The sequence below is a fragment of the Strix aluco genome, chromosome 27 (assembly GCF_031877795.1).
Source record: "Strix aluco isolate bStrAlu1 chromosome 27, bStrAlu1.hap1, whole genome shotgun sequence".
Lineage (NCBI taxonomy): Eukaryota > Metazoa > Chordata > Aves > Strigiformes > Strigidae > Strix > Strix aluco.
The window spans coordinates 2,346,538-2,411,485 of NC_133957.1; the positions used below are offsets into that span (position 1 = coordinate 2,346,538).

The 64,948-nt window shown below is 61.0% G+C and overlaps 7 protein-coding genes across 10 annotated transcripts in view; 3 read left to right on the top strand and 4 right to left on the bottom strand.

Annotated features, from left to right (window-relative positions):
• Positions 1-11,857: 11,857 nt before the first annotated feature.
• Positions 11,858-24,745, bottom strand: LOC141915785 (electroneutral sodium bicarbonate exchanger 1-like). The gene is made up of 18 exons (XM_074807653.1): positions 24,613-24,745; positions 23,464-23,542; positions 22,905-23,040; positions 22,560-22,734; positions 22,291-22,424; positions 21,143-21,388; positions 20,936-21,041; positions 20,365-20,526; positions 19,629-19,742; positions 19,114-19,275; positions 18,295-18,546; positions 17,472-17,540; positions 16,948-17,121; positions 16,717-16,848; positions 13,245-13,313; positions 13,069-13,166; positions 12,465-12,569; positions 11,858-12,214 (listed from the first exon to the last, which is right to left on the bottom strand). Exons 1-17 carry the CDS (start codon positions 24,658-24,660, stop codon positions 12,482-12,484), a joined length of 2,244 nt encoding a protein of 747 aa, XP_074663754.1. The 5' UTR covers positions 24,661-24,745; the 3' UTR covers positions 11,858-12,214; positions 12,465-12,481.
• A 4,059-nt stretch (positions 24,746-28,804) lies between these two features.
• LOC141915684 (uncharacterized) lies at positions 28,805-33,981 on the bottom strand. Of its 2 annotated transcripts, XM_074807466.1 has the most exons (6): positions 33,618-33,981; positions 31,736-31,854; positions 30,289-30,723; positions 29,858-29,910; positions 29,657-29,732; positions 28,805-29,521 (listed from the first exon to the last, which is right to left on the bottom strand). In XM_074807466.1, the coding sequence occupies exons 1-6, from the start codon at positions 33,979-33,981 to the stop codon at positions 29,447-29,449; spliced, it is 1,122 nt and encodes a 373-aa protein (XP_074663567.1). In that variant the 3' UTR covers positions 28,805-29,446. The 2 variants fall into 2 exon arrangements, with proteins under 2 accessions (XP_074663567.1, XP_074663568.1); XM_074807467.1 differs by lacking the exon at positions 29,657-29,732.
• Positions 33,982-34,061: 80 nt separating this feature from the next.
• Positions 34,062-37,904, bottom strand: LOC141915807 (uncharacterized). The gene is made up of 7 exons (XM_074807682.1): positions 37,840-37,904; positions 37,442-37,549; positions 36,260-36,350; positions 35,678-35,826; positions 35,231-35,333; positions 34,987-35,143; positions 34,062-34,642 (listed from the first exon to the last, which is right to left on the bottom strand). The coding sequence occupies exons 1-7, from the start codon at positions 37,902-37,904 to the stop codon at positions 34,062-34,064; spliced, it is 1,254 nt and encodes a 417-aa protein (XP_074663783.1).
• Positions 37,905-37,927: 23 nt separating this feature from the next.
• DDIT3 (DNA damage inducible transcript 3) lies at positions 37,928-40,105 on the top strand. Of its 2 annotated transcripts, none has more exons than XM_074807470.1 (4): positions 37,928-38,071; positions 38,376-38,423; positions 39,291-39,478; positions 39,564-40,105. In XM_074807470.1, the coding sequence occupies exons 3-4, from the start codon at positions 39,353-39,355 to the stop codon at positions 40,032-40,034; spliced, it is 597 nt and encodes a 198-aa protein (XP_074663571.1). In that variant the 5' UTR covers positions 37,928-38,071; positions 38,376-38,423; positions 39,291-39,352; the 3' UTR covers positions 40,035-40,105. The 2 variants fall into 2 exon arrangements, with proteins under 2 accessions (XP_074663571.1, XP_074663570.1); XM_074807469.1 differs by having other exon boundaries at positions 37,929-38,071; positions 39,329-39,478.
• On the bottom strand, positions 40,070-47,540 carry MARS1 (methionyl-tRNA synthetase 1). 2 transcript variants are annotated; one of them, XM_074807465.1, is made up of 20 exons: positions 47,229-47,540; positions 47,014-47,092; positions 46,772-46,906; positions 46,553-46,628; positions 45,674-45,846; positions 45,452-45,564; positions 45,206-45,322; positions 44,895-45,098; positions 44,531-44,732; positions 44,362-44,436; positions 44,110-44,280; positions 42,207-42,302; positions 41,991-42,108; positions 41,557-41,770; positions 41,345-41,476; positions 41,159-41,263; positions 40,906-41,089; positions 40,714-40,785; positions 40,396-40,491; positions 40,070-40,301 (listed from the first exon to the last, which is right to left on the bottom strand). In XM_074807465.1, exons 1-20 carry the CDS (start codon positions 47,537-47,539, stop codon positions 40,149-40,151), a joined length of 2,826 nt encoding a protein of 941 aa, XP_074663566.1. In that variant the 5' UTR covers position 47,540; the 3' UTR covers positions 40,070-40,148. The 2 variants fall into 2 exon arrangements, with proteins under 2 accessions (XP_074663566.1, XP_074663565.1); XM_074807464.1 differs by having other exon boundaries at positions 45,452-45,576.
• A 523-nt stretch (positions 47,541-48,063) lies between these two features.
• On the top strand, positions 48,064-57,530 carry ARHGAP9 (Rho GTPase activating protein 9). Its single transcript, XM_074807500.1, is given in 19 exon segments — positions 48,064-48,150; positions 49,610-49,937; positions 50,340-50,470; positions 51,797-52,033; positions 52,408-52,485; positions 52,652-52,771; positions 52,861-52,876; positions 52,879-52,921; positions 53,839-53,926; positions 54,090-54,185; positions 54,478-54,576; positions 54,675-54,798; positions 54,884-54,997; positions 55,495-55,593; positions 56,325-56,402; positions 56,509-56,562; positions 56,660-56,794; positions 56,880-56,985; positions 57,232-57,530. Coding segments are annotated over 18 exon segments (2,100 nt in total). The 5' UTR covers positions 48,064-48,150; positions 49,610-49,636; the 3' UTR covers positions 57,413-57,530.
• A 5,490-nt stretch (positions 57,531-63,020) lies between these two features.
• The window catches only part of DCTN2 (dynactin subunit 2), a 9,121-nt gene continuing 7,193 nt past the window's right edge, over positions 63,021-64,948 (top strand). The window contains 2 exon segments of the mRNA XM_074807593.1: positions 63,021-63,149; positions 64,059-64,127. Of these exon segments, the coding sequence (XP_074663694.1) occupies positions 63,114-63,149; positions 64,059-64,127 (105 nt within the window). The 5' untranslated portion in view covers positions 63,021-63,113.

Genomic DNA, 64,948 nt, shown 5'->3' on the forward strand with positions numbered 1-64,948 from the left:
CTCTTTCGCCCACAAGCAAGGTGCAGCTGCAGGTTGATATAATGCCCTCTTGTGCAGCCTGGAAAAAAAAAAATAAATGGATGGAAACAAAATCAAAAATGTCCTACACAATTTGCCTTTTTAAAAAAGCCACAAATAAAGAAAAACCTATTCCCTTTCCCCAACAATTCTTTCAACTTTTAGCAGCTGGGATTTTTCCCTTATTCCCAGGAGCTGTATTTATCTGGTGACAGAGCAGCTGTTTTCCTGCCAAAGCAGCATCAGCTAGAGAAAATGAGCCCTTTCTCCACTCTTAAAAAATAAGGAATTTAAGCTACTTATCCAAACAGCCAATTGCTTTCTCACTGAGAGCCGTTGTCCCCCACTTAGAGCTCAGAGTCCATAGGAATTATAACAGCTGTTATCAGCACCAATCACCAGCATAAGGGAAAGGGATATAAAATGCTATCAGCTTATTTTGTTCCCAGTAGATAAGAAAACATCTACAGGCGTTTCACAAAGAAATCCCATCAGAACGGTTAATCGGTGGATAAAAACTTCATTTAAGTCCAGTGTGTAAATATGCAGCTACTGGCACTAGTGACATCAGCAGGCTCTTTATCTATATGTCTTTGTCCCACACTTCTGCCGCACTGTCTGCGTTAGGATTTTGCTTTGGGTTTCGAGCCAAAAACCGCAGTTGAACATCATTAACCAGCAGAGCTCAGCGCTCCCTCTCTGCAGGCAGCATCCCTGCAAGAATGACACCCTGCGCTTGAGTTTACTCATCCTTTCTCTATCATTCAACCCCCAAATACTCCTTTTCCTCTGGAAACAGCAACGCATCTGAAGAACACACCTTTGCTCCAGCAGCCAACTTTTCAGCGGTTCAGGCAAAACAACACTTTGTGGCATTAATAAGACTTTTCCCCACCCACAGGAAGGCACCTCCAAGACTAAATGAGACATCCCACAGCACCAGGGTCATCAGGACCAAACAGCCAGCAGCAGACCAGCTGCTGGGTTTTCAGCTTGTGCTGTTGCTATTTAGCACCAGCTCCCGTCTCAAAACTAGACCAGAGTGGACATGACAGGTACCCACGACCGCGGGGAGATTTTCCACCTGGGCATGGGAGCTGTAGGTCTCAAGGCAACCCCTGCCCCAATCTGGGGGACTCAAATCCTCCTGTGAAAGGCTGGAAGCGTCACAAGAATAAATTTGGCATGAATGTCTTGGACAAAGGAGGGCTCAGACAGTTCAAATTTGCTGAAAACAGTCAGTGCAAGTCAGCAGACAAACCTTCAGTCTCCAGGTGAAGGAGCTGAGGCCAAAGGGTCTGAATTCTGCAGCTGCAGCAGGGTGCAACTCCCCAAGTTTATCGTTTGACATCCCCTGGGGTAGATCGAAAGCTGTAGCCAAACATCCCCGGCTGAGCAAACACGGCTTCTCTATACAAACAAGCAAGTGAATCTTGAGGCATAATTTGTCATCTAATTGCACCAACACACCCAGGATTAATTGTTGCATTTGAATGCAAAGAAGTTTTGAATTATGGCACGATCAGCTTTCATCAGCCAGTTACCAACGATTGCTGGTGAAATAAAAGCCATCGCAAACAGCCAGAGAAAGGTCTCTCGTCGGGGTTTTTTGCAAATCTGAAGAGTCAGGGGTTATTTAATCACACACAAGCCTGCTAAGGGCCCATAGAAGAGGGTGAAATTAAAACCTCTGCCACATTTGCTCCAGTCTCTGCTGAGGACTTTAGTCTATGCACAATGGTAGCTGGTCTCATTAGGGTCTATAAGATTTTTATAGCTTTATAAGTAGGAAGAAGAGGCAGGTTAAAAAAAGAAACCTGACAAAGTTTCAAAGCCAAGGGGATGTTTAACAGAAATAAACCATTAACCACCATTTCCCTTTGCCTCAAATAAAGAAGGGCAACTAAAAAAAGAAACACCCTGATCCTAAATCACCATTTTGGCAGGCTGCAGGCACAGAACCACCGAGGTGTTGAGGCAAACCTTCCCACAGCCACCCAACTCCATGGGCATCGCCCCAGGAGCTCCCCACACACTTTGCTGGCCCAGAGCTGCCCCAGCTCAGCTCCTGCAGCGCCCCAGCAATTGCTTGGTGCAGCGCCAGGGTGCCCTGAGGGACTGAGCCTGCTCAGGGCACCCACAGCTTGCTCAAAGCCACCTAATAGCACCTGACACATCTCACAGCAGGTGGTTTTCTCCAAAAGCGAGAGGGAAGCACCCACCTTTCACTGCAGAGCATCAGCTGAGAGCACACAGGGAGCAAGGGACAGCCGAGGAGGAGGAGTAGGGGGGGTGACAGGCTCACAAGGCTGAAGACTATGGAGGGACTGAGCACCAGGCTTTGTAGGTAGCGAGGGTTCAGCCACATCCTGCTCCACCTGCTGAGGCTAATTGCTGGGGTTTTAGCCAAAGGAGGTAAAATGCCCTGGTTAACCCAGGTGAAAGGACGGAGCCTCTAATCTGACCTTCACGTAATCCCCAACGGCCAGCGGCTCCCACTAATGGGGAGGAGCGGGGACACTCTTGCAGCAGTGTCACCACAGCTGGGTACCCACCAGGTGTCCAGATGCCAAATGTTGGAGCCCCATGCTTGACCCCAATGCAATTTGCCATTAGCTCACACATCTCCCAGCCCGGCATGGGTGCAAGCTGGGTTCTCATCCAACAATCCACTAACGAAACCACTTCCACTTCTCCACGCTCACGTTCAAGTTTCCCATGTGAGAAACATGACCTTGGCACCCAACAGTTTGCCTTGCCGTGTATATATCATGGACATTTAGTGCTCCTGAAAGGTGCTTGGGAACAGGAGAGCAATGGGAGCTGGGGACAAGAAGGGTGTCACCCAGTTTCCTTTTGCTACATTAACAGCAAAGGGAGAAAAGTAATAGATTCATCAAAAATGGAGATCCACCATGGGGTAGATACAGCCTGAGCTTGATTTTGGGAAGGGCTACATGGCATTGACCTGTGTTCTTAAGAGCTCATGGCTCCAGATGAGCTCCGCACAGCCTGCCATGTAGCTCGGCACCATCTCTGCATCCCACCACACTCTTCGTCCCTGGCATCAAGGGTCAGCCACGAGCACAAGCCAGGAGGCTGCGGGCCCTCGACTCTGCAGCATCAAAGGCAGATATTGTTTCCTGCCTAAAAAAACACGCACAAAGGGGAAAAAGGGGCAGGAAAATAATCCACGTCCCTTCAGAGCTGCCAAAATACCTTTCTGGGAACACAGAATATCTTTCTTTAATGGCCCTCCCTTTGCTCTTAAACACCTGTGAAGCAAAACACAGGAAAAAAGCCCAAAAGATGCTGAAACCAAAACCGTGCACCCAGCATCACCCTGAAGGAGGTGTTTCAGGTTAAACCACTGACCCGAGAAGGTCTTTCTTTGCCCAGTTATGCCTTGGCAGTAGCCACTGCCAGCGAGAGGCAGCATGCTCTGACACACGGGTATAAAATTGCCTCCAGTTATGGCAGGGAGGGAGGAGGCCACTAATGCCTTCAGCCATGGGGAAAAGGAGAGTGGAGAGCGCTGATTCATGGGGCAACAGGCTCTGAATTGCGGTTGGGGGGACACACAGGAGAAGGTTTTTCCATCCTCTGCTCTGTTGCGCTGGGTTGGACCTGAAATGCACCTCTGTGGGAAACGAAGGTCTCTTTGCAGAGGATCCAAGAAGTCAAAGCCTTTATTCTTCCTTGCTTGCAGTAAATCCCTCCCAAATTAATCATCACTTGCTTTGACTGCACCCGCAGCTACAGGGCAGTAGTATCAGAGCAGTTTGATGTATCTGTGGTGAATCTGTGGTTGCCTTCAGGACATCAAGGCGTGCCAGCCTGACCCCATCATGCCAGGCAGGGAAACCGAGCCCCAGAGCAGGAGCTGGCTGGCGGCAGAACGAGGCTCAGCAGGTCTGTGTTATAATTTAAGAGCAGGCTTAAGCATAAACTCATCTTGTTTCCAGCCTGATTTTGGGCAGCTCAGCAAGACCATGGCCCATCATCCCCATCAGAGCAACCTAGCTCCTTCTGCCTCTCCCCATGCTTGCAGAGACCACAACGGGTAGAGGTGGGCAGGTTGGCCACACAGCTGGTCCTGGTGTGACCTAATGGGAAAATGCAGCAAAGGTTGGATGGGGTATGGATGAGTTTATCTAAGGGTTTGTGGACATGGAGAACAGTCCATGAGTCTTCTTTTATCACCTTTTTAGGTCCATGCTCCGTCAGCGCAGGATGCTCATGTGTTCTCAAAGGTGCTTCTCCAAAGAGGCCGACAGAGCAAGGATTTGAACCAAAACCAACCCGAATGGGCTGTGGCATCACTGTGTTGCCACTAACAGCATCCCCCAGCCCACGGTCTTCCATCCCCAAAGAGAGGGATATCGCATCGCTTCAGTCCTTGCAGGGACAGACTGGGGGTTTTGGGAGCCGCCAAGCAAGGGGCAGGAGGCTGCGAGGCAGCTGAAGGGTTGGCAGAGGAAGGATGGGCAGAGGAAGTCTGCCACCTGCTGTCCATAAACACCTTAACAAGTCATAAAATGGGACAAAATTCAGATCTGCATCTTAAAACACAGGTTCGTTTCCCCATGGTGCGGTTCTCCAGGGTGGGAGATCCACCAGCAAATCAACCCCTGTGGAAAGGGGAAGACCACAGAGGACCCTTGGGAAGGGAAGACCATCATGGCCCAACGGGCTGGTGAAAATCACCCATGGAGAGTGGGGAAAGTGTCCCGTAGGACTTTTCTCCAACCCACTCTGTCACTGGGAGCCACAATTAAGGAAACCAAGAAGCAACACGACAAGCACTGCACTGGCTGAGCTGAATTTCTTTTCTCCTGAGCCCTTCACCACTGCAGATAGCTCATGTGTCTTCCTGGGCCAGGGGGACATCGCAAACAGTGTCATAGTGAGCTAATTTGGTGGCATTAATAAATATCCCATCCAAGTGATGGGTAGGAGACCAGGACCTCTCCTCTGAAGGTTGAGCTAATTAATCTCCTACCTTCCTCCACTGATGTCAGGCTTTCTCGTAAGACCATTGTTGGCCCTAATTAAAAGGCTTTTCAAGATGAGAGTCCCCAGAACACCAGCCATATTTTGACAGTGATAATAATTACAGAAATATCTTTGGTAGAATAATAATAATTACCCAACCACAAGAAGAAAGGTTCCAGGAGGAGACGACAGCAAGTGACAGAGAAATCAGGACTTTGTCTCTTGTGGTGGCTGGTGTTGGGCAGGGGAGAAACATGACCCAGCTTCCTAAGACTTGCTTTTCTCTGCCCATTGACCATGCCTCTGTGAAAAAGGCACATTTAGTCCCCTGAGCACTGAACTGCAGACATTCCTTAGCCAAGAGTTCCCCAAATATCTCAAAACTGCCCCAGAAACACAACCTGCCATCGACCCCCCAAAGGAGCAGCCCTCAACAGCTCATCTGACCTCCCAGCATCTTCAGGGAGCGGAGGGCTTTGCTCCATGTGCACCCACAGCTGTCAGCACCCTCTCCTCCAGGGCCAGATCAGGTCTTTAGGGCTACCCTTGGTTTTGCTCTTCTCAAGCCTTTTTTCCTTTGCTGGACTCGAGGATTTATAAAAATGAGCCCAGTTCCCAGGAGACCCCCCTGCAAAACTATTGTCCTCAGCCTAATGAGTTCCAGATGCTCCTGGGCTGAACCTGGGTGTCCCATGGGGAAAACCAGTGACCCAGACCTGCGGCCGCCTGCGGTGCCTCCTGTCATCCCCAAATTGAAGAAATTATGGTGAACGGTCCCTATTTCAGATCTGACCTTGGGAGACAAAACCAGGCTTGGATCAGAAGTGGTGTCTGTCCAGCTGATGAGCTGTCACCCGAATTTTACACTGCAGAAAACAGCAGCAAGTGTTTGGGTACCCAAACGCTTCTTTTACATTTTTGCTCTTGCTTTGTTTCTTAATGCTTTTTAACTCAAACCAAAGGTGTTTGAAAGGGCAGCCCTGTGGGCAGAGAAATCATTTCTCCATGCAGGATGCGCTGTGGCAACAAGGGGCCATCTCACCTGAAAGGAGGAAACCGATAGGTCATTGCTTTGGTCCCAGAAGTGGAAAAAATAGAAAAGAGAAGAGAAACAGCAGTGATAAAAACAAACATTAAAAAAAAAAAAAAAAAAAAAAAACAACAAACAAACCTTGTTGAAGGCATAAGCTGAAAGATATGGCAACACTTATATTTTTTGCAACAGCCCCACTTAAAAAATCCTGTAATGATTCAGAATGACCCATCCAACTCAAACCAGGAGTACCGGTGACCTACCTGTCAGCTTTTAGCATCCTGCTAACAAGCTTAAAAGCGCTGGTGAGGAGAAGAGTTTAGCCACAACCAGCCTGAAGGAGGATCTTGCTTTTAGGGGAACGCTTGTCTTTGCAGAAGGTAAGTGCCTTTTCCTCCCTTCTTTACTACCAATCTCTGAAGAAATTAAACTGGAGTAATGAAAGTGTTTGGTGATAGGCAATCAGAAGTCTGATTTTCAGCAAATAAAGGGATGGGGTTGATGTTTTACTCCCCCTGAACTGCTACTGCATCCAGCAAAGAGAAGAACTCTAAAACTCTAATTAATCAACTCTTCTGAAAGCTGCTTTTCTGAGCAGCTAATGATCGGGAAAGTTCTCCAGCACTCTGGTGACAAGCTCGAGATAGAAATCTTGCTCCTAGATAGCAAAGGAGAGGTTTGTGATAAAGTTTGTTGCAATGAAATGTGTCTTTAGATTATACAAACCCGATCTTGCGGCCGTGTGCCTGCACCTAAGCAGCGTGCCGATAGGTAATTGTGAGGATGCCTTTTTCACATGCACCCACCAAAATGCTGCCAAGACACCCGGGAAGGAGGCTGTCCCCTGCTGGATGTGTCCCGTGTCACACTGCCACGGGCTCCTGCGGGGACTGGGGGGATCCATGGCGATTGCAGCCCTGGATGTTTCTATCTCGACTTCTGCTTTCTCCAGAAAGACCAATGCAGATCGTCCGGTGGCTGTACCTCTCCGGGCTGGGCTTTGCTGTGCTGATCCCAGCAGGGTGGCAGATGGGCCCCAAGGACTTGGATGCCACGTCCAGGTACGGGGCGTTGGTGGAGCTGGCCCAGGGAGATGGCTGGTGTGGGCAAGGGCTGTCGGAGCAGCTCAGCTCTCTCCGTTACCGTTGCTGCCGGCTGTCCCAGCTCCGGGGCAGCCTCACCATGACAATGTGCCTGTTTCTTTTGCATTTATGTGGACAAGCTCCCTCCTGGCTCTCTACCAGCACACACAGGGACATTGCCATGTCCCCCCCTCAGGATTTCTCAGCTGTGTCAGACCAGAGACGGGGTGCATGGGGACGCAGCAGGGTAGAGCCATGATGGGACGATGCTTTGGGCATGGTGCTGAGCCCTGGAGGAAAATCCTTTGGGCACCTCAACATCAGCTCTCCCTCCTGGAGCTGGAGGAGGTTGATCTAAACCTTGGGGTGGCACCACGCTCCCTCCCAGGGGCAGCAAGCAGGGACCAGGGTTGAGGCACAAACGCACCAAGCAAGGCGTAGGGCAAATAATGCGGGATGATACTGCATGTATCTGGTGTCAGGAACAACCCTGACCAGGCTTGGCAGATCCCTCTGAACCCCCTTGAAAGTATTTTTATGGCTTATTACAGCTTTCCTGGAGGATGCTCCACGCAGTAAAGTCCATTAGAGGACACAGCCCCTGCCCTGGGGAAACCATGCGGGGTGGATGCAGGATCCCCATGCCACAATGTGCATTAAACCACATTTTCTTCCCCCATTTTTGTCGCCCGAGCAGATGGCAGTCGTACGAATCCCAAAGCGCCCAAAGCTTCGCGTCCAACATCAAGCGGCACTCAGAGGGCACCTTCAGCAGTGACTTCACCCGCTACCTGGACAAGATGAAGGCCAAGGACTTTGTGCACTGGCTCATCAACACCAAGCGGTTCAGGTAAAAGGGGGAGAGGGGAATGGGACCATGCTGGGAAATAACCTCCCACCACGCCATGATCCCCCGATCCCAACCGAAAATACAGTTTTAGTTTTCTCACAGCCGTTTTCTTATTCTCAGCAGCTCCACAAAGAGGTACCTGAAGGAGGAGCCCCGCAGTGTCCCCTTCCCAGCCGCATTCCCACCGCTCGCGTGACTCATCCCAAAGGGCAAACACAGTGAATTAAAATGGAATAAATGATTGCTTTTAAAATGTAGACAAAAATCCATCGTTTGGGTGCAAAGGTAGAGTGTGACTCCCTACGCCTGAAGCTGCTTCTCATTTTTGCTGACTCACGTGGATTCTCTGGTGTTTATTTGCAATAAGAGAAGGAAAATTCAGCTATTGGGGGAAGGAGGATTTAATAGTTTAGGATGGGATGAGGCTGTTTGGTTCTCACCGTGCTTTGTTCGGACATTTTACACTTCGTTTCAGTGTTAACGTGATGGAAGCATTTGCGTTTGTGGGGGGTATTATCATGTTTGGGTCTCGCTGAAGCGAAGCGGTTGCTCCTTTGTGAACGAGAAAATCCCTGCTGCTGTTTCAAAGCTCCTAAAGTGATTTTAGGGGGCGTTTCTCTTCCATGAAGCTTTTTGGTGTTTGTTTGTTTATTTTAAGATACAATTAAATGGCAAATTAAGGCGTCGGCTTTCCAGTAGCATCAGCGTGGGGATGTTGGGCCCCTCCACGGCTGCCACTGTCAGATGGCCCACAGGGAGGATTTACCCATCACACACAGCCGCGTTAACTCGGTGTTTCTCAGTCACCTCCTCCTAAAATCTGCCCCCGCGGATCAGCCTTTCCTTGAAACCTGGATTTCTCCAGCTTCGTTTTCTCTGTAACTGCTCCCGTGGTGCTGCAGATCCTGCAGCTTCCCCTAAAGTGTAATAAAACCCTTGTTAAATCCAGCAGCTGGATCCTGACGTCTCCAACCCTTCTGAGCATCCCATTGGGATTCTGTGCGCCGCTGGTCCTGGGGGCTTTCAAAGCACCAGCCTCTAACCCCGGCTTGGCTCAAGTGCCCCATTTTTCTCTCAAATCCTTGAGTTTTACAGAAAAGGGCAATCAGGATGCACCTGCCTGACCCCACAGACCTGTACCAGAGGGGATTTTGAAAGAAATTTTTTTTTTAAATACTATATGAAAGATAACTAGAACCTCTTTGGATTTAATGTATTGCCAATTAATTGTATTGCAAACGGTTCAAAAAATCCCCAGAAAATGCAGGGAGGAGGAACTGCTCACTGGATGGGGCCATTTCTATCTTTCACCAGCACCTTCACCCCCCAGTCCCATTTCTGAACTCCCTGCACACCCCTGGTCTGGCAGAGGTGACACACGTGACACTGCTGTCCCCTCCCACCTGCAACACAGAGCTCATTGCAATTACTTGCACATAAAAATTTAAAAAAAAAAAAATTAAAATACCTAAATAAGTAAAAATCCAAAGCCACTAATCTCAAATATTTCCCCAGTCAGCTGGTTCCTGAACCAAACCCCAGGGTTTCCCCCAATGCAGCGCTGTCCACTCCCCCATCACCTCCAGAAACGCCCTTAAAAAGCTCCAAAGATGCCTCCAACTCCTCCCCACCCCTCAGAAGACACCGGAGCGGCACAGCGAGACAAACAAAGACTTTTATTGTTTTATTTTCCAATTATGGTCAATGGTGACAAGAGAGAAATCAGACAGTCACGGCTGTGGCGGGTGGAACCCGTCAGTCAACAGCAACACTTCACGGTCAGGACCCACGAGGTGACAACACCAATTTATGTTATTTGAGTTCCACAGAATGAACCCAAAATAAATCAATTTTTTAAAAAAAAACAACAAACAAACAAAACCACACACAAATATTCAAAGTGATCAATAACAGAGATCCGCTTGATGGACTTTTTTCCCCTCAGTTTTATTTACAACATGGAGCATTACCAAAGGAGAATATCTCTTACAACAAAATATATTTACTTCAGCATCTCCAAACCAAAAATAATTCCTGTATTTCTACATGGAGCGCACTGGGAGAAAAATAAAATACTAATTAAAAATTAATATTTAAAAAAATAAACAAATAAACAAAGAAAAAAATGCTAGCCCTGTAAATAGCCAAAGCTTCAGATGGAGGTGGCCATGCTGGGGCACACCAAGGCTTTTTAAATTAGGAACTGACAAGGCAGCTGCCAACATTTTGCAGCTCCCCGAGGCCAGGGGAGACGCAGAGCCCCGTGGAGTGGGACCCAGCCCCTCTTCATTAAACCTGGCACCATTTTCCTCCCAGGGTGGGTTTCTTTCTTTCTTTCTAAACTGGAGAGATGCCAGGCACGTGCTGAAAACAACCCCCCCCAGCCCCTGGTCCTGGTCCCTGCCAGGAGGCTGTGGAGTCCAGCCCGGCTCTCTCCTCTCACATAGAGGAAAATAAAAAGGAAAAAACCAAACTTGTCCTGTATTAGAAGGCAAATAATTGCATTTTAGGGGCAGGGCAGCAATAGGACTGGTACCACAGCCACCCAGCTCCACACCCATTGCGGTTCACTGGCTTAATGCTTATACCTCCACGGGAATCAAAGTTTATTTTCAATGGGGAGGTCGGGGCTCTCCTCCACTGGGACATTTTCTCTCTGGGGAGGAGGAGACGGCACGTTGGAGCAGCAAGCACAGGCCCATGCTCAGGGCCAGGCACGGGAAGGCAGCGTGGACGGGACGTACAGGGGCATCACAGAGGAACAGCAGCAAGAAAACCCAGGCTTGGCACCTTTCCCTTCCTCCAAGCCTTTTGTTTTTGCCTCCCCTCCTTTTTAAAGAGCTAAACCAGTCTCCCCCCCCCGACAGGCCCCATGCCATGCTGGCAACAGTCCAACTACAGTTTCCAAAACCCCATCCCGTAAAAGCTGTCTGATTTTAGCCCCACTTGGGGCTGTGCCACTTTCATCCTTACAGAGCAAGCTTACATTTTCTTTTCCCCACCCGTTTGCAAGGAGCAACAACTTGCCGTTGCCATGTGGGTTGGTTGGATGCCCGAAAGGGCTCCCACAGCACTGGCAGAAGCCAATGGCAGGAGGGTTCGTGCACCGGCCCCAGCTGGGCACTGGGCACCAGTTGCCAGGAGCCTGGAGCCGTGCTGAGCCCCCAGCGAGGTGGAGGGCTGCACGGGGACCTTTTCTCCTGGGCTGTCCTCTCCTCCCAGGCTCCATGGCCGCCCGACTCAACCGCATGTGCCTGGGGTGACACCGCAGCCCAACGACCCCCCAGAATGTGAAGAGAGAGAGCAAGAACCATCTCTGCTCAACAGCTTCTTCCTGCAAAGCGGCAGAGGAAAGGAGAAGGAAAAGGCATCTTGTCCTTTAACTCCCGGCTCGTCCCACCCTGCGAGAGAAGAGACTTTACAAGGACAGGGGTGAAGAAAAAACTACGCAGAGTCCTGGGGAGGTAAAAGGAAGGAAAGTGGAGGAACAACAGAGGGGGCAGCCCAGGGGCACAGAGCCCCAGGTCTCACCAGGCCTCTCCCAGGACCACACAGTGTGTTCAAAGGGTTTGTCTTTAAGTGCTCCCTTACATTCAGTTTACAACCAGGGGACAAGAAGGTGGCATTTCTGCAGCTTGCAGCTTCCAGGCTGATTGCAGAGCCAAAGAAAAGAAAAAAAAAAAGGTAAAACTGGAGTGCAGGGAGCAAATGCTTTTCCTTTGCCTGAGCCCAACTGCTCTACATTGCCCCGTCACGGGGGGCGTCCATCTCGTACCAGTAAGAGACAGAAGAGTAAATTAAACCAGGACCACAAACCAGACCAAAAACCTGGTTGCGATGAGGAAGAAAGTGGAAAATACATCAAATATAACAGAAAATGATTTTGTACATTCAGAGTTTGTATTTGGAAAAAAAGAGAAAGGAGAGGAGGAATTAGATATTAAAAAAATAGCACTGAATGATAAAGCGGTAGCAGCCCCTCTACCACTACAAAACCGCAACAACACGCACACGTACACACGGAGGTTTAACAACACCGAACTCCCACTGACTGTGATGTGCACCTCAGTTTGCTGGTCTAGAGATACTGAATGCCTGAAGCACACCAAGATAACTGAGAACATCTGCATGGCTTTAATGGGAACCCTCCAACTGAAACAAAGCCGTTTCTCCCGGTGTCTGCGTTGGCACATCCCTGAGTCACGTTCTCACTCCTGTCCTCCAAAGTCAAGATGCCTAAACGTGAGAAGTGGGGGAAAAAAGAGAAACAGAGGGAAAGCACCATCAGTGGAAGACCTGCTGCGGATCCAGCCCCGTTCATGGGACGGCCCCAGCAGAGAGGAGCTGGTCTGCATGCCACGGTCCTCGCTGCCTGTTCCCAGGGACGGGCCGTTTGCGTGGCCTTGCCGGCCAAAGCACGGGAAAACCGTCGGCACGCGCCATGGCTCGCGGAGGAGCACGGTCACGTTCACATGCAGCCCTTCACCTCTTTCCTCCCCGCATTCAGTGTGTTTCTGTGTTCATAGTGAGAGCCTTCCATACGGTTGTTTTCGACATTTCGTCCGAGATATTAATTTCAGAAGGATCAGTCCTGCAAGAAACATTTCACACAGCAACCCGTGAGCACGGGAGCTGATGCCACCAAGCGCACCAGCACGAGGCACAGGGGGGCCGGGGAACCAAAGCTCAGCGTAAGCACGGGAGGTTGTGCTGGCTGAGGAGTTTTGGGAGGCAAACCTGAGAGCTGCAGAGCAGCAGCTTTTGCTGGTGTTTCGCCCTGCAGTGGGCTCCTAAGCCACTGCCGGAACGGATCGTGCCTGCAACTCCTCACTGTTAAGCGTGAGGATCTCCAGCCATCATCAGGTCACCGATGAGGCCAGTTTTGGGGTCAAACGTGACTTGGGCAGCCACTCTGCTTGGGGTCAGAGCCCTGCGATCACCTCCTGCAGCCCTGCCCCTACACTGGCATTTCCCACCAGGCTGACTGCTGGTTTCTATGGGATGCTCCATAAAGGTGCAAGGGGAGAAAACTCTGCCAAACCCCCTCAAACTAATCTTGCTGCGGGTGCTGGCGCTGGGTGGGGCTTTACCTGTCGCTGCTCTGCTTTGGGGTATCCGAGCTGCTGCTCTTCCCCAGCTTCAGCTGAACTGAATTCGCAGCAGCAGCTTCCATCATCTTCTGGGACTCCTGATGGGAAAGGGACAAATCAAGTTCTCTCTCTTTGACCCGAGCGGAGGTAAACGAAACACCCAGCAAAAACATTACCTGCTGCCCTCTCCTTCTGACCCGCGGCAGCTCTGGCTGTGAGTGCACCAGGATGAAGACGTCCAAACACTGCAGGGAGGGGGTTAAACAAACCACTGTGGGTAAAGCTTTCCCTAATAATTGTTTCCATCATCATTATTCTAAATGACTCATTTTAAAGATTATACCTTTATTCAAGGGTTAAGCTCCCTCCTAATTTAGGAAAAAAGGTTACAGTGTGGGATCCAGGCTATTAGGATTTCTGCTGAGTCCGGACCTTCCCCCAACATTTCACAGAATCACAGAATCATCTAGGTTGGAAAAGACCTTGAAGATCATCTAGTCCAACCATTAACCTCACATTGACAGTTCCCAACTACACCAGATCCATAAGCGCTATGTCGACCCGACTCTTAAACACATCCAGGGATGGGGACTCCACCACCTCCCATTCCAACGCCCAACAACCCCTTCTGCAAAGAAATCCTTCCTAAGAGCCAGTCTGACCCTGCCCTGGCGCAGCTTGAGGCCATTCCCTCTTGGCCTGCCGCTGGCTCCTTGGCTCAAGAGACTCCTCCCCCCTCTCTGCACCCTCCTTTCAGGGAGTTGCAGAGGGCCAGGAGGTCTCCCCTCAGCCTCCTCTTCTCCACACTAAACCCCCCCAGTTCCCTCAGCCGCTCCCCATCAGACCTGTGCTCCAGACCCTGCACCAGCTCCGTTGCCCTTCTCTGGACACGCTCGACTCATTCAAGGGCCTTTTTGGGGTGAGGGGCCCAAAACTGAACCCACTCATCGAGGGGCGGCCTCACCAGTGCCCAGCCCAGGGGTCAGACCCCTCCCCTGTCCCTGCTGGCCACGCTGGTGCTGGTACAAGCCAGGATGCCACTGGCCTTCTTGGCCACCTGGGCACACTGCTGGCTCATTACCAATCCCCCCCAGGTCTCTCTCTGACCGGCAGCTCTCCAGCCACTCCTCCCCAGGCCTGGAGCGCTGCTGGGGGTTGTTGTGGCCCAAGGGCAGCACCCGGCATTTGCCCTTAGTGAAACTCCCCCAGCTGGGCTCAGCCCATCGCTCCAGCCTGCCCAGGTCTCTCTGCAGACCCTCCCCACCCTCGAGCAGACCAACACCCCCACCCAACTGGGTGTCGTCTGCAAACTGACTGAGGGGGCACTCGATCCCCTCGTCCAGAGCATCAATAAAGATGTGAAACAGGAGCGGCCCCAAAACCCAGCCCTGGGGGACACCACTCGTGACCGGCCGCCAACTGGATTTAACTCCCTTCCCCACAACTCTTTGGGCCCGGCCATCAGCCAGTTTTTGACCCAGCAGAGCGTGTGCCCATCCCAGCTGCGAGCAGCCAGTTTCGCCAGGAGAATGCTGTGGGAAATGGTGTCAAAGGCTTTACTAAAGTCAAGGTAGACAACATCCACAGCCTTTCCCTCATCCAATAAGCAGGTCACCCTGTCGTAGAAGGAGATCAGGTTTGTCGGGCAGGACCTGCCTTTCCTAAATCTGCTGACTGGGCCTGATCATCTGGTTGTCCCACATGTGTTGTGTGATGGTACTCTGGATGAGCTGCTCCACCAGCTTCCCGGGCACCAACGTCAAGCTGACAGGCCTGTAATTTCCTGGATCATCTTTCTGACCCTTCTTATAGATGGGTGTCACATTGGCCCATTTCCAATCTGTCGGGACCTCCCCGGTCAGCCAGGACTGCTGGGAAATGATGGAAAGTGGCTTGGCGAGCACCCAGCCAGCTCCTTCAGCACCCTCGGGTGTATCCCATGCGGTCCTATAGAGTTGTGTGTGTCTATGTGATGCAGCAGGTCACTGACTGTCTCCTGGATTGCGGGGGGGTCGTTCTTCCAGTCTCTGTCTTCTGGCGGAGGAGGCTGGATTCCCTCAGTACAACTAGTCTTGCTGTTAAAGACTGAGGCAAAGAAGGCATTAAGGACCTCAGCCTTTTCCTTGTCACTTGTTACCATGTTTCCTGCTGCGTCTAGCAGGGGATGGAGGCACTCTCTGGTCTTTCTTTTGCTGCTGACATAGAAACATTTCTTGTTGTCCTTGATTGCTGAAGCCAGGGTAATTTCCAGCTGGGCTTTAGACCTCCGGATTTCTGCCCTGCACAGCCTCACAGCCTCTTTGTAATCACTGTGAGTGGCCAGCCCCTTCTTCCAAAGGCTGTAAACTTTCCTTTTCTCCCCGAGTTCCAGCCAAAGCTCCCTGTTCAGCCAGGGGGGTCTTCTCTGTCGCTGGCTTCTCTTACAGCCCCTGGGGACCGCCTGCTCCTGAGCCATAAACACTTCCTTCTTAAAGAGCGCCCAGCCTTCCTGGACCCCTATACCCTCCAGGGTCGTCTCCCAAGGGATCCTGTCAAGCAGGTGCCCAAACAAGACAAAGTCAGCCCTGTGGAAATCCAGGATGTCGGTTCTGCTTCCCCCTCTCCTGGCGTCTCTAAGAATAGAGAACTCTATTAATTTCATGATCGCTGTGCCCTAGTTGGCCTCCAACTGCCACATCATCCACCTTCTCTGTTCACAAAGAGGAGGTCCAGCAGGGCACCTTCTCTGGTTGGTTCTCTCACCAGCTGCATCAGTAAGTTGTCTCCCACACATTCCAGGAATCTCCGGGACTGGTCTCGCTCTGCTGTGTTGTATTTCCAGCAGATGTCTGGGAAGTTAAAGTCTCCCACAAGAACAAGGGCAAGCGATTGTGAGATTTCTCCTAAATGCCTATAGAATATTCCATCCACCTCTCTGTCCTGGGTGGGTGGCCTAAAGTAGACTCCTACTACAACATCTGCCCTGTTGGCCTTCCCCCTGATTCTAACGCAAAGACACTCTACCCTGTCTTTGCTACACTTGTGCTCAAGGCAATCATAACAGTCTCTAACATACAGCGCCACCCCACCACCTCTCCTTCCTTGTCTGTCCCTCCTAAAGAGCTTGTAGCCCTCAACAGGCACAGTCCAGTCATGGGAGACATCCCACCATGTTTCTGTTATAGCCACGACATCATAATTTTCCTGTTTCATCATGGCTTCAAGCTCCTCCTGTTTGTCACCCATGCTATGTGCATTGGTATACGTGCACTTCAGACAGGCTGGTGTTTTGCCCCCTTCCCCCTTCAAATCTAGTTTAAAGCTCTGCCAATGAGCCCAGCTAAATCCTGCCCCAAGATCCTCTTCCCCCTCTGGGACAGGTGCATCCCATCTAATGCCAAAAGGTCTGGCGACTTGTACACCAACCCATGATTGAATAATACAAAGCCCTGATGGTAACACCAGTCTTGGAGCCACAAGTTCATCTGTTGAGTTCTCCGGTATTCTTCTTCATCCATCCCCATAACTGAAGGGATGGAGGAGAAAACAATTTGTGCCCCCAACCCCTTAATCAGTTTCCCCAAGAACCTGAAAGACAAGCTGTGATAGAAACAGGCGATCTCACAGCCCAAGGGTGATGTCCAGCTCCGAGCCCCCAGCGAGCGTTACCTCTTCTCCTTCAGCTTCATTCTTGTCATCGTCCAACAACTTTCCTTCTGGCATAAGGTCATCCAGAAAGCTGAGCTCCCGCTTCGAGAAGCAGAAATCCATCATCTTCCGGACAAAAACAAGGGCCAAAACCTTCACGAGGAAGAGGGAAGATGCGGTGAGGCCAGAGATGAGGCTACATCTCCCTCCAGCGCTGCAAACATCCCGCTGCCAAGCGGCACTGGCTCTTACCATCATGGGGAAGATGATGGCGGCACGGGACACCTTGATGGCCCAGAGCAGGATGAGGCAGATCAGCTGGATCACGGTGAATAAATGCACCTTTCGCAAGGGGACGTGCCACAGGTAGATGAAATTCGGCTGGTGGTCCAGTGGCATCCAAAACAGCTTCAGGCGGTCAAAGAACTGCAAAATAAAAGTGAGAAGTGGCCACCTTGGGAGTGCGGGAAGTTTCTGGCCCTGTTGAGATGTGGGGGCAGTTTTCAGGACCTCGCGTGCCATGAGAAATCCTGGATCCCACTACGTTCCTCCTGGGAGCAGCACCCACTTCCCCTTCACTCCATCTATAAACCAGCTTCCCATGAGGGCTGCCCACCAAATTGCCATTATTCCACGCTGGTCTATTAACAGCCTTTTGTGGCCCACGGAATCCCCCCCAGCAAGGACTTCCACCAGTGGGAGAAACTGCCTTCCCTTTGCACTGAATTCCCCCATTTTCACGGAGGTGAAATACCAGGGAGCACAAGAGTCCGTACCTGAATTCCTCTGAGCGACGACACACCCATGTAGAGAAAGACACCGTAAAGCACCGGCATTGGTATAAACTGAAAACAAAGAATGCAGTCATTTGGGGGTTTAAATTGCATTTTCAGTATTACCCCTCTCTTCTACAGGCACTGCCTAAAATTGCCTAAAGCTTTCCACTTTCCACAGGGTTAGAGGTGTGTCGGATTCTCCCCCTGAGAGATTCTGTGCGTGCGAGTGAGCTAATGCTCTGCTTTAGGCTGAACCTTGGAGTTCCCTTCCATCAGAATAATCCTCTTTTCCGGCAAGTTTGGAGGAGAAGAAGGGATTTCACCCATGCTACCATATGCCATGTTCTGTTTCTACATATTCCTGCAGCAACGTGCAAAGGCGACGTGCCTCCTTTCAGCCTAGAGAGGAGATCACTTTGTGTGAGGAAGCCCATGGGGATGATGTCAGTGTGTTCAGCTACTGGGAACAGCAGTTCTGGGGCATTGGGGGCAGCAAACTGCAACCAGTGAAGTGCTGCCTGTTCGAAAGAGAGCAGATGTCCTGCTCTGAATACACTCAGCTGCAACCCATCAACACGGGTGGGCCTGAAAGACGCCTGAAAGTTAATGCCGTTGCGTTGCTCGCTTGCCTCGAGCACAGCAGACGGGGCTCTGAAGGGCTGGAAAGCCTGACCGAGGCTGGTTCCCACCGCGGGTCAAGCCCCAAGGTTTGGGATCCCCCCCTCCTCGGCTCCACAACCACTCAGCCCTGCAGAGAGGGGACTACTTGTGCATAACCTCCAAAAAGCTCACGGTCATTGGGTGTTTTGCGTTTTCCTCTCACCTTTAACAGAGAAGTGAAGAAGACGGAGCAGCCCATGAGCACAAAGATCATCAAGCCCGTGACCCTCTGCTCTCGTATCCCCAGAAACTTGGGTTGTTCTCCCGGAGCTGAGCACTCGGACTCTACTTTGAGGCTGTTCACGTGGGTGATGGACAGGACGGTCGCAGCCACAATCCAGGGCAGCCCCATCACGGAGCAGACCCCAAGCATCACGGCCACGATGAAAAGGTCCAGGTGGTACCCGCATCCTTTCTGCAGGGAGCAAAACAAGAGATACAGCATCCCGCGGCACAAGAGCCAGGACAGCGTCGCAAGTCAGGCTCAAACCCTACTTGAGCACAAGCCAACTGCTTGAAAGTTTAAAACAAGAATTGGAAACCACTAAGGATGTAGCCAGCCTCTGCGCAAGCACCTTGCAGCCAAATCTGGCAGGAGTTCAGACAAAGTGGGTTTGGAGAGACTGGTTTTTTCATTCATAAAGAAATTTCCGCCACTTGCAAGTACGATGTGACTCTGAGTTACCCTGGCAGCGCATCAAAACAATTCCTTCCCCCAGCCGCTGCCAACATTTTAAAACAAAAAGCAACAAAAACACGCTTCTATATTGCTCTAAGATTTCTTTGGGGCTCCAAAAGATTGCTCATCTGAACTCCCCTGTCATCCTCTCCCTGCGTCATCATGAATTCAGGAGAGCATCCTGCCCCGCAGCCTGACGTTGTCCCAAAGCAAGGCCTTCACAAAGCATTTGGAACAGGAGCTTCTCCCGTCCCTGCAGCCTGGAGTGGGCTGGGGGTGGGGTCATCTCTTGCAGCCCCTTACCTTCAGCCTGTGCTCCTCCCTGTTCACAGTAACGGCAGTGACCTGCTGGTCCATGAAGATCAAGATGGTGCAGAGCAGAGCTGGGATGAGCGCAGCCAACACCGTCCACCAAGGGTTGGGTCCTATGGGGTTGATGAACCACCCACGGTCGTCTCTGGTAGGCTGCAACAAAGCTCACACCTCAGCGTCATCTCCCAGCCCAGCCCCTTCGCTGGCTTTGATTTTCCCTCCCTGCCTGTGTCAGAGCATCTCCCAGCCCTGGCTTCACATCACCCTCTCCCGGGGGGTTCAGCAGTGCCAGTGTCCTCTGTGCAAGCACCTACAGATACTTCTGCTGTAGGTATCTAGTCTGGGGCTGTCTTCTCATTTCCAGAAGGAAATGATGCGTTTGGGGGTGGAAGAAGAGATGGTCACACCACCAGCACCTCCTCCAGACTCAGCCCTGTCCTGCCCCGACATCCCCTTGGGGCATCCCCAAGAGCTGAAACCAGCTCCGTGCCAAACCCCCCCGTTACCTTGAACATATGGGGAACGTGGAGCTTCGGGGACGGGATCCCAACCATGAAGTCCATGAGCACCATGATGACGATGGTGAGGAAAACAGCAAAGTCACTTACTGTGGACCGTACCTGGGGCAAGAAACCAGAGCTGAGAGAGGCATCGCAAACGGGGCCCTAACACGAGGTGGAAGAGTTGGGGACATCAACAACGTGAGGGCTGGTTAACAAACCCCCCCTCTGCAGACATGCAGCCAAATCCCTTGATCAGGTGCTGCTGCTGCGCTTGTCCCTGGGAGATCTGGCGTTTAATTGGGTGGAAAAGGGCTGTTTGGATTCAGACCTTTAAAAAAAAATTAAGAAATAAGGAAGCAGATGTCTGCCACTACAGCCACGCTCCCCGCTAAAATGGGAATAAGGCACCGAGGCACCGCTTGTTCCTCATTTGAACCAACTTTCCCCTTGAGACATGACGCACAGAAGGTGGGAAAAAACCCAACACTTTGGAAGACCCAATTTCCCGCTGCCTGAGCAAAAAATCGCTCCGGGGCAGGTCACGAGGCAGGTGGGAAATGCTACGATGGCTTTGCGCTCCTGGGAATGAGCGAGGGACACGGCAGCTGATGGAGAGCTCGGTCTCCAAGGTCAGTGTTTCCCAGTTTGACCAACTGGTGGCAAACACTGCTCAGTGCTCCAGGAAAGCCATTTTGGGCAATGGGCGTGGAGATGCTGCGGGCCACCAGCTTCTGCTTACTCTGGTTGGGAAGTAACGGCTGGTTTTAAACTTCTTCAAGAAGCGCAACAGCACCAAGGTGGAGAAGAAGAGGATGCAGCACCAGAAGAGGACATTGGGCGCGTAGGAGCCGTTGTGTCCACAGGCAGGTCCTTGAAACTCTCCGTGCAAATACCGACATTCCTGGAGAAACAGAGCGTCAGGCACAAAGGCAGTGCACGTGTGGCATGGAAACCTCGGGTAACGAGCGGGATTGGAGGATCGTGGTCCAAGGTCCATGACCCCGTGACTGCTGCTGCTGCTGGAGATTTATAGTGAATGAGCAGCAGCAGCTGAACGAGGGACACATGGAACTGCAGAGAGGAGAGCGGAGAGATGGGATGTGATGGGACACCATAACACAGAGCCACGGCACATCCTCCCCCAGAACGGCAGGTAGCCGTGGCTGGAGAAGACACCAGAGGGGAAGGAAACGCTGGAAACTCTTGGGGGCAGAGAAAGAGGGAATGGGGAAGGAACTCTAAGACAACCATGGTGGGAAAGGAGAAGAGACAAATCATCCCTTCCCCCAGCAGTGGCTTGGGGCACTTACAGTCACCGTGAGGTTTTCCCAGGCGATGCCAGACACGTTGATCTTGTTGCTCTCCCAGAAGCGCAGGGTTTCGTTGCTGGGATGGGTCGGTGCCTCACACTTACAGCTGGGAGGAGAGAAGCCAAGAGAGGGGTCAGGGGAAGACGGTGGAGGTGCAGCCCTGAGCTCCTGCCAAGGCTCAGCGGTGTTTTAGGAGGAAAAACCCACTAGTAGGTGGTGAGCAAGTCGAGCTTGCTGTGCATGTTCACAGGGTAGGTCTCCCACAGGTGACTCAGCTTCTCCAGAGCCTCGTAGATGAAGATGAGGCAGATGAGGGAGGTGAAGGCTTCATCGGTGAAGCGGGTGATGTAGCACACCAGAGAGCTGGCGTCGGTGGCCACCAGCACTATGCAGAAGAAGGCGGTCCACAGCCCGATGCACGCCCGCAGAGAGAGATAGGAGAGCGCGTACTCCCTGGGAAACCAAAATGACACCAAGGGTGGGAAGGCCAGCACGAGGCTCCGAGCCGGGCCTTCCCGCGAAGGGCGAAACTGGGAGCAATTTAGGAGCCCGTCAAGGCTGCGGAGGGTAAAGGCAGTTGCCGTGTACTACCACAGCCAGCCTCGGGGCTGCGGGGCAGGGTGGGGGCCTGCAGGAGCAGAGGCCAGTTATTTCATTATCATCATTTAGCAATTATCTAATGGAGGCTAATTGAGGTCAGGTAGCTGGTGTGGAAGGTGGTGTTCTCCCCCATCACCCTGATGCCCCAACACTGAAACCAGCCGGTTCTGTGCCCAGTCACCTGCTACCAGCAAGCTGGGGCTTAATAATAAACTTAATTGCAGTAAGAGTGGTACATCTCATGTTAAAGTCATCACAACAGAAGGACCGTCATGGAAATAGCCATTTCAGATGGAAAGCTCCTACTTTTTCAATAAAATCATCAAAACTCAAAGTCTAATCAGAAAACTATTTGGATATTTGGGCAAAATGTCTTCTGTCTCCGAGCAAAATCAGGGCTAAAAAGTGCCTGCTTTTGTACTCAGAGAAAAGCAAGTCTTCCCTCCTTCCCAAACCAGACTGATTTGTCTCATCTTCCTTGTGCAGCCCATCTTGGGCATCCACACTCTTGTGGCTTCTCCTCCTCCCGCTGCTGCCCTTCAACCCTAGAAACCCCAAACCCCCCATCCATCCTTCAGAGGCCGAGGGCTCTTGCGCCATCACGTACTAAAACAGCAGCGGGCAACATCTCGGACACAGAAGACAACTTAAATCTAACAACTACCACCAAAAAATATAGAAGAAAAACATCTTTTCTCCATCACTGCTGCCTTGTGGCAGCTCCGGCAGCACCCAGCCGCGGCAGGCAGCCTTACTTGCAGAATTTGTAGAGGATCTTCTCGAAGAGAAGGAAGGATCTGGTGCTGCCGAGGATGGTGAGAGGTTGGCCGGCAAAGAGGGAATACACCACGCCGGTCATGGATGCGCCCAGCAGCGACTCCATGGCACTCTGTCCGGGGAAGAGAGGCAGGTCAGGGAATAAATCATGAGGGAAAAATCCAAAACCAAAGCAAATTCACTGCAGCAAGGACTTTTGCACGAGTGTAACCCTCCCCCGTGCCACCTAACAGAAAGAGGTGCTCACGATGTGGCCATCGGTCGCCTCTCCCAGCAGCCCCCCGAAGGTGATGACGGTGGGCAGGCAGGCAAAGTAGAGGAAGAGGAAGGACGCCAGACACTGCAGCCTCAGACCATCCCGAAAGTCGCTCCAGAACCACGGGGCTTTCCGCTTCACATCCCGGATCAAACCTCCAAAGAGCCTGGAGGAACGGACAATAAAAATAGACTGTTCTCGTGGAAGAACACATGGAGAAGGCTCCTCACAGCAGCACCCGCAGCCGCAAAGCCTCGCCTCCCGCAGAGCAGAAAGCAGAGCCTGCGGGCGCTGTCGGCACGGGGACTCCTCCCGCAGCTGGCAGCAGACACTTACCTTGGTTTACAGTGGTAGCCCGGCTCAGAGTCCTTCTCCCAATCCCGTTTCCGATGGTTCTGGCTGTGGGGTTGGTGATGCCCATGGCTCTGCCTCACCAGTGGCACCTGCACGCCCATGGACGGGGTCTGGTGGCCTGAGGAAAAGCAGCATTGGCAGCGCTCTCACTACTGTGGGATGGTTGACGCGGACACCACGGTTAAATCAGTGCAGCCATCCCAGAAGGAAACACCAATTTCTCTTAATTTTGTGATTTTCACTGGATCCCTGAACGTCACAGACCTGCCCTTTTATCGAGGTTTATTTTACTCGAGCTTTGCAACAACTGAGCAACAACAAGCAACAGCTCTGGGTCACTTAAAACACACCGTGGCCTCCACGGGGACTTTTTTCCCTTTGGTAAAAAAGCTGTAATAGTAAACGATGTGAAAAGAACTGTGCTGCTTTATTTTTGCTGCACACGAGGTGACACCGAGCAAGGGACGTTGTAGGGACTTTGTGCAACAGGAAAAGGCGCTGGGCTGGTGGCCCCTCTACCAGGCTCTCAGCAGAGACTCACCTTCCAGCTCCTCCTCATAGTGAATGTTGACAACGTTGCTCACTCTTCCCCGGTCAATCACTGCCTCCTCGTCGTGTCTCTGACAGCAATGAGAAGGTACGAGTTGGGGCTGGGTGTGTGGAGCTCCCTTATGTCCTCCCACCCACCATCCGCCCCGGCCTCCACGCAAGCCCACGAGGCCCCTGTGTGCCTCCTCCTCCAGGCACGGCCCTAAAAACACGGACTTGTAGGAGCTTTTTCTTCCCATACCCAAATAAAACAGCTCATAACATCACCTATATTGTACACAACGTGAGGCGGGAAGTATTTACTACAGGGAGAGAGAGATGAGGGTTTCAGACCAGAAAAACAAACCTCCTGCTTCCTTCCTGTGGTTCCTTTCTAAAAAAAACCAAAGAGGGATTTCCAAACTGCGTGAGGAAAAAAAAAACCAAACCCTGCACTTCTTATCACAGCCAGTTTCGGTCTCCAAACGCGATACCTGCAGGACTCACTAGATGGCACTTGGCCACAAGACATGGCCACCAACAACCTCCAAAGGCCCTCAGCAGCCTGCAAGGGCAAAGCTTCATCTTCAGAGCTCCGATGACAGCCTCCACCACCCTCAGTCCCTTCCAAGCAACGCATCCTGCTCCCCTCTGGATTTGCCAAAAAAAACCCCAAACCCCAACCTTGGAAAAATCATGGGATGAAAGGGCTTAATAAAATCGCTTTAAATCACGATTTAAATAAAATTGCAATTTAAGTTAGATCACGATTTAAATAAAATTGCAATTTAAATAAAATTTCAATTTAAAAAAAATTCAATTTAAATAAAATTTCAATTTACATAAAATTGCATTTTAAATAAAATCATGATTTAAATAAAATCCCAAGCTCAAGCGTTACGTGGGTGTCGGAGTGGGCAAAACCAGAGCGATCTGGGAGTCGCCGCTTTCAAACGCCCCGTGGGCAACACGGGGAAAGTCTCCTTCTCTCTTAGAAACCGCTTTGCCTCCAACCAGCGACGCTAAACCTGCCCCCAGCAGCCCCCCCCCGGCGCAAAGCGTCTCCCCCTGCCCCTCCTCCTGCGTGCGAGGAAATGCCAGTGGGATTTCGGGGAGAGTTTTCCCCCTGGCTGGGGGATGCTCAGCCCCTCGGCTGTGGTACCTGTAACTCTTCCAGAAGGGTCATGTTGTAGCTCCCACTCGGGTTCATCCTCACGTCAGTCGCTGGTTTTGGGGACAATTGACCCTGCAGAGCAATCAGGGGTCAGACTCCCCCAGGACACCAGTGCGGCCTCAGCGAGTGGAGCTCAAGTGACCCCCGTTGTGCCCCAACTCCAGAAATATCACCATGGCCATTGTGACCTCATCACCTGTGATGCGGAGCCCGGCAACGCCTGCAAGCCACACACCCCGAAATGCTTCCCGCGGGGAAATCTGAGTGGATGGGGAGCAACCAGCTCTGGTTTGGGTAAAAACTATCCGGAATAGAGAAACAGGGTGTCAATGCCCCGGCCCCCCAGGGCAAAAGGCATAAGCAGTGGTTGGATGGAGGGGGTCCACCCCCCCCAACACCCCCCGGCTCTGCACCCTTTGTTTGCATATGGGGGGTGTCCTAGGGGTATCCCCCCCGGCCTGTTGCCGAGGTTACCCAAATCCTCCTGTTGGTGGTAGGAGATGATGGAGGCCTCAGGGAGCAGCATGACACCCCCCCCGCCTCCCCGTCCACACCCCCCCTGCCCCATCAGGACACGGTTGGAGCCTGGAACAGATTTCGGGGGGGTCTGTCAGGACATGGAGGGGGACAGGGACACCTCCCCATCATGCAGTCACCTTGCTTGAGGCTGGGGCAGCAGCGACAGGGCAGCTGGAGGTGCAGGGCGGCCCCTGTGATGGGTTGGGGTAACCCCAGGCCCCCCCATTTGTAGAGACCAAGGACAGAGACCATGGTTGAGCCCCACTCCTTGGGGGGGGGGGGGGGGGGGGGGGGGGGGGGCCATGACACTGACTTCACTGTCCCAGTCAACACTGCCAGCTGGCGGGGTAAGACACCCCAATAACTTGGCCGTCCCCCATACCTTAGTTTTGGGGGGTCTTCAGCCACCCCCATTATTCATCCCCCATCTTTGGGGGGGTCCTCAGCCATCCCCCTTCCCTGTCCCCCATCTTTGGGGTGTCCTCAGCCCTCCCCCTTCCCTGTTCCCTGAAGCATCGCAGTTCACTACCAGCAGCAGCTGGCAACACCCAGGTACAATAAGACAATTCCCTGATGTAATTCTGTGTTAAACTCTCCAAATTCTCACAAAACGACCTTCCTGCCCCGAGTCCTGCCCCGAGTCCGACAGCTTCTGCCGGGAGAGGGACCGGCTCCTCCTCAACCTCCCCCTTCCCCTTCCCGCGGTGAGTCAAGCGCCCGAAGGATTTATACGTCGCTGGCTGCGTAAAGTAATTAAGGCTGATACACTAAAAGCTGATTGAAAACCGAACTAGAGTGTGATGTACAAAAACCAGAATTATTTTCTATTATTCCCACTAGTTAAATATTGCTAAAAGGATAATTTCTGATGTTATAAAAGGATACAAAGTGGTGACGTGACTTTTTCGTGGCTGAGGATTTGGCTTCGGATGTGCTTCAGTAGAGTGAAGACACGTCCCGAGACACGCGGACGGTACGGATTGCCCCAAAAATAAATAATTAGCAGAGTCGCAATTAACTTTAGTGTTGTTTTGAGTTGGTTTCACTGAGCATTATTATTCTTTTTTCTAAATATTGACTCCTTGTGCTTGTTACATCCCATTGAGTATCTGCCTGGCTTTTGTTTGTTTGTTTGTTTCTTAGCGAGTCAACGAAGAGGGAACATTTGCTGCTTAATTTGGGGGGGATTTCACGTGCTTTCGAAGGAACACTTGGCATTTCCAGGGATTGGGTTCACGGTACAGCAATTCTCATCTGGTAACGGCTGATTGAAATACGGCCTGAGATGGAGAGGCCCGAGGAGGTTCTTACTGCCCTTGCCACAACACCGCACCGCTCATCCAACGGCCAGAACTGCTTCATTTAAAAATTACAGGATCTGAAGAGCGGTGGCACAGCCGGCCCAGCTCCACGCGCCGTCGCTCATGTCACGGCGAGTCGCTCCCTCGCGCCTCCGCGCACAAAGGGCGGCGTTGTGATGGCGGCTACTGCTTGGCAATAGATCTCTCGAGCACGAACGCGGAGGAGTTTTTCACAGAATCCCAGAATCATCCCGGTTGGAAAAGCCCTTGAAGCTCCTCCAGCCCCACCATGAACCTCCCCCTGACCGTTCCCAACTCCACCAGATCCCTCAGCGCTGGCTCAACCCGACTCTTCAACCCCTCCAGGGATGGGGACTCCCCCCCTGCCCCGGGCAGCCCATTCCAACGCCCAACAGCCCCTTCTGCAAAGAAATCCTTCCTAAGAGCCAGTCTGACCCTGCCCTGGCGCAGCTTGAGGCCATTCCCTCTTGGCCTGCCGCTGGCTCCTTGGCTCAAGAGACTCCTCCCCCCTCTCTGCACCCTCCTTTCAGGGAGTTGCAGAGGGCCAGGAGGTCTCCCCTCAGCCTCCTCTTCTCCACACTAAACCCCCCCAGTTCCCTCAGCCGCTCCCCATCAGACCTGTGCTCCAGACCCTGCACCAGCTCCGTTGCCCTTCTCTGGACACGCTCGAGTCATTCAAGGGCCTTTTTGGGGTGAGGGGCCCAAAACTGAACCCATTCATCGAGGGGCGGCCTCCATCACAGAAAGGGGAGAAATGCAGCCTAATCTCAGTGGTTTTAGATCAGGTTTCAAATCCCTGGATTACGAACCAGTTGTGTTTTCACAGTTTTTAACTGCGCTTTTTATCAGTGGCAGGCACAGAGATCAGCCCCCTCTCTGTTGACAGGAACCTGCATCAGTAAACACCCAGAAAACCTCCAGAGCACTTCAAATGCTTAATTAAGCCGTCGTTAACAGCTACCTCTATACACTTAAATGTAATATAACAGTATAAAACATTTAAATGTATATAAATGGCCTCCTGATGTCAGGTATACTCATTCTGGTTATTAGAATAATATTTGGGTTATTAGAATAATAGAAGGGTCTATTATATATATATTTTTAATATATATTATATATATAAAATAGATACTATATATTATATATATATTATATAATATATATATAATATTATATCTTATATATATAATAGAGGGGCGACCTCGCAGCTCTCTGCAGCTTCCTGAGGAGGGGACGGGGAGAGGGCGGTGCTGAGCTCCGCTCCCTGGGGTCCAGGGACAGGATGTGTGCGAACGTCTCTTACGTGAGGGGCATCTGTCCCCTCACAGCTTCCACCCCTGTGTGAACTTCTCCTGCTAGGACAGCCTCACCACCTTTCCCAGCTCCCTCCTTCGCTCTGCACACCCCGACCTCCCTTTCGGAGCAGAGGCGCAGATTCTTTCGGCGCAGACTCGCTCCCGTCACCCGTGTTCCAAAGCCTTGCCTGAGTCTCAAGTGTTCACGTCCCCAGGCCTGGCCCTGACAGCTCCGGGGCAGCTCTGGGGGCAGCTCGTTAGAGCACATCGACGTGGCCAAAGGTGTCCAGGGCTGCAGAACAGCTCATCTGGGTGTGGAGCATCCTGCAAAATGCTCCCTGACAGAGGATTTTTCTTCATTATTAGTAACAAAAGGGTGAATATGACCCTGCTTTAGCAGCTTCCCTAAAGGATTTAAAGACAAGATTTGTCTTCGTTATTAGTAACGTGGTGTTACTAATAAGTGGTGTGACCAGGGACATCCTGGGAGGGGGGTGGGACACCGGCACCCCCCGCTCCTGAGCTTCCACATCCCCCCCCCCCTCCAGCCACCAAGTGCCCTCGCGGAGTTTCGGGGCAGGTGCTGGAGAGGCCACAGGGAGCAGCTGATGGAGGAGGTGGGTCCCACCAACACCCCCTGGGGTGGATGGGATTGGGGTGTGTCCCCCCCCAGCTCACCCTCCTTCCCCCCCCTCACCCCCCTACAGATCACAGACAGGACGATGCAGACCCGGGGCTCTGCCATCTCCCCAGTCTGGCTGACAGAAGCCTGCGTGAAGGGAATGCAGAAGTGAGAGCACCCCACAGACCCCCCCACCAGGATCCCTGACCTCCCCCAGGCCCTGCAACCCCCTGGGAATCCTCCCCACCTCCACACCCACCCAGGGGGGGGGTCTCTGTGCCCCCCCCCACGCCATCTACATCGACAGCCCAGCTGACAGCGTGTCCCCATCAGCATCACCCGAGGCGCGAGTGGGGCGCAGCCACCGGGGTTCAAATGCAGCTTTTAATGGTGCGTAACCCCCCCCCTCACCCCCACACCCCCCTCACCCGCCCCCCCGCAGCCTCCTGGTGGCACTAAATCCAACGGCTCTGGGGGGAAGCTGCGACCCACGGGGGAACGTCTCCTCGTTGTCACCCGTGGGGCCGGGGATTGTGGGGGGGGAATGGGGACGACCCCGAGGGGGTGGGGGCGGCCCAGGGCAGGGGCACACAGCCCCCCCAGGCTGGGGGAGATGATTATTGCTGGTACTGGGGGGGTGGGACGGGGCGGGGGGGAACCTCGTTTTTGGTGAGGGAGAACCTGGCGCTAAACTAACCCTGAGCAGATCTGGCCCTGGGGCCACGACCCCCCCCTCAAGCCTGAGGTAGCAGGGGGGGTCGCAGGACCCCCGGTGCAGGGCACGTCCCCCAGCACCAATCCTGTCCCCCAGCGTGGGGGTTTCCTGAGGGGGGGGGAGGCACTGTTGACCACCCCCCCCATATGGAAAATGGCTTCAGAAGTGCTTTGTCTGGGGAGGGGGCTGCCACACTCTGCCGGGGGGTGGGGGAGACCCAGGCGATCAGGACGTGCCTGCAGCCAAGGTGTGCTGGGGGTGCCTGTGGCCTGCAGCGGTGGGGAGGGGGCTGTGACCCCCCCCCGGTCCATAGGTGGGGGCTGGGGGTGCCCCCACCCCAGCACTGTCACGTCAGCAGCTTCCTCCAGCGGTTCTTGACGGGGCGGCCGGGCCACGGGCGCGGAGCCACAGCCCGGTCTACCTGGGGGGGGGGCAGATGATTGAGAAGGTCAGGGCAGACACCCACGTCTCCCCCAGCACTGCCCCAGTCACCCTTCCCTTCTTGCCCCCCCCCCCAACTCCCCCCCCCTCCCCCAACGTCCTTCTCCCCACTTACAGCGGCGCCAGCCCCCGGGTCAGCGCTGACCCCCCTCCGCTGCAGCGTCTCCAGGTGGGCGCTGGGCCGGGGGGTGCTGCAAGGAGCAGGGGGTCAGGCCGGGGAGGGGGGGGACAGGGCAGGGGAAAGGGGGGGGCACACGACAGAGGAAGGGGGGCGGGGGGGGAACAGGGCAGGGCTCCCCGGGTGCCCCACGCTCACCTTGCTCTCCTCCTCCAGCCCCGGCAGGATCGGCGCGGATGCGGGGAGCTCCCCTGTGCAAGGGGGGGGTGTCAGCACGGGGGTCCCCAGCACCCCACTGTCTCCCAGTGCACCCAGTGTCTCCCTACAGCTCCCAGAGTCCTGCCTTCCCCCTAGCACCTACTCCCAGTGCCCTCCCAGTTGCCCTCCCCAGGGGCCCCCAATATCCCCAGTGGGTCCCAGTGTCTCGCCCACTATACACCCCCCCCAGCACACACTCCCATTGCCCCCCAGTGGCATGCAATGGCCCCCAGTACACACACAAGAGCCCCCCAGTGCCTCCCAGTATATCCCCACTGGCTTAAGTGAGTCTTTATATCCAACCCAACAGATCCCAGTATCCCCCCAGCAAGATCCAGTATTGCTCAATGGATCCCAGTAGGTCCCAGTACCTTGGTCTCCGCTCCAGGCTGCTGCTCAGCGGCCAGGATGTCCCCGTTGCAGCGCCAGGCGGGGTGGGGGGCTGGGGGGGGCGCAGGTGGAAGCCCCTTCTCAACCCTATCACCCCCCCGCCCGTCGAAGTGCCGCCGAGCACCCCAGCCCCCCCGGGGAGCCCCACGCCGGGGGCTCCTGGTGCTGGGGGGCCCACGGGGAGACGGCGTCTCCCTGCTGAGCCCCTCAGTCCGCTGTCGGCCCCGCTTGAGGGGGGGCCGTGAGGTGGGACACGCCCGGGCACCCCCACTTGGTTTGGAGCTGCCCGGCTCGGCCTGACAGGGCACGGGGGTGTCCTCGGGGAGGCCGGGGGGTGCGGGGGGGCTGGGGGAGCCTCCAGCACCGGGACCCAACGCTGTCGCCGACTTCTCAGGGGAGACGAACCTGGGGCTCAGCTGTTGGGGGGCAGTGAGGATCAGCAGACCCCCCCAACGTGTCCCCCACATCCCTGTCTCTCCCCCACCCTCCTTCCTGCTCTGCGTGTTGCCGTACCCTCCCTGCACCCCCATTTGTCGGTTCCCTTCGTGTCTCCCCAGCACTTCCAGGGCCCCCACGTCACACCAACACCACAGAACCCCAGAATCACCCGGGTTGGAAAAGCCCTTGAGGCTCCTCCAGCCCCACCATGAACCTCCCCCTGACCGTTCCCAACTCCACCAGATCCCTCAGCGCTGGCTCAACCCGACTCTTCAACCCCTCCAGGGATGGGGACTCCCCCCCTGCCCTGGGCAGCCCATTCCAACGCCCAACAGCCCCTTCTGCAAAGAAATCCTTCCTAAGAGCCAGTCTGACCCTGCCCTGGCGCAGCTTGAGGCCATTCCCTCTTGGCCTGCCGCTGGCTCCTTGGCTCAAGAGACTCCTCCCCCCTCTCTGCACCCTCCTTTCAGGGAGTTGCAGAGGGCCAGGAGGTCTCCCCTCAGCCTCCTCTTCTCCACACTAAACCCCCCCAGTTCCCTCAGCCGCTCCCCATCAGACCTGTGCTCCAGACCCTGCACCAGCTCCGTTGCCCTTCTCTGGACACACTCGAGTCATTCAAGGGCCTTTTTGGGGTGAGGGGCCCAAAACTGAACCCACTCATCGAGGGGCGGCCTCACCAGTGCCCAGCACAGGGGTCAGATCCCTCCCCTGTCCCTGCTGGCCATGCTGGTGCTGGTACAAGCCAGGATGCCACTGGCCTTCTTGGCCACCTGGGCACACTGCTGGCTCATGTTCAGCTGGCAAACACCCTCAACCCTTCAAAGCCCCCCCGTTCCCCCAACACCCCCAAATCCCTCCATTACCCCCTCTGACCACCCTAGGCCTCCCCCCATCCTTTCCCGTGTCCTCCCATGCCTTCCACAAACACCTCCTGGCCCCATCACCCCCACACATACCCCCCCCCAAAATCCCGGGGCCCCAGCATCTCACCCGCAGGCTCTGGAGGCTGCCAGTGCTCGGGGGGGACCCCTGTCCCGGGCCCAGGGGGGGCAGCGGGGGGGGCAGCAGCGGCTGATCCTGCAGCAGGGGGCTCAGCGCCAGCAGGTTGCCTGGGGCAGACGAGGGAGAAGCAGGATGTTATCCCAGTTCTGGGGGGGCACCCCCTGCGCCCCAGCAGGCAGCATGTCGCCCCCCCTGGGCACCCAGCACCCTCCCCCCCGTCATCCAAGCGGCCCCTTCGCCAACACCCAGGGGTGCTCCCAGGGCACCCAGCAGCGTGGTGCTGAGCAGGGAGCTGGCCGGGGGGGGGCCCAGCAGGTTGAGGCGTTCTGGGGTGCCTGTGGGGCTGTCGGGGGCCCCAGCCCTCCCCGCATGGGGCCTCAGTAGTCGGGGTGGGGGGGTGCCGGCCGAGGTAGGTGCCACAGAGGGGCTGGCAAGGCTGGACTGCTGGCAAGAGGGGCGAGTTGGGGGCACCCTCGAGATGTGGGGCAGAGACACCCCCAGGCCCTGCTGCCAGGGCAAAACCAACCCATCCTCCTCCTCCTCCTCCTCCTCCCGTGCCCGGGGGACAAGCTCCCCCTCCCTGAGGCAAAGACTCTGCCCTCCTGGGGGCACATAAATACCCCCACCTTCCTCCTCAAGGGCAGCTACTCTTCCTCTACCCCAACCTGCGTGCTAAAACCTTCCACTACTCTCCCCCCCCGGGTCAAAGACCCACCCTTGCCCCCACCCCAGGGACAAACATCCCCCCTGCCAGCACCTTGGGGATGACGTTCCTCTTCCCCAGGGTAAAACACGCATCTGACAGCGCACATCTGGGGGGGGGGGCAAACCCCCCCAGGCACCATCACCCCCTCTCCTAGAAGGGGGAAACTCTCCTCCTCACCCTCCTCCCTGCAAAGGGCAAGTAACTGCCCCCCCCATCACTCTCCTCCCTACCCTGGGGCAACCAACCCCCCTGTTGCGAAGGAGCAAAGGGGCCGGTCTCACCGGGGGGGGGGGGGCAGCAGGGGCAGGCTCAGCGGGGGGGGGCCCAGCCCGGTGGCCAGCAGCTTGGGGTGGAGGGCAAGCGAGGTGGGCAGCGCGGAGAGGAGCAGGGGCCAGGCGGGCAGCGCCGCGCAGCCCTTGGGACGCCTCAGGGCCCCTCTCCCCTGGCCGGGGGGGCAGCAGCGTGGAGAGGAGGGTCCCCGGCGAGGGCAGCCCCAGGGCGGGCAGGGGGATGCTGAGGGGCAGCGGGAGCAGGGAGGCTGCCAGCAGGGAGGGCAGGCCGGGCCCCTCGGGGTCCCCCCCGCAGGCTGGTGCGGGCTGGCCCATGGCTACTGAGAAGCGCAATGGGCCCAGGACAAGGGCCTGCTGGCAGGGAGTCCCCCAGTGCCTACTCCTGGCCCACAGAGGCTACCGGCTTGGTTGCAGGGGGCAGCGGGCAGCCCGGTGGCCCCCCCAGCACCCCCCTCCCCATCAGTGGCAGCCCCTGGGGCCACAGCACCTTCGGGGACACACGGAGACGCTGCGGCACCTGCAGGGGACGGGTCAGAGCACGGGGCTGCCACGGCCACGTCTGTGCAACCCACCGCGTCCTGCCAGACACCCACAGCCACGTCCCCCCCCCGCTCCGAGCACCCATGGCTGGGTCGTGCTGGGTCCCACCATGTCCCCACGGCCACATCCCCCCACCACATCCCCCCCCCCCCCAAGATTCACAATCACATCCTGCCAGATCCCACCACCCACAGCCGCATCCCCCCACCACCACCAGCACCACCACCGCTGCCACCCCAGGGCAAGATCCGTCCCCGGGCACATCGAGGGACATTGAGGGACATTGAGGGACATCTGCCCCAGCCCGGCTCCCCACAGGTGCTGCCCCACATACCTGGCCCGTCGTTATGGCCAGAGGCTTCTGACTGCGGGGAGGTCCCTGAGGTGGGTTCGGAAGATGCCGCCAGCTGCCCGAAGAGACCCAGGAGCTGCCCACCAAAGTCCCGGCCGGCGGGCAGGAGCCCAGTGCCAGGGCAGGGTGAGCCATCGGTGGCAGGCAGGAGGGGGTCCGAGGGGAGGCTGGGCCCCCCCTGGCCTCCCCCTGCACCGGGGCAACCCAGCAGGCTCAGCAGGGCTGCGAGTGGCTGCCGGGTCACTGCGGGGTGCAGCCCTTTGGGCGTGGGGGGCACCCTGTGCACTGCCAGGTCCTGGGGGTCAGGGGGCCACCGGGCCCCCCTGCCCGGAGCCTGCTCGCCCATGAGAGAGAGCGGGCAGGGGGGTAAAGTGCTCGGGGCCGGCGCGGGGTCGGGGCTGCTCAGCTGGGCCTTGGCAGCCAAGCTCAGCAGGCTGCTGGCGGGGAAGGGGGTGCTCGCTGGCGGTAGCCCCAAAAAGCCCCCGCCCTCGGGGCAGCATCTAAGGGCACTGGTGGGTTATTGCTGCTTTGGCGGGTTAAGGCATCGCTGACAGAAGCATCGACCCCGCCGGCCTGGGGGGCACTGGCCGGCAGACACGGTCCCGGCCCCCCCAGCTCTGGGTTTTCTCCAGTCCCCCCCTGCGAGGGGGCTGCCCAGCTGCCAGACCTGCCCGTGGGGTGCTGGCACTGGTTACCCACAGTCAGGGGCACCCCAGGGGATCTGGGGGGGGCCTCCACATCTGGCGGGGGGGGCAAGCGGAGGCCAAAGTGAGGGCTGGCAGGTGGCTGCATCTTGGGGCTGCCGTTGGCCCCGGGGATGATGTCGTGGGGTCGAAGAAAGGGTGGGGCGATGAGCCAGGTCCCCAGGAGAGTAGATGTGGCCTCCGGGGTCTTCGTCCTCGGGGGGACCCCGGGGAAGCCGCTGACAGTGCTGGGCGGGGGGACACCAGTGCTGGGGACCACGGCCGGGTGCCCCCCCGCTGAGAACAGCGGGCTCAGGCCAGGACCTGCGGGGAACCACGGGGACACGGGGGTCAAGCGGGCACCAGCAGAGCCTGGGCACCCCTAGCCCTAAATTGGGATGGATTGGGAAGGTGTTGGGGGGGGGGGGACAGGAAAGATCGGGAGGGGGGGGGGGCAGGATGTGACAGAGAAGACAGAGGAGCCCTGGGAAAGATGGGGAAACCAGGAGGGTGCTGAGGGGACTGGGACGGGTGGTGAGAAGCCAGGAGGTACAAGGGAGACCTGGAGGGTTTGGGACCGGACAGGCACAACCGGGAGATGTTTGGGGTGACAGGGACAAGCGGGACAACGGGAACTGGGGGGAGGACGGGCCAGGGGACCCCAGTACCTGTGCCTGGGTGGCAGGGGCCCAGGGCGCCCTCCACGCTGCGGTACAGCGTGGCCATGGCCGCTGTTTTCCGGCGGTGATTGCAGAGTTTGGTCATGTCCCGCTGGCCCTGGGCCCCCCGCCCAGCCACGGCCGCCCCGGGGTCGAAGTTAAACACCTGGAGGGACAGGGCAAGCTGAGGGTGGCAACCGGCCACCCCACAGGGACTCCCAAAGCCGTCTGGCGACTGGCCCACCCCCCGCACCTTGTGCATGTTGAGGGGACACTCGAGGCCACACTTGCAGGTCCCATCGGCCAGGAGGTAGGCGCAGGTCTGCTCCAGCGAGGTCAGCGCGGTGCCACTGGGGCTGGGGGGGCACAGGGGGTGAGTGGGGGCCAGGGAGGGGGGCAGGGGGGGTCGGGGCGTGCTCCAGTGAGGTCAGTGCGGTGCTGCTGGGGCTGGGGGGGGCACAGGGGGTGAGTGGGGGCCAGGGAGGGGGGCAGGAGGGGTCGGGGGCTGCTCCAGTGAGGTCAGTGCGGTGCTGCTGGGGCTGGGGGGGCACAGGGAGGGGGTTGGGGGCCAGGGAGGGGGTTGCGGGGGGTCGGGGCGTGCTCCAGTGAGGTCAGTGCAGTGCTGCTGGGGCTGGGGGGGGCACAGGGGATGAGCGGGGGCCAGGGAGGGGGTTGGCGGGGGGTCGGGGCGTGCTCCTACCTGATGTAGCACACGGAGCCCTCCTCCACCTTGCGCTCCCAGCCCATGGGCACGGGCCCGGCCGACGGGCACACGGGGTGGTCTGTGCTGGCGCGGTCATCGCCGCTGCTCATTGTGCCCCCTCGACGCTCGAACGCCTGCGGTGGGCACTGCCGGGGGGGTCACACCGCGAGCCGGGGCGGGGGGGTCAAGCAGATGGGGCAACAGGACTTGGCAGGAGCCCCCGCCCCAGGGCACCGGGGAAGGGCTGGGAGGGCACCCAGGGGTGTTCAGAGCCATAAAGCAGCAGCGGGAGGCCTCGGGGGGGGGTCACAGAGGCCACAGAGCAGGAGCGTGGGGGAGTGGGTGCGCAGGGAAGTGGAGCAGGACTGGGGGCAGCAGCTGTCCCCCCCCCCCCCTTTATCAGCCTCCCCCCGACCTACTAATCCTGGCATCTGGGGCAGGAGGGGAGAACAGTGACCTACAAAACGCCGTCGAGGAACGGCAGCTAAAAGGCAAACAGCTGCTGCTGGCCCTAATCCCCGGCGGGGGGGGGCTGGGGGCACCAGCACGGGGGTGCAGGATGGGGGGGGCCCCTCTCACCTGCTTATCCCTGCGGACATCTCGGTGTGAAGCCCGTGGCCGACGGGCTGCGGCGTCTGCGGTCGGTGCCCCGGCGCTGCCCGGTGGGTCTCTGCGGGCAGAGAGACTCAGAGCAGGCTCTGGGGAGGGGGCAGCACCCACACAGGGCTCTAGAGATGGGGGGGGGACACACAGCACCCACACAGGGCTCTAGAGATGGGGGGGGGGACACACAGCACCCACACAGGGCTCTAGAGATGGGGGGGGACACACAGCACCCACACAGGGCTCTAGAGATGGGGGGGGACACACAGCACCCATACAGGGCTCTAGAGATGGGGGGGGGGACACACAGCACCCACACAGGGCTCTAGAGATGGGGGGGGACACACAGCACCCACACAGGGCTCTAGAGATGGGGGGGGACACACAGCACCCACACAGGGCTCTAGAGATGGGGGGGCACACACAGCACCCATACAGGGCTCTAGAGATGGTGGGGGGGGACACACAGCACCCACACAGGGCTCTAGAGATGGGGGGGGACACACAGCACCTATACAGGGCCCTACAGATGGGGGGGGGCGGGGACACACAGCACCCACACAGGGCCCTAAAGACAGGGGGGACACACAGCACCCATGCAGGGCGCTACAGACGGGGGGGGGGGCAGCACCCACGAAGGGCCCAACGGGGGGGGCAGCACCCAAACATCGAGACACCCCTCCGGAAAAGGGACCCCGGGGTCCTGCCCCCCGCCCCGGTACCCCCAGGCTGTGCCCTTCTCCTTGCAGGGACACACGGGAGACCCTCTCCAGCTCCGCCCCCCCCCCGCCTCCCCCCCCCCAACGGGAGCATTTCAGGGAGGGGATGGGGGCAGCAGGGTCACCGCACCCCCAAAAACTTTGGGGGGGGGGGGTCAGGGGGCCAAGCCCCCTCCACGCTGCCAGCAGGATGGGGGTCACATTCCCCCAGAGCAGGTGCTGGGGGGGGGAGCACGGAAGGGGGGGGCGGGGGACGAGCCCTCGCAGCAGCCATGGGAGGTGGGGGGGGGGGCAGGTCCCCCCGTGACATCTCCCCCCCCCGGGTGGGCGGGCACCGCCGGAGCGGCCCATGGCGGGGGGGGGCGGGCAGGGGGCTGGACACCCCCCACGGGGGCGGGGAGGGGACCGGAAGCCCCGGCCCGCGCCCCCCCCCACCCACCTGCGTTCATGGCGCCGGCACCGGGTCCCGGGTCCCCGCTCGGTGCCCGGAAGCGGGGGGAGGGGGGGCAGCGCGCACTGCGCCTGCGCGGATCCGCTCCCGGCGTGCCTTGCGGGGGGGGGGGGGGGGGGGGGGCACGGGGCAGCACCGGGGCTCTGGACCGGGGGGGCTCCGAGCGGGGCCGGAGGCCCCACCGGGTCCTCCGGACCCCCCACCCCGAGGCTGTAGGAGGCCGGTGCCGCCCGCCCCGCCCCTCCCACCACCGCCGCCGCCGCCGCGGGCCCTTTAAGGCGGGGGCGGGGCCGGTTTCCCGCCGTTGCATCATCCGCCCGCGTGACTCAGCCCCGGGCGCGCGGCCCGCGGGGGCCGCTCCCGCTCGGGGGGGCGGTGGCGCTCGCCCCGCCCTCCCCCCTTCCCCATTGGCTCCCGCGGCCCCGCCCGTCACGGCGCGGTGAGCACCCATTGGCTGCGGCCGGCGCGCGCGTTGCGTCACGCCGGGACCCTTAAAAAGGGGCTGGGGCGGGCGCGCGCGCGGCCGGAGCGGAGCAACGCGGGACGATGCGGACGAGGATGAGCGGGGGGGGGCAGCGCTCGGAGCGGAGCCGCGGGGAACCGGGACCGCCCAGGAAGGTGCGGGGGGACGGGGCGGAGGAGCCGGTCCCGAGTGCGGGCGGGGGCGCAGACGGAGACATCCCGTCCTGCCCTTTGTGGGGGGGAAACGGAGCTCCCGGGGAGGCCGCAGGCCGCCCCCGCGGGACAATGGCCCTCGGGGCACACTCACACCCCACCCCACCCCCCCCCCCGCCGAGCTGGCGGGACCCCCGGGAGTGGGGTGGGTGCTGCGAGCCCCTGGGGATCCCCCCACCCGCCGCGCGGTGGTGGTTGGGGGCGGGGGGGAAGGAGCAAAACCTGACCCTGTGTCCCCCCTCCCCAGGCATCCAGGAGAAAGTGCGTCCTCGTCGGCCACCACACCTGAGAGCAGGTAAGGGGGGAGGGCGGCACCCTGGGACTCCCGGACCGAAGCCCCCCGTGGGGAGCAACGCCCCAGGGCTGGGGATAGACTCGGATAGATCGGGTCGGTGGCCAAAGGGACCGGGCTTCAACAGGCCAAGTGCCAAGTCCTGCCCTTGGGCCACAACAACCCCCTGCGTGGCTACAGGCTCGGGGAGGAGTGGCTGGAGCTGCCAGTCAGAGAGGGACCTGGGGGGGATTGATAATGAGCCAGCATGTGCCCAGGTGGCCAAGAAAGCCAACGGCATCCTGGCTTGTACCAGCACCAGTGTGGCCAGCAGAAGCAGGGAGGTGACAGTCCCCCTGTGCTCTGCACTGGTGAGGCCACACCTGGAGGGTTGTGTCCAGGTTTGGGCACCTCAATCCCAGACAGATCTCGAGGGGCTGGAGCAAGGGCAGAGGAGGGCAACGAGCTGGGGAAGGGGCTGGAGAATAAATCCTGTGAGGAGCGATGGAAGGAGCTGGGGCTGTTCAGTGTGAGGAGGAGAAGGGGAGGGGAGACCTCATCACTCTCTGCAGCTCCCTGAAAGGACGTTGTGGAGAGGTTGGGGCTGGTCTCTGCTCCCAGGGAATTAGTGACAGAACGAGAGGGAACGGCTTTGAACTGCAACAGGGGAGGGTCAGGCTGGACAGGAGGGAAAAATGTTTCCCCGCCAGAGTGGTCAGAGAGTGGAACAGGCTGCCCAGGGAGGGGGTGGAGTCCCCACCCCTGGGGGGGTTTAAGGGCCGTTTGGATGAGCTGTGGGGGGATGTGGGGTAGGGGAGAACTTTGTAGAGTCGGGCTGAGGGTTGGACTCGCTGATCCTGAGGGTTCATGAATGATTCTGTGATTCCCAAGGATCCGGGTCTGACTTAACCCCCCCGCCCCCTTCCCAGCCCTGCCCTGGCCTGGAGGTGACGATGGCAGCCGAGGGGCTGCCTGTGGGGGGACCCGGCTGGGAGCTGGAGGCCTGGTACCAGGACCTGGAGGAGGTGCTGGCAGCAGCAGAGCCCAGTGGGCCCTCCCCTCCCTGGGGGACAGAGCAGGTGAGCAGCGGGGCAGACCCCCGGAGAGGGGCACAGGGTGGGGGACACCCGTCACCCGGGGCTGGTTCCTGTTCTCTCCCCGCAGGCAGAGCTGGTTCCGCTGTGGGGCACAGAGGGGGCTGGCGGGGGCCCCGAGCTGGACACGGCCCTGGCCGCGGAGCTGCTGGAGCTGCTGGGGCCAGAGAGCCCAACCAGCACGGAGCCGGCGGGACCGGCCAGCGCGGCCTCCAGGAGCCCCCCGACCCAGCGGGGCGCCGAGGAGGAGGATGAGGATTCAGCTGCGGGGCGCGGGGTGAAGAGGAAGAGGTGCAGCGGCTCGGTGGCCAGCCGGGAGCTGGCCAAGCGCCGGGAACAGGCCAACGAGCAGCGGGTGCTGGAGCTGACGGCCCACAACGAGCAGCTGCGGGAGCAGATCCGGCGGCTCAGCGCCGAGGTGGAGCACACCCGGGCAGCCCTCATCGACCGCATCGTCAACCTCCGCCGGGCTGAGGCGCCGGCCCTGCCCCGGGGGGGCAGCCAGGAACTGGAGGGGCACGGCCCCCCCGGCACAGACTGATGCTGGGGGGCGGGCACCGCTTCCGCACGCGACTGTACAGTTTTTGCGTTTTATTACACTTATAACCACCAGGATGGTCTCTGGGGCCGCTCCCCACCACGGAGGAGCCGCAGGCTACTTCTTCCGCTTGCCCTTGGGCACAGGGACTTCAGGGCTTTTACCCTCTGCCAGCGCCAGCTGCTTCTTCAGCTCCAGCAGCTTGGCCACCTCTGCGTCGATCTGGGCCTTCTCCGCCTTGTTGGCCTTCAGCTGCCGAACGTGGTTGCCCTGGGGAGGGAGCAGGGGGGTGATAAGGGCTTGCGGGGGGCGGGGAGGTGATAAGGGGAAGACAGGGCCAGCCCCCCTACCCCTGGCCACTCACCTGCTTGGCCACCTCCTCTGTCAGCTCCTGGATCAGCTGGGGGTCCCCTGGAGCCACGACAGTGGCTGGTTCTGAGGCCGGGGGGGTCTGTTTGGCCTGTGGAAGGACAGAAATTGGAGCTCTGAAAGTGCAGAGCTCTGCACCCACCCCCCACATGCTGGGGGGAGCTGCTGCAGCACCCCCCAGGCAGCACCAGGGGGTCCCTCAGGGCTCTACAGCCCGAGATCTTCAGGCTGGAAGTGGAGAGATGGCAGAGAGCAGAGGTGGGGAGGCCAGGACACGAGCTGGGGTGGGGGGGCTACTGCAGCCCCCACTCACCTGCCCTCCCTTGAAGCGCTTGCGCAGAGCTTCAACCTGGTCGTTCTCCAGCTTCTGGAAGAGGGGGCTCACCTGGAGCCAGGAAGAAGAGGGGTCACCCATGCAGGGGGTCAGCATCCCCCATCCTACCCCCCCCCCCCCCCACTGCCCGGGGAGGGGGCAGAGCCTGCCCTTCCCACCCCCCCCACCTACGGTGCCCACGCGGTGCCCAGGGGACAGGGTGCAGGTGAAATCGTGGCTCAGGACAAAACACTCCGGGGGGATGCGGAGCTGCTCCTGGATGGCCGAGCTGACGCTGGGCATGTAGGGCTGCAGCATGACGGCCAGCGCGGAAGCCATGTTCACCGCCACGCCGGTCACCGTGCCCGCACGCTGCCTGGGGGGGCAGGAAGCCATCAGTGCCAGGTCCCAGCCCCGCCCCCCCAGCCCCCCCATCTCTCCCTACCTGTCATTTTCATCCCCCTTGATCCACTTCCAGGGCTCATTCACCTGGATGTACTGGTTGCCATGGCGAGAGATGCTAAGGATACACCTGAGAGCATCGCGGATGCTGGTGGGGGGATAGAGGGGGGGTGAGCGTCAGGTCTCTGCCCTCCCACCCTCCCAGTTCAGCCCAGTTCCAGCGACCCACCGGACTTTCTCCAGTAGCTGGTGGTACTGGCGCAGCTCCAGGGTGACCCGAGCCAAGAGCCGCTTGTCATCCGGCATCAGGACCATGTTGGGGACGGTGCCACCAAAGAACTTGCACACAAACATGCCAGCTCTGGGGACAAAGACAGCGCAGGGATGAGCACAGCTTGGGGACAGAGATGGCCCCCGCCACCCACCCGGGTGTCCCAGAACCTGTTGATGAAGTTGCCCAGGTTGTTCAGCAGCTCCGAGTTGTTCTTGAGCATGAGGTCGCTCCAGGAGAAGGCGCTGTCCTGCCCTTCGGGCCGCAGGTACAGCAGGTAGAAGCGCCAGATGTCCGCGGGGATGCCCGTGTCCTTGGCCATGTCCCCAAACACTCCCACACCCCGGCTCTTGGAAAACTTCCCATCCTCGTAGTTCAGGTACTCTGGGGAGGGCAGGAGAGACCCCACCGTGGGCCCCAGTCCCCTCCCAGGCAGGGAACAGCCCCACAACATGGGGAGATGCTCAAAGGGGCTCCCAAGTCCAGGAGGGCAGATGCAGTTTCATGCCCACGCGGGACAGACTGGACCATTCCCAGTGCCGAGGGAAAGCGGTGAAGTGCGGAGACCCCCCCCTGCCCCAATCCCTGATGGCCCCCCCAGTACCTGTAGCAATGAGGTGGTTCACCAGGGTGTAGTTGTCGTCAGCACCCAAGAGTGAGCAGGGAAATATGACGCTGTGGAAGGGGACGTTGTCCTTGGCCATGAAGTTGTAGAGCTCAACCTGACAGTGGGGAGAGGCAGGAGGGGGGGAGGACATCAGTGGACCCCAGCAGCCAGCTCTGTCCCTACCCCCACCCTGCAGCAGCACCAGGCTCCTACCTGCTGTGGGTTCTTCCACCACCTCTCCCACTGCTCTGTGTAGTTGGCCGTAATGGACAAGTAGCCAATGGGAGCATCAAACCACACGTAAAAAACCTGAGGGGAGAGTGATACGTGAGCAGGGGACACCCAGGGACAGATCCCAGAATCATCCCAGTTGGAAGAGCCCTTGAAGCTCCTCCAGCCCCACCATGAACCTCCCCCTGACCGTTCCCAACTCCACCAGATCCCTCAGCGCTGGCTCAACCCGACTCTTCAACCCCTCCAGGGATGGGGACTCCCCCCCCTGCCCTGGGCAGCCCATTCCAACGCCCAACAACCCCTTCTGCAAAGAAATACTTCCTAAGAGCCAGTCTGACCCTGCCCTGGCGCAGCTTGAGGCCATTCCCTCTTGGCCTGCCGCTGGCTCCTTGGCTCAAGAGACTCCTCCCCCCTCTCTGCACCCTCCTTTCAGGGAGTTGCAGAGGGCCAGGAGGTCTCCCCTCAGCCTCCTCTTCTCCACACTAAACCCCCCCAGTTCCCTCAGCCGCTCCCCATCAGACCTGTGCTCCAGACCCTGCACCAGCTCCGTTGCCCTTCTCTGGACACGCTCGACTCATTCAAGGGCCTTTTTGGGGTGAGGGGCCCAAAACTGAACCCACTCATCGAGGGGCGGCCTCACCAGTGCCCAGCACAGGGGTCAGATCCCTCCCCTGTCCCTGCTGGCCACGCTGGTGCTGGTACAAGCCAGGATGCCACTGGCCTTCTTGGCCACCTGGGCACACTGCTGGCTCATTACCAATCCCCCCCAGGTCCCTCTCTGACCGGCAGCTCTCCAGCCACTCCTCCCCAGGCCTGGAGCGCTGCTGGGGGTTGTTGTGGCTCAAGGGCAGCACCCGGCATTTGCCCTTAGTGAAACTCCCCCAGCTGGGCTCAGCCCATCGCTCCAGCCTGCCCAGGTCTCTCTGCAGACCCTCCCCACCCTCGAGCAGACCAACACCCCCACCCAACTGGGTGTCACCTGCAAACTGACTGAGGGGGCACTCGATCCCCTCGTCCAGAGCATCAATGAAGATGTTAAACAGGAGCAGCCCCAAAACCCAGCCCTGGGGGACACCACTCGTGACCGGCCGCCAACTGGATTTAACTCCCTTCCCCACAACTCTTTGGGCCCGGCCATCAGCCAGTTTTTGACCCAGCAAAGCGTGTGTCCATCCCAGCTGCGAGCAGACAGTTTCGCCAGGAGAATGCTGCAGTAAGACAACCACATTAATATCAACATTCCAAAGATATCTGAAATTCCTGAATTTCTCAAACACAATTGTAAATAGCCCCAGGGCCGATGACAACGTCCCCCCTGTGCTCTGCACTGGTGAGGCCACACCTGGAGGGTTGTGTCCAGGTTTGGGCACCTCAATCCCAGAGAGATCTCGAGGGGCTGGAGCGAGGGCAGAGGAGGGCAACGAGCTGGGGAAGGGGCTGGAGAATAAATCCTGTGAGGAGCGATGGAAGGAGCTGGGGCTGTTCAGTGTGAGGAGGAGAAGGGGAGGGGAGACCTCATCACTCTCTGCAGCTCCCTGAAAGGACGTTGTGGAGAGGTTGGGGCTGGTCTCTGCTCCCAGGGGATTAGTGACAGAACGAGAGGGAACGGCTTTGAACTGCAACAGGGGAGGGTCAGGCTGGACAGGAGGGAAAAATGTTTCCCCGCCAGAGTGGTCAGAGAGTGGAACAGGCTGCCCAGGGAGGGGGTGGAGTCCCCACCCCTGGGGGTGTTTAAGGGCCGTTTGGATGAGCTGTGGAGGGATGTGGGGTAGGGGAGAACTTTGTGGAGTCGGGCTGAGGGTTGGACTCGATGATCCCAAGAGTCTTTTCCAACCTGAACGATTCTGGGATTCTGTGAACCGAGGAGCCAGGTGAGACCCACCTTGTCGCGGAAGCCGTCGAGGGGCACAGGCGTGCCCCACTTCAGGTCGCGGGTGATGCAGCGGGGTTTGAGCCCATCCCGGATCCAGGAGCGAGTGATGTAGCGAGCGTTGGCCGTCCAGTCCCCCGTGGCCCAGGACTGCTCCAGCCAAGGCTCCAGCTGCTCCTCCAGCTGCGGGGGAACACAACAGGGTGGTGAGAGGTACCCGAGGGTGCCCCAGCCCCTCCCCACTCCCCTGGGGATGAAGCTCACCTTGGGTAGGTCCAGGAAGAGGTGCTGGGTTGGTTTCACCACAGGGACCCCCCTGCAGAGTTTGCACTGCGGATTCTGGCAGGAGAAAAAACAGGTTGGAGGGAGCCCAGGGCGAGGCTGGGGGCAGGGGTGGGTGGTTTGGGTGCTCCCCAGAGGGATCCAGTCCCACCTTCAGCTCCACGGCATTGATGAGTTTGCCACATTTATCACACTGGTCCCCCCGAGCCTCCTCATAGCTGCAGAAGGGGCAGGTGCCCTCCACGAAGCGGTCGGCCAGGAACCGCTGACAGTCCTCACACCGCAGCTGCTCCACAGTGTCTTGCAGCAGGAAACCACGGGCCAGCAAACGCTGGAAGATGTCCTGGGCAATCCTGGGACAGGAGAGGAAGAGGAGAGGGGGCAGCCCCCATCAGCCAGGGAACCCTGGGGAGCCATAGAGCATCCCCAGCCAGGCATGTTGGGGTTCCCCCCCCCCAACATTCCCCAGCACCAGCCCCCCTCCACGCGAGCCCCCGGTTGATGCAGCCGCTCACGTTGTCTGGTAGGGCGTGGTGGTGCGGCCGAAGTAGTCGAAGGAGATGTTGAACCAGCGGTAAATGTCAGCGTGGATGGCGTTGTACTTGTCGCAGATCTCTTGGGGCGTCAGCCCCTCTTCCACCGCCTTGGTCTCGGTGGCCGTGCCGTACTCATCCGTGCCACACACGTACAGCGTGTTCCAGTTCCGCAGGCGGCAGTACCTGCAGGCAGGGCCCGTGACACCCATGGAGGTGTTGGGGTGGGGGCAGCACAGCCCCCCCACGACGTTCCCACAGCCCCAATAAGTTTTTTTGCATCCAAGTCTCACCTGGCAAAGGTGTCGGCGCTGAGGACGCAGCCGATGATGTTGCCAAGGTGGGGGACGTTGTTGACGTAGGGCAGAGCGCTGGTGATCAGGACGTTCCTCATGCCCTCCACGGGCAGCCTGGCACGGACAGGAACAGTCACAAAGAGCAAAAGGAGGCCGCCCCAACCCAGAACAATGTGGCACCAGCCCCTGCCAGGCCCCTCGGAGGTCCGGGACAGCCAGCCCTCGCCGCATCTTGGGACTCACACAGGTTTCTGAGGCTGCCAGGGCTTGGGCAGGGCCGCGGCACCGCGGGCCCAGGCTTCCGCAGCAGCTGCGATTTCCTCCTCCGTCAGGGCACGCTCAGAACCTTCTTCCTCCTGTGGGGAAGGCTGGTGGCAGTGAGGGGCTGCGTGCCTGTCGCCACCAGCCCCGCGGGGACCCGTCCCCAGGCCAGGGTTTGAGTAGGGGGCGGGGACAGGGCTGCACCTCGGGTTCGTTACTGGTGGCTCTTTCCATGGCCAGGCAGGGTGGAGGCTGCTTCTGCAGGTAGGACTTGAACTCCAGCAGCGCCTTGGGAACCAGAACGGAGTCGACAGCTTTCCTGCAGGCCTCAGAGATCGTCATGCTCTGGAACCAGCTCCTCAGTGCCTGCAGCTCGCCTTGGGGAGCAAAAGAGAGCAGCAGGATTCTCACAGCCATAGGAATCCCAGAATCATCCCGGTTGGAAAAGCCCTTGAAGCTCCTCCAGCCCCACCATGAACCTCCCCCTGACCGTTCCCAACTCCACCAGATCCCTCAGCGCTGGCTCAACCCGACTCTTCAACCCCTCCAGGGATGGGGACTCCCCCCCTGCCCTGGGCAGCCCATTCCAACGCCCAACAGCCCCTTCTGCAAAGAAATCCTTCCTAAGAGCCAGTCTGACCCTGCCCTGGCGCAGCTTGAGGCCATTCCCTCTTGGCCTGCCGCTGGCTCCTTGGCTCAAGAGACTCCTCCCCCCTCTCTGCACCCTCCTTTCAGGGAGTTGCAGAGGGCCAGGAGGTCTCCCCTCAGCCTCCCCTTCTCCACACTAAACCCCCCCAGTTCCCTCAGCCGCTCCCCATCAGACCTGTGCTCCAGACCCTGCACCAGCTCCGTTGCCCTTCTCTGGACACGCTCGACTCATTCAAGGGCCTTTTTGGGGTGAGGGGCCCAAAACTGAACCCACTCATCGAGGGGCGGCCTCACCAGTGCCCAGCACAGGGGTCAGATCCCTTCCCTGTCCCTGCTGGCCACGCTAGTGCTGATACAAGCCAGGACACCATTGGCCTTCTTGGCCACCTGGAAGACACGCAACGCTCCCCCTTGGCACCCCTGTTTCGCTCTTACTCGGCAGGCTGGTCTCGTCCTGCAGGATAGGGAACAAGGTGCCCCACACAACCACATCGGCCACCGACTCGGCATCCTGGGCCAGAGAAGCAGCGTCAGGCCTTGAGGCAGCCCCAGCCCAGGCTCGGGGCGGGCAGCAGAGAGCTCAGCCCTCCAGGGAGAAGATTCCCCTGCCCCAGGGATTGGGGGGGTGTCCCCGCAACCCACAGTCCCACTCACCCCAGCGAGGTAGGCAGTGCCTCTCCTGGATAAATTCTGCTCTATGTGGGTCAGCAGCTTCCCCAAGGCCCCCACCGCCTCCAGCCCCTTCTTGCCGTGCACCAGCTGTGCATACAGGGCGGCCGAGGCGGCCGGCTGGGAGCAGACAGAGTGGGAGGGGGGTCAGATAGGCCGGGGATGGTGTGTGATGGGGGGGGGGGGGGTGGGTGGAACAACCACCACTGTAACCCCGGGGCACCCACCTGCAGCTCAGTGGCCTCCCACTCCAGCCACTGGTTCGTCAGGTCGGTGGGTTCCTCGCCGCGGGCCAGGAAGAAGAACCTGGGGAGGAGGAGGAGGCTGTAAGGGGGCGTAATGGAGCTGGAGGCTCCGGGGGGCGGTGTGGGGGCAGCTGGAGGCCCCGGGGGGCGGTGTGGGGGGCAGCTGGAGGCTCCGGGGCCGCCCCCCCGGTACTCACTGGCAGATGGCGTTGGGGGAGAAGAGGACGGTGCCGCTGTCCAGCTCCAGGGCGGGCACCCACGGGGCGCTCAGCGCGGCGAGGGGCCGATCCGCAGAGGCCGTCAGGCCCGACGGGCCCCGCCGAAGGGGGGAGCTCGCCGGGGCCGGTGCCAGCGGGTCCCTACCGGAGCGGGGAGCAGCAGCGGCGGCAGCCGCCACCGTCTCCACGGAGGGGCCGCCCCAGACGAGCCGCACCGGGGCGGCGGCTGCCCCGGCAGCCGCCAGCACCTTCAGCGCCGCGGGGCCGCCCGCCGCCACTCGCAGCCGCATCGCCCCACAATGCCCCGCGCCGCCCCACAATGCCCCGCGCGGCCGCCGGCTCCGGCCCTGCTCTCGCGAGAGCGGCGGTCGCCATGGCGACAGCTGGGGCGCCGCGGCCAGTGGGCGGGGCCTGCGCCGCCTGCGTCACCCGCGGCGGAACGGCGCCGTGACGTCACGGGACGGCGCTCTGACGTCACGGCGCGGGGCCGCCCGGCAGCACGTCACGGAGCCGCTCGCGCCCCCGCGGGGTCACGTCGCGGTGTCGTGTGTGTGACACCCCCCCCCCCATCCCAGGGCACGGACCGGGGGCGCCCCCCCCCCCCCCCCCAACGCGAGCGCGGGCCCCGCTGCCCCTCCCGCCCCCCCCGGCCCCAGCGCCCCCCCCCGGGACCCCGAGCGCCGCTCCCGCTCTCCCACCGGGACGCTCCCCCCCCCTCCCCCCGGGACCCACACACACACACACACACACACCCCTCCACACCCCCCCCCCGCCGCTCCCCGTCCCCCCCGGAGCGGGGCGAGCACCCGGGCGCCCCGTCTCGTCCTGTCACATGGCCCGGGGACGTGTCCCCGCTGCCGCCGCTACGGGCGGGCCCCACCCGCCACCCCGGCAGGACCAGGTGGGTGGGGGACACCGGGGAGGGTCCCGCGGGGGGGGGTCGCTGCTCTGCACCGGGGGGGGCTGTGCAGCCACAGCACCCCAAGCCCCCCTCGGCCTGTTCCCCGCACGCCCCCTCCGCCCCGGTGCTCCAGGCACCGGCGGGGCAGAAAGCGGAGGGTAACGGGGGCAACACAACCGGGCTGGGGTCCCCCCCCCCCGGGGCAAAGCTGATCTGCCCCCCCCGGGCAGTGCAGTCACCCCAACTGCCCCACCTCACCCCCCCTCCCTGAGTGCTCCCGGCAGCACAGGGGGGGCAGAGCCCAACGGTGCTTGGGGACGAGCGGGACCCCGGCTCTGAGCCCCGCACCCATGGGTGCTCGGCTGGGTACGGGCAGGGCGCTGGGGACCCTGGCCTGCGCCCCATGGCAGCCCCCCCCCTCCTCTGTCCTGGCAGCGGGTCCTGCCCGCGGCCCCACACCGGGGAGGGTGAGTCCAGCTGGGGGGGGTTGGGGGCTGTAGGGCCATGGAGCTGGGGGGGGGCTGCAGGAGCCTTGGAAGGGGGGGGGCTGGGGACCTGGGAAACGGACTGGGGGAGCCTCAGGCCGGGGACCAAGGGACTGGGAGCCACTGGGCTGTCGGGCCGTGGGGTGGGGAGGCTGCGGGACAAGGGGACCAGAGGCCATGGGGCTGAGGCCCCCCAGCACCACCCCCCAGCCCCACGCCACGGGGCGCGAGGAAGCCGCAGCCTCGCTGCTTCCTGCTGCAGCAGCTGCCGGGTTTCCTGCAGGTCCCCGAGCCCCGGCCGCCCCAGCACCCCCAGTCCCCCCAGTCTCCCCATCCCCCATCCCCTGGGGACAGGCATTGGCTCCCCCGGCCCCAGGAACTCTGGTTCCTGTGGACAGGATCGACGTGGGGCATCGCTGTGGTGGGGGGATCCATGGCTGTGGGGCACAGCCTGGCCATGGGGCATTGCCGTGGGGCACATTCTGCCTGTGGGGCACAGCCTGGCCCTGGGGCATTGCCATGGGGCACATTCTGCCTGTGGGGCTCAGCCTGGCCCTGGGGCATTGCCATGGGGCACATTCTGCCTGTGGGGCACAGCCTGGCCATGGGGCATTGCCGTGGGGCACATTCTGCCTGTGGGGCACAGCCTGGCCATGGGGCATTGCCGTGGGGCACATTCTGCCTGTGGGGCTCAGCCTGGCCCTGGGGCATTGCCGTGGCCGTGGGGCACATTCTGCCTGTGGGGCACAGCCTGGCCATGGGGCATTGCCGTGGGGCACATTCTGCCTGTGGGGCTCAGCCTGGCCATGGGGCATTGCCGTGGCCACAGAACCCAGCCTGGCCACGGGGCAGCGTCCCTCCTGCCCCCCATGGCACCGCTCAGCCCCATTCCACCGCAGCCCGGGGCCACGCCGGCCGTGGGGCCCGTCTGCCCTGACCCCCATCTGCCCTGACCCCCATCCTGCGCCCCACAGGAGCTGAGGGCCCGGCTGTAGCGCAGGATGCTGGCGGGGCGGTGGCGGCTGGAGGGGCGGCGGTGGCAGCGCGCCGAGCCGGCCGTGGTGCTCCGCGCCCTCTACGACTACGCGTACCGGGCCGAGGACGGGCGGCACGTGGCCATGGCTGCTGGCGAGCGGTTCCTGCTGCTCCACAAAGCCAACGAGGACTGGTGGCAGGTGAGACGGGCCAGCGAGCCCCGCTGGGCTCGGCCCTTCTTCGTCCCTGCTACCTACGTGGCCGAGGTGGAGCCTGGTGACACCGGGAGATGGAGCCCGCTGGCCCCCAGCCAGCCTGCGGGCACGGGTGAGCCGGGAGGGGGGCACGGGGTGGCGGGACGCTGGGAGAAAGGACACTGAGGTGGGGGGCAAAGGGGTGGGGGGCGGGCGATGAGGGAGTTTTAGGGCTGCGGGACACAGCAGTGGGTGTCCCGCGCTGTGGGTCTGGGGGCACAAGGGTGGGGGGAGGGGGGGGCCGCGGGGGCGCTAAGGGCAGAGGGTAAGGGGGGGGGATTGGGGGGACAGGGCTGGGAGCCACGATGGGGACCGAAGGGCTGGGGGAGACACCAGGGACTTGGGGCTGGGGGTACCAGGGGTGGGGGGACCCTGGGGAAAACACAGCTGGGGCCCAGGGGTGGGGGGTCTCTGCCCCCCTTCTACATCCCAGAGCATCATTTTGGGGTGGGGGTCCCCCCCTCTCTTCCCCCAGGCCTGCCACCGCAGTACTGCTCACTGGAAGACCTGTGTGGCCCAGACCCCCCCGAGGGGGCCCTGCCCGCCCCCCCCCCGGCCCTGCCACGGTGCCAGTCGCAGCAGGAGCTGCTGGCCCGGGGCCCGGGGGTGAGTGGGGGCCAGGTGGCCCCCAGAGGACACCCCAAGCCCTGTTCCCCTCTGCGCCCCCCCCAGCCTTTGCACCCCCCTGCACCTCCAACCTGCGTCCCTGCACCCCCACATCCCCAACCTCACCCCCCTGCACCCCCCAACCTCACCCCCAACCTCACCCCCCTCCATCACCCCCCTGCACCCCCCAACCTCACCCCCCTGCACCCCCAACCTGCACCCCCCAACCTCACCCCCAACCTCACCCCCCTCCATCACCCCCCTGCACCCCCCAACCTCACCCCCCTGCACCCCCAACCTGCACCCCCCAACCTCAGCCCCAGCCTCACCCCCCTCCATCACCCCCCTGCACCCCCCAACCTCACCCCCCTCCATCACCCCCCTGCACCCCCCAAACTCACCCCCCTCCATCACCCACCTGCACCCTCTGCACCTGCCAACCTCACCTCCCTGCACCCCCCAACCTCACCCCCCTCCATCACCCCCCTGCACCCCCCAACCTCACCCCCAAACTCACCCCCCTGTACCACCCACCTGCACCCTCTGCACCCACCAACCTCACCCCCCAACCTCACCCCCCTGCACCCCCCAACCTGCACCCCCCAACCTCAGCCCCAACCTCACCCCCCTCCATCACCCCCCTGCACCCCCCAACCTCACCCCCCTGCACCCCCAACCTGCACCCCCCAACCTCAGCCCCAACCTCACCCCCCTCCATCACCCCCCTGCACCCCCCAACCTCACCCCCCTGCACCACCCACCTGCAACCCCCAACCTCACCCCCCTGCTCCACTCCCTGCACCCCCCCACCCCCCCGCACCCCAGCACCCTCCAACCCCGCCCTCGCTGCCGCCGCTTCCTCGTCGCCGTGGGGCAGCGGAGGAAGTGCCGGGGGGGGGGGACACACACCGGGGGGGGCAGTGCCGCCCGCAGCGGGGTCCGGGGGGGGGGGACCGAGGGGGACCGGTGCTGCGCGGCCACGGGCGGCAGGTGGGAGCGGGACGCCGGGCCGGGGCCGGGGAGGGGGGGGCCGGGGGGGCCGGAGAGAAGGTGGGGAGGGGGGGGCCGGGGTGGCAAACGGCTCCGGGGAGACGATTGCAAAATCCTGATCCGGGCTGGGCAGAGCAAGGGGGGGCTGGGGGGGGGGACAGAGCAAGGGGACACGGCTGGGGGGGACAGAGCAAGGGGGCACGGCTGGGGGGCAGAGTAAGGGGGCACAGCGGGGGGGTTGGGGGGCAGGGATGGAAGGCGCAGTGTGGGGCGGGGGGGGGGGGGCCGTGGCCACTGTCCGTGTGCCCCAGCCCCGTTCCGGATCTGTCCCCCCAGGAGCCCCCCCGGGGAGCTGCCATGATCTACTGCAACCTGGAGGAGCTGCAGCGGGCAGGGGGCCAGGCAGAGCCCCCCGTGCCGGCTGGGCCCCCCCTCCAGGTTTTGGGGACCTGGGAGCGTCACCTGGACCCCAACACCGGGCGCTGCTTCTTCTACAACCCCCAGACCGGGATGACCTCCTGGAAACCCCCCCGGCGGCACCGGGAGGCGGGGGGCAGGGGGAGCAGTGCTGGGGTCTGCACACCCCCATCTCTCCTTGCCCCCCCCGTCCCCCCACTTCCCCACCACCCTCCATCCCGCTGGCCCCCGCACTCCCCGTGCCCCGCCCCCAGTGCCCACACATCGTGCCCCCCAATATCCTCCTCGTGCCCCCAGGGGCCCCCGTGACTCCTCAATTCTCCCCAATTATCCCCCAATATCTTCCCCCCCCCGTAGCCCCTCTGACTCTCCCAGTGCCCCTCCAAGTCGTCCCCCCCCCCCCCAGCCCCCTCCTTGTCCCTGGCACAACTCTGCTGCGCTACTGACAATTAATGCCAGCACTAATTACGGGGTGGGGGCCACTCCTGGGGGTCCTGAGACTGATCCATGTCCCCCCATCTCCCCTACAGGTCCTGCCCCACCCCGCCGAGCCCCCCAGGACCACGAGACGCTGGAGCTCGGGTGATGCTGGGGACCCCGGTGACACTGTGAGCTGGGGGACGAGGGCTGGGGAGGGGGAGGGCTGGAGGGGAGGGAGGATGGGGGTGCACAAGGTGGGGGTCAGGACGTGGATGGATAATGGGGGGCACTGGGAAGGGTGCGGGGGGGGCACCATGGCTGTGCCCCCCCCACACACTGTCCCCGCCACTGCAGGTGAGCCATGGCCAGACTCCTGCCCACCACAGCCTGGAGGAGCGGGGGGCCACCCCCCAGCCCCCCCAACCCGCCCTGACCCCGACCAGGCCCCTGTCCTGCACCCCCGCCCTGCCCACCGTGAGTTACCCCCGGGCCGAGGGGTGCTGGGGGGGGGTCCAAGGGGTGCTGGGGGGGGGGCAGGGGCGGCACTGACCCTGTCCTGGCAGGAGGTGCAGAAGGCCGGCAGCTCAACAGGACCAAGATCGCGGAGGGGGGCAGGAAGCTCAGGTGGGTCCTGGGGGTGGAGGGGGGCTGCAGGGGGCTGTGCCAGGTTGGGGTCCCCAGGGGGGGTCCTGGTGCAGGAGGGGGCTGTGCCAGGTTGGGGTCCTGGGGGTAGGGGGGGGTGCAGGGGGCTGTGCCAGGTTGGGGTCCCCAGGGGGGGTCCTGGTGCAGGAGGGGGCTGTGCCAGGTTGGGGTCCTGGGGGTAGGGGGGGGTGCAGGGGGCTGTGCCAGGTTGGGGTCCCCAGGGGGGGTCCTGGTGCAGGAGGGGGCTGTGCCAGGTTGGGGTCCTGGGGGTAGGGGGGGGTGCAGGGGCTGTGCCAGGTTGGGGTCCTGGGGGTAGGGGGGGGTGCAGGGGCTGTGCCAGGTTGGGGTTTGGGGGGGGGGAGTGTCCTGGTGCAGGAGGGTCCTGGTGCAGGTTGGGGTTCCTGGGGGGGTGGTTCTGGTGCAGGGGGCTGTGCCAGGTTGGGGTCCTCGGGTGGGGGCTGTGCTTGGGGGTGTCCACAGTGAAGCAGTGGGGTCTCTGTCAGTCTCGGGGTCCATGCCAGATTTGAGGGGGGGGGTCCCCACTTCAGCAGAGTGTTTTTGCCAAGCTGAGGGGGCCATGCCAGCCTGGGGGGGGGGGGGGGGGTATGCCAGGGAGGGGGTGCCAACTGGGGGCAGGCATTCCAGCCTGGGGAGGGGGGGCTGTGCCAGCCTGGGGGCTCCAGCAGCTGGGGGGACTCCAGCCAAGCAACGTCCCTGGCCAAAAAGGCGCTTTTGGACGTGCCAGGCTGGGGGGGGGGGAAGGGGGGTGTCTGGGGTGCTGCCAGTGCCCAGATGGTGCCCGGGGCCTGTGTGAGGCTTTGCTGGGGTGGGGGGGCCCAATCCTGCCCCCAGCCCTGGCTGGGGAGGGGTTGGGGGTGCCCCTCACCTGCTGCCCCCAGGAAGAACTGGGGAGTCTCCTGGGTGGTGCTGGCCGGGAACAGCCTCATCTTCTACAAGGAGCCCAAGGGGGTGGCACCCACCGCCTGGGTGAGTGGGGGGGCACGGGGGTGGGCTGGGACGGTGGGGGAGGGCCAGAGCATCGGGAGGAAAGGGGGGGACACTGGAGGGAGAGGGCTGTGGAGGAATGCGGGGTGCTCTGGAGACACAAAGGCGGAGAGGGCACCCGTGACACCCGGTGCCCCCCCCCCAGTGCCCTGCCACCAGCCGCCCCGAGAGCAGCGTGGACTTGCGGGGGGCTGCCCTGGATTGGGCCCGTGACCTCTCCAGCAAGAAAAACGTCATCCACGTGAGTGGGGGGGACCCCAGGCCGGGGGTGTGGGGATGCCTGAAGCATCCAGCCCACGGAGAAGGGGACCCCACAGCCCAGCATGTACAAGAACCCCCAAAATGGGACAAAAAGGGGTGTCGCTCATTTACTCCCCTGGAGCGTAGGGGGGTGTGGTGTAGGGACCCCCCTTGGGTTAGGGGCACGCCTGGGGGCATTGCAGGGGGGAGTGGGAGAGTCCTGCAGTGCCTGGGTCCCCCTGGCCCCTGTCGGGGTCCCTGCCGGCCCCCCCATCCTGCTGCCCCCCCGCCAGCTCCGCACTGTGACGGGCAACGAGTTCCTGCTGCAGTCGGACCACGAGGCCACCATCCAGGAGTGGGCCCGGGCCATCTGCGGGGTCATCCGCTGGCTGGTGAGTGCCTGCGGGGGGCGGGGGTTTGCCCCAGGGCTGCCCCCAGCCCCCTTGGCATCCTCTACTGTCCCTGTCCGCCCCCCCCCGCCTCCCCCCAGGACCTGGAGAACCCCGTGGACGCGCCTGTGGGGTGGCTGCGCCAGGGGGATGTTGGGGACCTGGTGGAGCTCAGCAGGGACGAGGACGAGGCGCTGTGGGTCACCGAGGGGGCTGGGGCTCCAGGTAGGGTTGGGGGGCCAAGGGGGGGGGGAGCAGGGCTCAGGGCTGGGTGACCATGACAGCACCCCCGGACCTGCTGTGTCCCCAGGGGCCACCCATGTCCCCGACACCTCGGAGAAGAAGCGGGTGAAGAGCAAGCTGAGGCGCTTCATCGTCAAGCGGCCCCCGCTCCAGAGCCTGCAGGAGAAGGGGCTCATTCGAGGTGGGGCTCCCCAGCGCTGGGACCCCCCCCCCGAGTCCCACCACCACGCAATCGGGACCCCCACAAACCCTCCCACGTCCTCCCTCTGCCCCCAAAGTGGGAGAGGAAGAGGGTCCCCCAGTGCTCCATTCAGCCCAGTGGGTCCCAGTAACCGCCCCCTCCCCCCAGTGTTTCTGCCCCCCACTCCCTGTGAACCCACCGGTCCCAGTGTCCCTCCCAAGTCCCAGCATTCCCTCCTGGTCCCGGTGTCTTCCTGTCCCCCCCCAGTCCCAGAATCCCCCCCCAAGTCCCTGAATCCCCACCCCCACCCCGTGCACCCACCGGTCCCAGCGTTTCCCTCCAGCCCAGCCCTTCCCCGTCCTGGTGTCCCTCCGTGCCCTCACCACCACCCTCCCCGTCCCCCTGCCCTGTCCCCATTTGCCCCCCGCCAAGTCCCAGTGCTCCCCATCCCAGTTTGCCCCCCCCATCCCAGTTTGCCCCCGCGCTGCCTCTCCCAGACCAGGTGTTCGGGTGCCGCCTGGACGCCCTGTGCCAGCGGGAGAGCTCCCCAGTGCCCCGCTTCGTGCGGCTCTGTGTGGAGGCCATCGAGGAGAGAGGTAGGGTCCTCCCGGCCGGCGTCCCCCCCGCCCCCTGCCAGCACAGACATCCCCCACCACGTCTCGCCCCCTTCGTTGAGCCAGCAGTGTGCCCAGGTGGCCAAGAAAGCCAACGGCATCCTGGCTTGTACCAGCACCAGTGTGGCCAGCAGAAGCAGGGAGGTGACAGTCCCCCTGTGCTCTGCACTGGTGAGGCCACACCTGGAGGGTTGTGTCCAGTTTTGGGCACCTCAATCCCAGAGAGATCTCGAGGGGCTGGAGCGAGGGCAGAGGAGGGCAACGAGCTGGGGAAGGGGCTGGAGAATAAATCCTGTGAGGAGCGATGGAAGGAGCTGGGGCTGTTCAGTGTGAGGAGGAGAAGGGGAGGGGAGACCTCATCACTCTCTGCAGCTCCCTGAAAGGACGTTGTGGAGAGGTTGGGGCTGGTCTCTGCTCCCAGGGAATTAGTGACAGAACGAGAGGGAACGGCTTTGAACTGCAACAGGGGAGGGTCAGGCTGGACAGGAGGGAAAAATGTTTCCCCGCCAGAGTGGTCAGAGAGTGGAACAGGCTGCCCAGGGAGGGGGTGGAGTCCCCACCCCTGGGGGGGTTTAAGGGCCGTTTGGATGAGCTGTGGGGGGATGTGGGGTAGGGGAGAACTTTGTAGAGTCGGGCTGAGGGTTGGACTCGCTGATCCCGAGGGGCTTTTCCAACCTGAACGATTCTGTGACTCAGGGATTTGTTGTCCCCAGGCCTTGACGTTGACGGGATCTACCGGGTCAACGGGAACTTGTCCGTGATCCAGAAGCTGCGTTTTGCCGTGGACCGGGGTGAGGGGACCGAGGGGGCGCAGGATGGGGGAACTGTGTGGGGGCACGTGCCCAGGGAGGGGGGAAGGCGGCTGCTCCCCCCCTGACTCCTCCTCCGTCCCCACAGAGCGAGCCGTGACCTCGGACGGGCGCTACGTCTTCCCCGAGCAGCCATGCCAAGGTCAGCCGGGGTGGCTGGGGCAGGGGGGGACCCTGGAGGTGCTGGGGCTTGGGGGGGGGGGGGCCCGGCACAGGCTGAGCTCCCCCGCTGCTCCCAGAGGAGCGGCTCAGCCTGGCAGAGCCCGAGTGGAGCGACGTCCATGTGGTGACCGGTGCCCTCAAGCTCTTCTTCCGCGAGCTGCCCGAGCCCCTGGTGCCCTACGGGCTCTTCGACCCCTTCATCGACGCCGTCAGTAAGTGTCCCGCCGCGGTGCTCCCCGTGGGGGGTGCTGGGGGGGTGGGGGGGGCACCGTGTCTGACCGCTGTGGCCCCCCCCAGAGCTGCCGGACCCCCAGGAGCGGGTGGAGCGGGTGGCTGAGCTGGTGCAGAGCCTCCCCCCTGCCAACTACGCCACCCTGCGCTACCTCCTGGCTCACCTCTGCCGGTAAGGGGGGGCTGGGGGGGGTGGGTTAGAGCTGCCCCACGGGTGGGTGGATGTGGGGGGCTACGGGGTACCTGGGGGGGGGGGGGCTATTGGGTGTCCCTGGTACACCTGGGGAGGTGCGGGGGGGAGGATTAGGACCTGCTCTGGCACACGGACCTGTGGGGTGATGGAGGGAGGACCGGGGCTGGGGGGGGGGGGGGGGGGGGTGTGCACGGGGCCACCCCCCACCCCTCTGCGCATCCCCAGGGTGATGGAGCGGGAGGATGTCAACCGCATGACGCGCCAGAACATCGGCATCGTGTTCGGGCCGACGCTGCTGCGGCCGGAGCGGGAGCCGGGCAGCCTGGCCGCGGGCATGGCCCAGCAGAACCAGGCCGTGGAGCTGCTGCTGGCTCACTTCGACCGCATCTTCCCTGCGCCCCCCTGAGCCTCGCCCCCCCCACGCCCCCACCCCAAGTCAGGCGTGTGCCCCTTCCTACCCCCCCCCCAGTCCTCCCTGCCCCACGATCCTTCCACGCTGCAGTAAACAGGCACCTTCTCTGCGACCGCCGGCACCTCCTGCGCTGACCGGGGCTGGGGGGGGGGCTGCGGCACCCAGAGCCACCCACCTCCCACCGCCTCCCACCCCATCACCCAGGCGCCTGGCAGCCCCCAAGTGCCCACCCCCTGCCCCCTGCCCAGCCCCGGACACCCCCCCGAGGTCATTACAGCGCTAATTGATTTCCACCGTTCATTAAATACCCATCTGTCGCCATCAGATCCCCCCAGGAGAGGCCCCCGGCTCCGCTGGCACAGCCAGTGCCGGGGTCTGCCCACACCAGGGCTGGGGGGGTCTCACCGGGGGGTGCCCCAGGGTGGCTGCACCCCACTGCAGCACCACCGGGACTCCTGCCGGGGGACACAGCGGTCAGCGGACACAGGAGCTGTCACCGGGGCCCATCACCGTCACCCTCCCCTGGCCCTCCCAGTGGCCCCCAGCCCCTCCCAGGGCCTCGGCGCCCCCCCTGTGCCCCCCCAGTTCCCCGGTTGCCATGACAGCGTGCCCCCAGGACCCCATGCCCCCACCCGATGCTCCTGCATTCTCCCAGCTCCCCAGTGCCCGCCCAGCCCTGCTCACCAGTTGCACCAGTCTCTCCCAGTTCCCAGCAGCAGCGTCCACTGGATCTGCTGGTGGCCCAGGACAGGCAGGAGGGGGAGGGCAGGCAGGGTCCCAGGAGCTCCAGGCAAGAAGAGGCGCAGAAGGGGGGGTCCAGGACACTTGGGGGGCTCAGCTGGACCCCGGGGGGCTCCCGGGTCACACCAGCCCTGCCTGGGGCAGGGACCGATCCGGAGGCTCGCTGGGGGGCTGAGAGGGACCCACTGATGCCCGAGGGCAGCCCACTGAGGGGGGGGGCACCTCTGGCTCTGAGCTGTGGCGGGTCCCTGTGAGCACCCCCAGGCACCCCAGTCCTGGGCTGGGGGGGGGGGGGGTCCCAGGCGCTGCGCTGGTGGGGGCTGGAGGAGCGTTTCTGGCAGCCAGCACAGCAGGACGCTGCGTCCCGGGGGGGGCACGGGGCAGTCAGAGGCGCTGGGCGGGGGCCGGGGGTGTCCCGGGGCAGGGGGGGGTGTTTTAGGGAAGTGGGTGCCTCATGCGCTGAGGCTCAGAGCGCTGGGGGGGGGTCCGGGGGTGCAGGGCGGGGTAATGCCCCCCCCGCCCCCCCCGCGCTGGGGATGTGCAGCCGGTGCCGGGGCTCGAGGGTTTTCCCCACCCCGGGCTCAGGGGCAGCATCGCCCCGTCCTCCCCCCGCCGCTCCCCTCCTGCCATGGCACAGCGGCTCAGGGCCCCCCCGCGCCCCCCCCCCCCGCCGCTCCCCCAGCCCAGCACCCCCGGCAGCGCTGCCTGGGCGGGGGGCTCCCAGGCGCCCCCCCCTCCCCTCAACTGCTCGACCTCGGGTGCTGAGAGCAGGACTCTGCCCGGGGCAGCTCGGGGTGCGGGGGGGGGGCCCAACTCAACAGGCCAAAAAGAACCTCATGTTGGTCCCTGTATCGTTTGATAAATCACAATCGCAAAGTTCAACGCTTGCCCGATGCACTGGACCCGTGACAGCCCCGATCTTCACCCCCACATCTGATGGTCACAGCGTCGTGTCCCAACTCCCCGCGGTGGTTCTCGCGTCTGACTGGGATACGCAGGAAAAGGGGTTGAAAAGCCCCCCCAGCGCTCAGAGCTGCCGTGGCTGGGGGTCCAAGTGTCCCACGGATGGTCAAGTCTACGTCTAATATTTGCACGGAATTCGAGAAAATTATTAGAGGGAAAAATGGGGTCTCTCTGCTTGGTCTTCGGACAACTAGGCGAAAAAATGAGCTGGTCAACCTCTGTCTGATAACCTGTAATCTGACCCGAAAACTTGTAAGAATTGTCATTATATACAGTAACTGTTCTACTGGGATCGGCATCCCGGTATCGCAATGCAAATGTTGTCCACGAGGTGTCGCTCCAGGAAAAAAAAAAAAAAAAAAAAACCAACAGATAAGTACAGATAAAAATAATACAACAGTGCGTTTGGATTCCTTGTGGGCATGAGAATGATGGATCCAAGTCTCTTTCTTACATACCTTAATAGTATAAAAAGAGCTTAGTAAAAGATGTAAAGCTCTTCCCATTTTGGTTCAAATCTGGTTTTCCTTTTAAAATTCTTAATATAATCCCCCTCGCTCCAAAAAGGCCATTGAATGACTCACAGAGTGACAGAATCATCCCGGTTGGAAAAGCCCCTGAAGCTCCTCCAGCCCCACCATGAACCTCCCCCTGACCGTTCCCAACTCCACCAGATCCCTCAGCGCTGGCTCAACCCGACTCTTCAACCCCCCACCTTCCCCCCCCACAATCCCCGGCCCCTCGGGTGACAACGAGGAGACGTTCCCCCGTGGGTCGCAGCTTCCCCCCAGAGCCGTTGGATTTAGTGCCACCAGGAGGCTGCGGGGAGGCGGGTGAGGGGGGTGTGGGGGTGAGGGGGGGGGTTACGCACCATTAAAAGCTGCATTTGAACCCCGGTGGCTGCGCCCCACTCGCGCCCTCGGGTGATGCTGATGGGGACACGCTGTCAGCTGGGCTGTCGATGTAGATGGCGTGGGGGGGGGCACAGACCCCCCCCTGGGTGGGTGTGGAGGTGGGGAGGATTCCCAGGGGGTTGCAGGGCCTGGGGGGGGTCAGGGATCCTGGTGGGGGGGTCTGTGGGGTGCTCTCACTTCTGCATTCCCTTCACGCAGGCTTCTGTCAGCCAGACTGGGGAGATGGCAGAGCCCCGGGTCTGCATCGTCCTGTCTGTGATCTGTAGGGGGGTGAGGGGGGGGAAGGAGGGTGAGCTGGGGGGGGACACACCCCAATCCCATCCACCCCAGGGGGTGTTGGTGGGACCCACCTCCTCCATCAGCTGCTCCCTGTGGCCTCTCCAGCACCTGCCCCGAAACTCCGCGAGGGCACTTCGTGGCTGGAGGGGGGGGGGGATGTGGAAGCTCAGGAGCGGGGGGTGCCGGTGTCCCACCCCCCTCCCAGGATGTCCCTGGTCACACCACTTATTAGTAACACCACGTTACTAATAACGAAGACAAATCTTGTCTTTAAATCCTTTAGGGAAGCTGCTAAAGCAGGGTCATATTCACCCTTTTGTTACTAATAATGAAGAAAAATCCTCTGTCAGGGAGCATTTTGCAGGATGCTCCACACCCAGATGAGCTGTTCTGCAGCCCTGGACACCTTTGGCCACGTCGATGTGCTCTAACGAGCTGCCCCCAGAGCTGCCCCGGAGCTGTCAGGGCCAGGCCTGGGGACGTGAACACTTGAGACTCAGGCAAGGCTTTGGAACACGGGTGACGGGAGCGAGTCTGCGCCGAAAGAATCTGCGCCTCTGCTCCGAAAGGGAGGTCGGGGTGTGCAGAGCGAAGGAGGGAGCTGGGAAAGGTGGTGAGGCTGTCCTAGCAGGAGAAGTTCACACAGGGGTGGAAGCTGTGAGGGGACAGATGCCCCTCACGTAAGAGACGTTCGCACACATCCTGTCCCTGGACCCCAGGGAGCGGAGCTCAGCACCGCCCTCTCCCCGTCCCCTCCTCAGGAAGCTGCAGAGAGCTGCGAGGTCGCCCCTCTATTATATATATAAGATATAATATTATATATATATTATATAATATATATATAATATATAGTATCTATTTTATATATATAATATATATTAAAAATATATATATAATAGACCCTTCTATTATTCTAATAACCCAAATATTATTCTAATAACCAGAATGAGTATACCTGACATCAGGAGGCCATTTATATACATTTAAATGTTTTATACCGTTATATTACATTTAAGTGTATAGAGGTAGCTGTTAACGACGGCTTAATTAAGCATTTGAAGTGCTCTGGAGGTTTTCTGGGTGTTTACTGATGCAGGTTCCTGTCAACAGAGAGGGGGCTGATCTCTGTGCCTGCCACTGATAAAAAGCGCAGTTAAAAACTGTGAAAACACAACTGGTTCGTAATCCAGGGATTTGAAACCTGATCTAAAACCGCTGAGATTAGGCTGCATTTCTCCCCTTTCTGTGATGGAGGCCGCCCCTCGATGAGTGGGTTCAGTTTTGGGCCCCTCACCCCAAAAAGGCCCTTGAATGACTCGAGCGTGTCCAGAGAAGGGCAACGGAGCTGGTGCAGGGTCTGGAGCACAGGTCTGATGGGGAGCGGCTGAGGGAACTGGGGGGGTTTAGTCTGGAGAAGAGGAGGCTGAGGGGAGACCTCCTGGCCCTCTGCAACTCCCTGAAAGGAGGGTGCAGAGAGGGGGGAGGAGTCTCTTGAGCCAAGGACCCAGCGGCAGGCCAAGAGGGAATGGCCTCAAGCTGCGCCAGGGCAGGGTCAGACTGGCTCTTAGGAAGGATTTCTTTGCAGAAGGGGTTGTTGGGCGTTGGAATGGGCTGCCCAGGGCAGGGGGGGGAGTCCCCATCCCTGGAGGGGTTGAAGAGTCGGGTTGAGCCAGCGCTGAGGGATCTGGTGGAGTTGGGAACGGTCAGGGGGAGGTTCATGGTGGGGCTGGGGGAGCTTCAAGGGCTTTTCCAACCCGGGTGATTCTGGGATTCAGTGAATTCATTTCCATAATCCGAGCAGCCGCAGTGACAATAGGGTGAGGGTCTTCGGTGGTCGAGGGAAGAAGTCAGCAGTCTTCTTCACCGCGTTCGCTGGCCGACCAGTGCGGGCGCTGTGCAGTAAAGCCCAGGTGTCTCCTTCCTAAAGCAGCAGAATCATCCTCCCTGGAACAGGGTCTCTGTGTCCTTTTGTTCCACCCCCCCTTATCCCAGTTTTCCCACTCTAGGAGTTGCCCAAGTGGCCACCGAAGGCCCCGAGTCTCTTCTCAGTGATTGACGTCGGGAGCCTGACGAGCGTTTCAGTCTCATCTGAGCGGACACAGAGACCCGAGGGAACAGCCGGGGCGTCGGGAGGCCTCGAGAAATAAATGAAGCAAAACACAAGCAAAGCCTCGACGCGGCACATCACAGTTTAGTCTTAATAATTGTCAGAAATTCGTTTGTTTGAGCCCTTTCGACCCCTCCCAGCGCCGAGGATGGAGCTGCAGGGCCCGGGGACGGGCTGAACCCCCGCCCCGGTTTCTCGCTGACCCCGGAGGCCCCGGGGAGCGCGGGGGGAGCAGCGGGTCCGGCCTCGCCGGGGGGGGGGGAAGCGCGGGGAATAGTGCGGACACCGGGACACCAAGCGCGGGGGCACGGGGGACCCCAAAACCGCGCGGGGGGGCCGGCACGGAGCGCTCACCCCAGGGGCACCCCCACGGGCGGCACCGCGCCCCCCCCGTGCGACCCAGCCCGCGAGCACCCCCCTGTGCCCCCCCCGTGTCCCCCCTCTCGTCTGTGCCCACCCGTGACCCCCCCGGCGACCCCCCCCGGGGCTCCCCCTCCACCCCGCTCAAGCCCCGCCCCCCCCGCGCTCCCTTTCCCCGCCCCCCCCCGCGCTGCTCTCGCGAGATCGGGACCGACCGGCCCCGCCCCTGCCCGGCGCGTCCGGCCGCGGCACCGACCCCCGGCACCGACCCCCGGCACCGACCCCCGGCACCGACCCCCCCTCACCGCCCCCCCCGGTACCGCCCCCGGCCATGGCCGACCCCAAGTACGCCGACCTGCCCGGCATCGTGAGTGCGGGACCGGCCCGGGGGGGATCGGGGGGGTCTGGGGGTGTCGGGGGGGCCTCGGGGAGAATGAGGGGATCGGGGGGGGGCTGGGGGGTGTGAGGGGAGCAGGGGCCGGGTGGAGAATGAGGGGGGCTGGGGGGGTCAGGGGGGTGCTGAGGAGCTCTGAGGGGATCGGCGGGGTCTGGGGGCGTCAGGAGGTCTGAGGGAACGGGGGGGGGTCGGGGGGTCAGGGGGATTTGGGGGGGTCTGAGGGGACCGGGGGGGCCTGAGGAGAGAATGAGGGGTCAGGGGGATTTGGGGGGGTCTGAGGGGATCGGGAGAGATCTGAGGAGAGAATGATGGGTCAGGGGGATTTGGGGGGTCTGAGAGATCGGGGGTGGGGTCTGGGGGGGTGAAGGGGAGCTGAGGGGGTCGGGGGAGTCTCGGGGTAATGGGGGGGTTGGGGGGTGTGAGGGGATCAAGAGGGTCTGTGGGAACTGGGGGGGTGAGGGGGAGCTGGGCGTCGGTGTGGGGACTGAGGGGAAGGGACGGGTTTGGGGGGTCTGAGGGGATTGGGGGGCTCTGGGTCAGTAAATGGGGCATGTGGGGAGACTGGGGGTGTTAGAGGGGGGTCTGGGGGGGGGATTGGAGGCGTTTGGGGTGTCCGGGGGGATCAGAGGAGGCTGGGGCTGTAGGTGGGGTGTTTGGGGAGCTGGGGGGCACTGGGGGGAACAGGCACCTGTGGGGGGGTTGGGAGTAGCAAGTGGGGTGTAAGTGGGGTGATTGGGGCCGTCAGGGGGGTCCAGAAGGGCTGTGGAGTCTCTGGGGAGATGGGGGGTGTGGGGGCAGGTGGCTGTGGGGGGTCTGCGGCCATTTGGGGCAGTTGTGGGGTGTTGGATGGGGAGTGAGCGGAGCCCGTTTGTGCCCCAGGCCAGGAACGAACCGGACGTTTATGAGACCAGCGACGTGTCCGAGGACGACCAGGCCGAGTTCGAGGCGGTGAGGCCTTGCCCGTGCCGCGGGGGGGGCGAGTGACTGTGCCCGGGCCCCCCTCCCACAGCCCCACGGCACCGTGGCAGGAAATGTCAGGGCGGGTGTCCCCGTCCCCGGTGTCCCCATCCTCCGTAACGCGGCCGAGGGCAGCAGAAGGGAGCGGGGCTGGCCAGCCCCCCCCGTCCCCGGTGGCTCTGCACGGGCAGTGCCCGGGGGGCAGCGCAGGGAGGACGAGGGGGGCGCTGGGGCGGGTTCACCCCCATAAAACAGCTCCGAACGGTGGCGGGGGGGTCCCGCAGCGCAGCCCCGGAGCCCGTCGCCCCCAGGCCGTGGCCCTTCTCCGTGGGGCTGCTGCGCGGTGGCTCTGAGGTGGGGGGACGCCGGGGGGGCACGGCCGGGGCTGCCCGGTGCCCCCCGGCTCCGCTGGTGAGGCCGAAGGCTGACGGGTGCTCGTGGATCACGGCCCGAACGGCGCTTGGCCGCCACGCGCTGGCGGTGGGGCCGAGGCGGGGAGGGGGGAGCTGGGCCTTGGCGGCGCGGAGCTGAGACCCGGCTTCTCCCCGCGGCGCTGCCGGCGGCTGGGGGGGACGCGGGGTCGGCGCAGCCCCCCCACGCCCGGGCTGGCGCGGCACCGTGCGCTGCACGCGGGGCAGGGGCGCGCCGGGCACCCGACCCCAGCTCCGAGGGGGGCAGAGAGATCCCTGGCGAGGGGCAGGGCGGCGAGAGGGACTGAAACGGGCTGTTTCCCCCCAAAGCTGCCCCCGTCCGGCCTCGGTCAGGCCCAAAGGGTCCCCGAGAGTAGAGCGGCGCGGCAGCGGTGGCTCCCC

Excerpts from the sequence above, each read along its gene's own strand:
- LOC141915785 (XM_074807653.1), bottom strand. The coding sequence starts at position 24,660 with ATGAACCCGAGTGGGAGCTACAACATGACCCTTCTGGAAGAGTTACAG. Across the intron at positions 18,547-19,113 it reads GGGAGGAGCACAGGCTGAAG|AAAGGATGCGGGTACCACCT; the intron begins GTAAGGGGCTGC and ends TGCTCCCTGCAG. Across the intron at positions 12,570-13,068 it reads CCAAAGCAGAGCAGCGACAG|GACTGATCCTTCTGAAATTA; the intron begins GTAAAGCCCCAC and ends TGTTTCTTGCAG.
- LOC141915684 (XM_074807466.1), bottom strand. The coding sequence starts at position 33,981 with ATGGGCGAGCAGGCTCCGGGCAGGGGGGCCCGGTGGCCCCCTGACCCC. Across the intron at positions 31,855-33,617 it reads TGGCCATAACGACGGGCCAG|GCAACCTGCTGGCGCTGAGC; the intron begins GTATGTGGGGCA and ends CGTCTGCCCCAG. Across the intron at positions 29,911-30,288 it reads AGCCTGGAGCGGAGACCAAG|GGGAGCTCCCCGCATCCGCG; the intron begins GTACTGGGACCT and ends CCCCTTGCACAG.
- LOC141915807 (XM_074807682.1), bottom strand. The coding sequence starts at position 37,904 with ATGGGTGCTCACCGCGCCGTGACGGGCGGGGCCGCGGGAGCCAATGGG. Across the intron at positions 37,550-37,839 it reads GGGGAAGGGGGGAGGGCGGG|GCACGCCGGGAGCGGATCCG; the intron begins GCGAGCGCCACC and ends CCCCCCCGCAAG. Across the intron at positions 35,334-35,677 it reads GGCTCCGTGTGCTACATCAG|CCCCAGTGGCACCGCGCTGA; the intron begins GTAGGAGCACGC and ends GTGCCCCCCCAG.
- DDIT3 (XM_074807470.1), top strand. The coding sequence starts at position 39,353 with ATGGCAGCCGAGGGGCTGCCTGTGGGGGGACCCGGCTGGGAGCTGGAG. Across the intron at positions 39,479-39,563 it reads CTCCCTGGGGGACAGAGCAG|GCAGAGCTGGTTCCGCTGTG; the intron begins GTGAGCAGCGGG and ends CTCTCCCCGCAG.
- MARS1 (XM_074807464.1), bottom strand. The coding sequence starts at position 47,539 with ATGCGGCTGCGAGTGGCGGCGGGCGGCCCCGCGGCGCTGAAGGTGCTG. Across the intron at positions 44,437-44,530 it reads TCAATGCCGTGGAGCTGAAG|AATCCGCAGTGCAAACTCTG; the intron begins GTGGGACTGGAT and ends TTCTCCTGCCAG. Across the intron at positions 42,109-42,206 it reads GGTGGAAGAACCCACAGCAG|GTTGAGCTCTACAACTTCAT; the intron begins GTAGGAGCCTGG and ends CCCCACTGTCAG.